This window comes from Cololabis saira, chromosome 6, assembly GCF_033807715.1.
Source record: "Cololabis saira isolate AMF1-May2022 chromosome 6, fColSai1.1, whole genome shotgun sequence".
Classification (NCBI taxonomy): domain Eukaryota; kingdom Metazoa; phylum Chordata; class Actinopteri; order Beloniformes; family Belonidae; genus Cololabis; species Cololabis saira.
This window is the reverse complement of record NC_084592.1, coordinates 40,081,897-40,150,195: the sequence shown is the minus strand read 5'-3', so window position 1 is coordinate 40,150,195 and position 68,299 is coordinate 40,081,897. Positions and strand designations below refer to the sequence as shown.

General features: G+C 43.8%; 5 protein-coding genes across 5 annotated transcripts; all 5 read left to right on the top strand.

The window, feature by feature from the left end:
* Positions 1–1,307: 1,307 nt before the first annotated feature.
* On the top strand, positions 1,308–2,436 carry LOC133445632 (trace amine-associated receptor 13c-like). Its single transcript, XM_061722955.1, has 2 exons — positions 1,308–1,474; positions 1,626–2,436. The coding sequence occupies exons 1-2, from the start codon at positions 1,308–1,310 to the stop codon at positions 2,434–2,436; spliced, it is 978 nt and encodes a 325-aa protein (XP_061578939.1).
* Positions 2,437–9,969: 7,533 nt separating this feature from the next.
* LOC133445630 (trace amine-associated receptor 13c-like) lies at positions 9,970–11,051 on the top strand. Its single transcript, XM_061722954.1, has 2 exons — positions 9,970–10,142; positions 10,241–11,051. Exons 1-2 carry the CDS (start codon positions 9,970–9,972, stop codon positions 11,049–11,051), a joined length of 984 nt encoding a protein of 327 aa, XP_061578938.1.
* A 19,995-nt stretch (positions 11,052–31,046) lies between these two features.
* On the top strand, positions 31,047–32,219 carry LOC133446536 (trace amine-associated receptor 13c-like). Its single transcript, XM_061724579.1, has 2 exons — positions 31,047–31,219; positions 31,400–32,219. The coding sequence occupies exons 1-2, from the start codon at positions 31,047–31,049 to the stop codon at positions 32,217–32,219; spliced, it is 993 nt and encodes a 330-aa protein (XP_061580563.1).
* Positions 32,220–42,559: 10,340 nt separating this feature from the next.
* LOC133446535 (zinc finger protein 664-like) lies at positions 42,560–60,745 on the top strand. Its single transcript, XM_061724577.1, has 3 exons — positions 42,560–42,603; positions 42,730–42,772; positions 57,022–60,745. Exons 1-3 carry the CDS (start codon positions 42,575–42,577, stop codon positions 58,282–58,284), a joined length of 1,335 nt encoding a protein of 444 aa, XP_061580561.1. The 5' UTR covers positions 42,560–42,574; the 3' UTR covers positions 58,285–60,745.
* Positions 60,746–65,673: 4,928 nt separating this feature from the next.
* LOC133446534 (trace amine-associated receptor 13c-like) lies at positions 65,674–66,832 on the top strand. The gene is made up of 2 exons (XM_061724576.1): positions 65,674–65,870; positions 66,022–66,832. The coding sequence occupies exons 1-2, from the start codon at positions 65,704–65,706 to the stop codon at positions 66,830–66,832; spliced, it is 978 nt and encodes a 325-aa protein (XP_061580560.1). The 5' UTR covers positions 65,674–65,703.
* The last annotated feature ends 1,467 nt before the right edge of the window (positions 66,833–68,299 follow it).

The window sequence follows — 68,299 nt, the reverse complement described above, 5'->3', positions numbered from 1 at the left end:
GACCACCTCAGGAACAGGGACGGGCTGTGGCTGTCGCCACCGCCGTTGAAAACACCTGGGATCGCCTCGAGCCAGGTGTGTTCCCCAGAAGGGGGGAATAGGCTGGGGTGCATCCGGGACCACCTCGGCAACAGGAGGAAGTCCATCCAGGAGCACAACTGGAACAGGCTGGGGCTGCTGACAGGTCCCTGTCCTCTTCACCATCTGGTGGAAGAACTCCACTCTGTTAGGGTAGAAGAGCTCCCACAGATCAAGAGTCTCTCCTGCTGGGTCCATGATGGCTGGTCCGTTCTGTTAGGAATGAGGTTGGAGTTGGACCCAGATGTAGGAGAGCAGGGGGCAGGATTTTCAAAAAATGTGATATATTTAACTTAAACAAAACCAAAACGCTGCTAAGCAGGATACAAAAACCAGAGCTTAAACAAGAATCAAAAATTACAAAAACCTGACTTGGAAAACACGGAGTGAGGAAACAGTACAGACCAGCAGGGAGCAAGAGAAAGTCAAGACCAGATATACAGAAGGGTTAACGAGACACAGGTGCAGACGATCAGGGCAGATGGGAAACAAGGAAGTCAACCCAGAACTAAAACACAGGATTCAAAATAAAACAGGAACTATCAAACCATAACAGCTGCCACCATGCCCCAAAACCTGATAAGCATAAGTTAAAGGAGTATGAGGCTCCTTTTAAGAAATGAGACTCTATAGCGCCACCTTCACCATGATGGCCGTCGGGGGTACTGCAGCCAACAGCGAAGCCGGCACGGGAGAACGGGGAGAACGTGCATGCAGCGTCATGTGACGTCACATCCGCCGCCCAGCGTGGGAAATTCGGGCCCGGAATTGCAGCACATTTTGCAGCACACAGCCTGTTCAAGGCAACAGAGAGATACACTAGAGGGCTTATTCTTTTTGGTTTGGAACGCTTCATCTGACATTATTACTAGAAAACTTAAAACATTTACGAATTTTTTTCATAAATCCTGCCTCAATGCTGCCTCAAGCTCCTTTAATGGATGGACGGATATGGATGCCTTGTAGCATGATCAAACTCAGAGAAGCTTACAAAGTGTGTAATGTGCGTCTGTAATTCATAGAGGAAGGCGATGGCAAAGGAGAGGGAATAAATTATGTTTATAGGAACCACAGTTGGAAGAAATCTAAGTTTAGGGAGAACAAAGAAAGTTAAGGAAACCAAACCCTTTAGAGAAGAAATAATGCACAGGGGGGTGGAGTTGGAGAGGATAGTGGAGATAAAAGGATGGTCTTCACACCCAAAGCTCACTAGTCTATCCTTTCTCCACATGATGGAAGAAGGGGAACTCTGCTTTCCACAATTCTTCAACTCCTCTTGCAGGAGGCTGAACCGTCCTCACTTTGAGGTCATGCTCACCTACATCATGCTTTCCTCCATTGCTGTACTCACTGCAATTCTCAACTTGCTGGTCATCATCTCTATCTCATACTTCAGGTGTTTACTTTTATTGTGCAAAGTCTTCATGGCTCACTATTCTCTGCAACTGCTTTCTCAAGTGTGATAATTTAATTCAGTGTTTGTCTTTCTCCTCTGCAGATATTTGACACTACAAGTAACCATATGTTTTACAATTGTTCCTCTGCAGGCAGCTTCACACCCCCACCAACCTCCTCCTCCTGTCTCTGGCTGTCTCAGACTTCTTCGTAGGCCTTTTCCTGTTTTTTCAAATGATTCTCATAGATGGCTGCTGGTTCCTCGGTGATCTCATGTGTACTTTGTATCAGTATTTTGCATATATCGTCACCTCTGCTTCGATAGGAACAATGGTGATCATATCTATTGACAGATATGTTGCTATTTGTTACCCTCTGCACTACTCGCAAAAAATCACACCGAAAAGAATGAAGATCTGCATCTGTTTATGTTGGATATGCTCAGTCATATTTCAGAGTCTGATTCTGAAGGATAATCTGAAACAACCAGGCAGCTATAACTCCTGCTACGGAGAGTGTGCCTTTGTCATTGACCATATCGCTGGATTTGTTGATCTGACTTTTTCCTTCATTGTTCCCATCGCTGTTATTGTGCTTCTGTATCTCAGAGTGTTTGTGGTGGCTGTGTCTCAGGCCCAGGCCATGCGTTCTCACATTGCAGCTGTCACTCACCAGCGCTCGGGAACGCCTAAGAAATCTGAGCTGAAAGCAGCCAGGACACTCGGGGTTGTTGTTGCGGTGTTTCTGATATGCATGTGTCCATTTTATTGTGTTGCTCTCACAGGCCAGGACAGCTCTCTCAATGCTTCCTCTGCAACTTTTGTAATATGTTTGGTCTACTTTAACTCCAGTCTAAACCCAATCATCTATGTCTTTTTTTATCCATGGTTCAGAAAATCTATCAAACTCATTGTCACACTACGGATACTCCAGCCTGAGTTCCGTGAAGTCAACATGGCATAAAGATACCAAATGACATGGAAACTGTTTTATGAGCAGCTAAATATCAAATGTAAAAGTACGGGTGATGTAAATACAGTATGCAAGTCTTTATAAGGTGCATGTTACTTATGAGACAGTGCATTAAGGGCCATTGCTTATAACTGGCAAAAGCATCATCGATTATGGAACAGGGTTATTTGAAATACAGTATATCATTGCCCTTATGGGGTGAATTTGTTTCCTGAATTTCTTTTACATCTTGAAACATATTCAATTTTTTCTTTGTTATGCAGGATTTTAGGACATTTTTTGTTCGTGGATGAATATGTCAATATTGGGGTATTTTATCAACGAAGTTATGGGGCACAGCAATTCTGAAATCAGGCCCAAAGCTACAGACACACAACAGTAACTGGTGGACACCGGTCTGGATCCAAACAATTGGAGAAGTTTTTGCCTAGGCCAGTTGAAATCTTTTGTGGTATTTCTAATACATAGTAGTTTCACTTAAATGCTGTTGCCAAAATCACACACATTCTCTAAAATGCTGTAACTCTTCAACCATTTACATGTTAGCCGTAATTCCAACGGATTCTGGAAGCTGAGAAGTGCAGCTTTAAGCTGATATGCAGTCAGGTGTGTATATGGGCACCACTGCCAGTACCATAATGTGCTGTATATCCAGAGGCCCTGCTTGCCAACAAGCATACCAGGGAAATGATTGGGGCTCCAAGGCAAAAGGGGGTCCCTAGGGCCAACCGATTTAGAATCACAACAGAGCAGTGAGGATGAAAATTTGCAATGACATAGGTTGCGAACTCCAACCATCTTACTTCCGCATTGAGTCTCTAAGTTTTGTTAAGAACTAAGATTAATTGCAGTTTCTCGACTGGTCACTAGAGGCTGGGTCCAAAAACGAACCAATTTCCCATGTTAAAATGTCCAACTTTAGAGCAGAAATAAAGAAATTTACAGCCTGGTTCAAAAAACGTTTTGGTCTTAATAGTTTGAGTTCACATCCATGACTACTCTGAGGGTGGTGATTTTTATTTGTACCAATCTAGGAGAGTTTATATCAAGCAATACATTCATTTCTAACATGATTGATTGGCAATCGGCTCAGCCAGTTGCAAGCCATTATTATTTCCTCTTCCAAAATTGTCATGCTAAATCTTCGCGAAGCAAATAGTCGTTGGTATTAACTCAGCTAAACATGACAGTCATTTTAATTTCCGCCGTCGAGTCAACATGTTAAATGGTATATCCTGCTGTCAAGTGGTTCAGATAATATATAAGCTAATTTAGCTCGGAGCAGCTCAGTCCATCTATCCACCAATCTTCGTCCGCTTATTCTGGAACCAGGTCGCGGGCGAAGCAGTCTGAGCAGGGATGCTTCTTTCCCTCACCCCCCACACTTCCTCCAGCTATTTCGGGGAGACATAGTATCTCCAGCATGTCCTGGGTCTTCACTGGGGTCTTCTCCTGGTGGGACATGCCTGGAACACCTCTTTGGGGAGGCATCCAGGAGGCATTCAATACAGATGCCCAAGCCACCTGACTTCTCTCGATTTGAAGGAGCAGCTGCTCAACATGAGCTCCTACCGAGTGACCGAACTCCTCATCCTATCTCTAAGGGAGCGTCCAGCCATCCTGCGGAGGAAACTCGTCTCATCCGCGATCTTGTCCTTTTGGTCATTACCCAAAGTTCACGACCATAGGTGAGGGTAGGAGCATAGATTGACCAGTAAATCAAGAGCTTTGCCTTTCGACTCAGCTCCTTCTTCACCAAGACGGTCCGGTACACCGACCACCTAACTGCAGATGCTGCACCAATCCGTTTGTCAATCTCCTGCTCCATCTTTCCCTCACTCGTGAACAAGACCCAGAGATACTTAAACTCCTCCACTTGAGACACGACCTCTACACCCACCTGGAGAAGGCATGACAACCTTTTCCGGTGGAGAACCTTGTCCTCGGATTTGGAGGTGCTGATTGTCATCCCAGCCACTTTGCACTCAACTGCGAACCGTTGAAGTTCCTGAGGCCAACAGGATAACATTGTCTGCAAAAAGCAGAGATGAGATGGTTCCCAAACTGGATCCCCTTTCCGGCCCCTGGCTACACCTAGAAATCCTATCCATTAATATTATTAACTTAACTGGTGACAAAGGGCAGCCCAGCCAAAATCTGGCTCAGTCCATCCTGCTAATTTTGAGTGTCACAGTAAAGACACCTGCAACCAACTTGTTTACTCAGCTAGCAGGCTGAAAATAAAATAGCTATCTTGGACAAAACACGTTCTTCAGCTACAGTATCAAAGCAAAGCTGTGTCCAGGTAAATTTAACTTCATTAATGTTTAATGTGCTTCTAAGGTCCATGGATGGAAATGATTGTGCGTTGTGTGCCAGTGATGTTTATATCTTATTTGAAACAATAAAAATAGACACTATTTAAAATAAAATTATTCTGTCACATTTTTCTTTGGGGTCAGATTATTTATTATATAAAATTGATTAGATTAGATTAGCTTTTATTGTTGCTGATTTTATTGTCAGTTGGAGCGGCCCCCTGTGAAATTTTGCCCCAGACCCCAAGAAACTAGAATTACCTCTGTGTTTATCAGCTGTCAGCTTTCAGAATCTGTTGGAATTACATTGACAGCGTAAATGGTCGAAGAGAACAATGGGACATTCAGTTTATTTTCTGCAGCTCTTTTGGAATCTCTCCCTCCATATAATTGCTGACAGGTGTTTCTTTGTGAAAGTCAGATCACATCTTCAACTGAAAGAAATTCTCTTCTCTTTTTTCAGACATGTGTTTTGCAAGCCACACATTCCAGTAAGAACGTGTATTTTTTGGGGATATCTTCCTGGTGAATTTAAACCTTATGTGCCTCTGTCGTAATGTCAGGGATGTTGATATCAGGTGATGGGCGTTTGATGCGAAGCGCACCTCCCATAAGCATTCAGGGGTCCGTTTCACAAAGCAGGTTTAGTGAAAACTCTGAGTCTGTTAACCCTGAAATGAGGGAAACTCTGAGTTTTCCGTTTCACAAAGGGAGGTAACTCAAACCAGAGAAAGAGAGGTAACTCTAGCCTGTTTCACAAAGAGAGGTAACTTAAGCTCTTGGTCAGTTACCGTAGTAACAGATGCTCTGAACCTAACCTGGTCGGGACCAGGTTTATCTCAATGAACCTGGAGTTTCTCTGCGTCTCCGCCTCTTTCAGAGCCGCACGCACATTTGATTTCCTCATTCATTCAGTCAGCAGGCGAGTTTTGGCGAAGTTCTGCCGTCTGTCATTAAAAACAGAGTCAGTATATATATTAGAAGTCCATTGTCACGAACATGGCATGTCCTTTTGATGAAGACACAATTGATGAAGGTGCAGAATTAATGCGCAGAGAATTAAATATTCGTCGGGAGATGGTTATCAGACCGCATAATACATGTACATTACAGTACATAGTCTCATTACAGGCCAAGCAATATGTGTTAATCATTTATTTGTTATAATTTTGATGATTGAATTGTTTAATGATTTCATAATATATTCTAATTTTTTGAGATTTTTTATTTGGGGTTTTCATAAACTGTGAGCCATAATCATCAAAATTATAACAAATAAAGGAAATTTGCAAGTATAGTTTTGCAATATATTCAAATTTTCCGACCTCCACCTGTATATTATTACATGAATAAATAAGAGCATAATACAGGGGTCTCCAACTCCGGTCCTGGAGAGACCTATCCAGCATGTTTTAGGTGTCTCCCTGCATGATTCTAATCAATGGTCGTCATTAAGTTCAAGGTCCGGACACTTCTGTTGCTGACACAGCTCCTTGTATCATGGTGTGCTGAAGCAGGGAAAGATCTAAAACATGCTGGATAGGTGCTCTCCAGGACAAGGGTTGGAGAACCCTGGCATAATATGTGTCTGTATTGGTTCAATACGGAACGCAACTTTTAATTCCTAATTACGGAACAATTCCGTATTTCAAGGGACGGGTGGAAAGCCTACATAAACCTGTCCAAGCCATCAAGGGGTTCCACAGGATTGCAGGTGAATGATGAAGAGATCTGTTAAATTGATTTTATATTATATTCTGTGCTGCGGTGTTATTCTTTTTTCGAAAAACATGTTCAAATTCGCCGTATGCGCGCATTAAAATCTCTAATTCCATTCGGGTGAAAAAGGACACGGCGTGAATTATGTGGATCTTCAGATGCAAACTAATCTTTCCTCAAAGGGATTTTGTAAATTGAAATGTTAAATAAAGTAAAAAAAAGTATGTGGATCTTTTGTTGTCGCCGGTTGCCATGTTGAATCGTTGTATCAGGGCTCCATTGATGCTGGCTTTTTATAGTTGTGGTGCACGCGCTTAACTCCAGGTGAAACTACTTAGAGTTGAGTAAATTAACTCAAATCCGCTGTTCTGGAATCGAAAACCCAGAGTTTCCGATCTCAGAGTAGATCAACTAAGAGTTCAGGATTAGACTCAGAGTTTGTTGAACAAATTCCGAGTTTAAACCTGAACTCCGAGTTGACTTATCCTGAGATAGGAAAGTCGGAGTTTTCGGTTCCAGAATAGCGGATTTGAGTTAGTTCAATCAACTCTGAGTTTGTTAAGCTCGAGCTAAGCGCGTGCGTGAGGGATATAAAAAGCCATCATCAGTAGAGCCCTGATACAAGGATTCACCATGGCAACCGGCGACAACAAAAGAGCGACATACTTTTTCTTTTTTTTTTTAAACTTTATTTAACATTTCAATTTACAAAATCCCTTTGAAGAAACATTTGTTTGCATCTGAAGATCCACATACTTCACGCCACTGGAGTTAGAAGTGTTAATACGTGCGTATGGCGAGTATGAGAACATATTTCGGAAAAAAAACACGAAACACGAGGAGAGAATTGGTGATGAAACCAGTGGAGGAATGGTATTGAATGAAATTTTATTGTCATTTAGATAAGGGGCAGTCGCACACCTCGGCTTCAGGGGAAAATGTAAATGTTTTTTTAATTTTTTTTATACATTTCATATCTTATCTCATATCTTGAAATGTGATGTCCCAGCGTCCCTGAAGACAGTGGTCGCTATCAATGTCGTTTTTAGTGCGCTCTGCAGTGTTACTAACTTACAAAAATGAAAATGAATCAGACAACCACGCAATAAAAAAAAAAAGAAAGAAGGCAAGTGATGAGTCCAATGTTGCCCCAGCAGCAGAAGATATTAACGAGGCTGTTAGCCACTGATGGATCAATTATGCAAGTTCATTTTAAGGTAAGATATCAAATCACCCTACCCTCTTATGAATCTGTTTAAGCGAAATATTTGACTTTTTTTTTTACTCTCTCCCTCTCTTTCTCTCTTCTGCTCCCTCCCTCTCCTTTTTGCATTTGGACTTTAACTGTTTGAAGTTAAACTCGGATGTCCCTGTGATATTGTTGCACTGACATAGTGAATAAAATACGTTGCGTTTGTCAGATACGCCTTTTCTGCTCTCTCTGCCGCTTACTGTCCGTGGTGCAGAAAACGGATGTGTATTGCGTAATGGCCCATTGGCTGAATTGACGCCACTGAGGGAGGAGACAGAGAGAAACTCAGGCTTTATTGAAGTAAACCTGCTAGCGAGCAGGTTAGGTTCAGAGGCTCAGTTGCCATAGTAACTGACTCAGAGTTTGAGTTAACTCGCTTTCTGGAACTGAAAACTCCGGATTTCTCTCATCTCAGGCTTAACAAACTCAGGATTTTCACTAAACCCGCTTCCTGGAATACCCCTCAGGTCTCTGAGCTTCTCAGTTTCTCGTCATTAGTACTCTCTACACTGAGAGGGTTCCACCAAGTACTTTGGCCTGGGAATGTTGGCATCACCTTTTCTCATCTTCAGAAAGGGATAGAGTTCACAGATAAATGAAACATGTAATTCTAAAGTCTGCAGATGTTTCTTTTTAGCTGCCGAGTCATTCTATAATTAGGGGTACATGTCATGTCCATGGGCTGTATTTATCAGTTTTACTAAATATTCACTTAAATCAATTATCAACTTTATATCAGGGCACATTTCTCTTTCATTTAATACAAAAAAGTCAACAGATTCCATAATTTATTTTTCAAAAAATGCTTATTCTATACTGGATTTTGTTGTTTTTGTGCTGTCCGATTTGCTAAATGCTCTTCAGAGTAACACTAAAATACATTTTTTTGTATTTAACTTCCATAATTATTTGTTCAAAATAATCATTAAAATATGAGAAAGGTGTTTTAAAAACTATTTGGTTCATGCATGTACATTAAATCATCCACTTTGTGTGTGTCCGAGAAATCTCTGTCAACTGTTACCCATTGAAAAAACCCCTATAAATCAGCAATGGTTTGCTCCAAAGTCACATGTCCAAAATTATATGATGTCCCTTCCTTCAGGGAGGGAGATTTGAAGACAGTGTGGTAAATTTCTACTCCTCCTCTTCAATACTTCATCAATATTATTGTGTGCACATAGAGTGGTTTAATTGATCGTCAACTGTGTTATCAACATGTTCTTGTGAACTTGCTTTACATGTTATTTTTACAAAAATACAGAGAAACTGTATAAAAACATAAGTTGATCAAGGCCATGTAGTGACAGGTCCAAGGTCTGCAGTTAGCACAAGGCCCTAAAATGGCCGAAATGTCAACTGTGTTACCCACCAACTGTAACACAGTTGACAGGGATTAACACGGTTGACAATGTTGGCAGTTTATTGTCATAGTTTATGCTTATATTGAGTGTTGTTGATAAAAAACATTCATGAACTATTGTTATAACACAGACATTACATAGTAATTACATAGGAGTACTACTATTTCTCCTGTCAACTGTGTTACTTTGCCTGTCAACTGTGTTATGAATGGTTTTTGGGTCATATACCTTTTAAATATTGACTAAACTGTAACAAAAAAGATGGGGAATATCTGTAGAGAGGGAGGTCTTACATAAGATTGGTGAATAACTCTAAATTCAGTGTAATATACATTTATGTTGAAAAAATTATGAATCCCTCCCGATAACATCTCATAGAATGTCCATTATGAAGCTCAAAATTCATATTTTCAAATCAGTTAGACAGGCAACCCTAAAACCCCTGGTGAATAGACTCAAAACCTTTCAAACAAATGTATGATCAAATGTCAATCAGTGCGTTTACATGGGAAGTTTAATTCCTTGTGTTCGTTTGAAAGGATTCAGTCTTCTTGCTCCTTGGGACCCCCCTCTTCATAATAAGGGCAGGCCATTTCTTGCTCCTTCACTATTCTTTAATTAATTTGATTGTATTGTTTATAAAACTTTAAGACAGTAATTTGGGGGAATGTTCTATATTTCCTTGGAGGAGAATAATTTTTACTTTAACTGTAGGTGTATCTTTGAATACCAGGTTCAGCCTCCACATCCCTCCGTCGAGAGGGAGGAGCAATGTGTAGCAAGCAGAGAGATAAATCAGTTAGAAGAAAAAGCATGTCTGACAGTATGCTTAAAGAGATTGGTAGCTGTTCATCTCCTCCTCTTTCTAATGATGCAAACAATAGAAGAAGAGGAACTTTGCTTTCCACAACTCCTCAACTCCTCCTGCAGGAAAACCAAACAGCTTCCCTCTGTATCAACGCTGGTTTGCATTATACTATCCACCATCTCTGTCCTCACTGTGACTCTTAACCTGATGGTCATCATCTCAATCTCACACTTGAAGTAATCAAACGTGTATCATTGTATAAAACATAAATGGAAGGGATCATATTTGGTGATAATGTTTTGTCTTCTCTGCTGTTGCTCTCTTACCTCCCCAGGCAGCTCCACACTTCCACCAACCTCCTCCTCCTCTCTTTGGCAGTGTCAGATTTCTTTGTTGGCTTCCTTGTTGTCTTCCAGATCCTGCTCATAGACGGCTGCTGGTACCTTGGTGACCTCATGTGTGTTCTGTATAATATTGTTGACTATGTTATTACTTCTGCCTCAGTAGAAACCATGGTGCTCATATCAGTTGACTGTTATGTGGCCATTTGCAACCCTCTCCACTACCTGACGAAAGTCACTCCAAAACGAGTTCGGATCGGTGTTGCACTATGTTGGATGTTTTCTTTCCTCTTTGTCTTTATAGTAATGAAGGAAAACCTTAAACAACCAGGCAGACACAATGCCTGCTCTGGAGAATGTGTGGTTGTTTTTGATGAAGTTGCAGGTTTAGTGGATATTTTGTTCTTCTTTATTAGTCCAGTCAGTGTCATTGTAGTTCTTTATGTGCGAGTGTTTGTGGTCGCCGTGTCTCAGACTCGGGCAATGCGCTCTCATGTTGCAGCCGCCACGCTTCGGGGATTAGTAAGGGTTACTGTGAAGAGATCTGAGCTCAAATCTGCCAGGACCCTTGGAGTTATTATAGTTGCCTTTCTAATCGGCCTATGCCCATATTTATTTCTCACAATAACAGGTCAGGAGACTATTGTGAGTGCCTCATCTGCTGTCTATGTTTTGTTCTATTTTAACTCCTGTTTAAATCCTATGATGTATCTCCTGTTTTACCCCTGGTTCAGGAAATGTGTAAAACTAATCGTCAGCCTTCAAATATTGAAACGTGATTCCTGTGAGGTCAATGTAGCATGAAGAGAGGAACCCTGGTAATGTGTCGGGACGCTGCCCACATCTTTGGTGTCAGCAGGTCAAATTAAACCTGTGATTTAATGGAGCCCAATATATTCAAAAATAATAGTTATTATTACACTATTGTTTTTGCCTCAAAGCTAACTTAGTATGTATTCATATCCCTATAAACATTAGTTGAATTATTTTTATTTTTGTCCCCATATTCTTTCATCTTACAATAGTCCACTCGTTCTCACATTAGAAAAATACTGTTCAAATAAATTCACTCCTAATAGTTGCAATAGTGAAGACAATGAGTGCAACAGACTGATATTAGAGCACAGCTGCAAAAAATAAAACAAATTATTATGTTTTATTGAAATAAACATTTTGAACTACAGCGACATCTGTGGCGTTACAGGTCAAAATTAACCTGTATAGATTTCTGTTAGGAAACAGCAAAAAGTCCTTTTTCATAAAACATAAAAAATATTTTACTCAGAACAGCAATTCCAACTTAAAAATGAAGCCACACATTAAGTATTGAACAACAATATGGCTTGTTACTACTACTACTACTACTACTACTGTCATTTAGCAGACGCTTTTATCCAAAGCGACTTACATCTGATAGAACAACACAAGCAAGAAAACACATAAGAGAGAGAATTTTTTTTTTTTATTATTTTATTTTATATTTTTTTATATGGTTAATATGATGTATTAATAATTTGATATGGTTTGTTAGTGTGCGTTGAGTTTGGTGTGTTGTTTACATGACTGAATCTCAGTATGTTATGGCTTTAGTGTGCTTCTTGTGGGAAACAAAGCTAGTTTTTTTTTCGCTTGCCCCCACCCCACAGTCTGCTTCCTTGTGCAGGATGCTGGTGTGGTTGTAGCCGGAAGTTCTCCCTCCAGCTGTTGGCAAACACCCTTCTCCTTTCCATGGTGGTCATCTCAAGTGGAATCTTTTTATGAGACGGTGGTATTAACAGCTCAGACGTGTTCTTTGTTTGGCATGTGACGCAGCATATTCATTTTAATAATAATAATAACTTGAATTTATATAGCGCCTTTCACGAAACCCAAGGTCGCTTTACAAAGGTGAAGAACAAACAAATGCAAAACAAAACAGGAAGGGACCTAGGCTAATATGGGAAAGCCAAGGAGGAGAAGTACAGTATGTTTTGTGCTTTGAAGCTGTGGAGAGTAGGGGAGTTGCAGATTTCAGGAGGGAGAGAGTTCCAGAGGGTGGGGGCAGCCACGCTGAAGGCCCTGTTTCCTAGTGTTTTTAGACGGTACGAGGGATGGAGAAGAGCCCAGCATCTGAAGACTGCAGGTTTCTGGATGGATTGTGTTGGTGGAGGAGGTCAGACAGGTATTCGGGGGCGAGAGAATGGAGCTCGGTATTGTTCAATGTTAAAAAGTCCTGCTGATTTTGCCATGTCTCGGTTAAACAAAGAAAATCAGGTTTCCTGTCAGTAATAATGTCATGGATAAGTAGTGCTTTATATCTAGAGAACAGGTTTAGGCAGCATGAAAGAGGCAGCAGAAGGGGGAGACCGGATGAGAGGACTGATGCTGTCAACACAGACCAGGAGCTAGACACAGCTAGTGTGCAGCCGCATGTGAGGTTTGTTGTGTTGATCTCGCACCGTAACATGAAAGTTCGTCGATGTCAACACAGGGATAGCACCGGCAACAGTGGGAATAAACTGATGTTGGGATGCTCTGTGTAGCATGGGCGTTGCAGGAGACCAAAAGATCTGATGACGTCAAGGCTAGGGTTGCCACCCGTCCCGTAAAATACGGAATTGTCCTTTATTTGAGAAAAAAATGTTGCGTCCCTTATTGAACTAATACGGGACGCGATTTGTCCCGTATTTTCATTAACACTCCATACACACGTCTATCACACACACATCAACACTAAATTTAACAATAATTAACAAAATAAAACACAGATTAGAGAATATTTTATGAAATCAATAAACATTTCCATCATCAAAATTATAACAAATAAAGGTTTAACATATCTTGCTTTGCATGTAATAAGACTAGGTAATATATTAGTTTCACCTTTTAAGTTGAATTATTGAAATAAATTAACTTTTACACCATATTCTAGTTGAATTATTGAAATAAATTAACTTTTACACCATATTCTAGTTGAATTATTGAAATAAATTAACTTTTACACCATATTCTAGTTGAATTATTGAAATAAATTAACTTTTACACCATATTCTAGTTGAATTATTGAAATAAATTAACTTTTAAACCATATTCTACTTGAATTATTGAAATACATTAACTTTTACATCATATTCTACTTGAATTATTGAAATAAATTAACTTTTACACCATATTCTTCACCTGTAGGCTATATTATACATCTGGGCTGATGTGGACATACTAGCATAGGAGGCTATTTCCGTTGCTAGTATGGTTGGCTGTCTCTACAGTCATGATGAAAGTTCAATGCTATTAAAGCACTTTAAACTTTAAATCAAAGCATTTTGTTTTTTCATGTAAAATAAACAAATTTTTATTCAGTTTAGAAGTTTTGGGGCTTTTTTTTTGGCTCCTGCGCTGCTGAAATCAGGGTGTCCCTTATTTCTATTTCTGAAAGGTGGCAACCCTAGTCAAGGCAGATAGACGTCGCTGCATGAGAGCACATGAAAAGAGTATTTAAGCACCATATCGATGGAGAGATAGCCAGCAAGTTAACAGCAGAGGACGGGAAACCTGGATAGCGCCAGCCAGTGGTGCGGCGACAAGAATAACAGCAGAGGCAGAGATGGTCCATGGCCCCCCTGGACGTAATCCAAGTGGTGGATAAGGAGGTAATCCGAGTTGAGACCCAAAGAGATTGGACAGTCCTGCAGATTATCTTGACATCCGGGCTGCGGATGCTAGCCCGCCGACAGGCAGCTGATGCTAGCGCCTGATAGCTGATCTCCAGCAGAGAGGAATCCTCAATCTTCAGAAATTAGCGTGAGTAGCATAATAAGAAAACTTGTTATAGCGGGATTGCGGATAAAGGTAAAGCAAAATAAAATGAAAAGTTAACCGCCGACATGCGCCAGCGTCCTCTCACATGATCACAATAAGGCCTCTCAAATTGTGACATGTTCACGTTTTTTCCCCGTTTCTATTTTCTATTGGACTGCCGAAAAGTCATGTGACTGCCCGCAGCTGCCTTGTGAAAATAAAAACATGGCGGCCATCCTTGTCTTTCTCAGTGGAAAATGCATTATTTTAAGGTAGTTTTGACATATAAAAGCATTTTGATCGTATTTCTAGCGAGAAATATACATTGAAATTTCATAATATTCGTTCAGTTGCTGTATATGATCTTTGGTTTGTTAGTTATTACGATGAATCTTTCAGGTCTCACTAAGTGCGCCACTATAGACAAAACCAAGTGGCTTGTATGCTATTTGAATTATTCTTTACATTACGTTTATATTTGTGTTATTTTGTGTAATTGTTGATGATATTATTACAATATAGAACAAAATAAAACAAATTTTAGTGCCCAGGGGATTACACATTTATTCTTCTTTGAATTTCAGCACCCCCATGTTTTTTGTGAGACAACTTGGAAATTATTGCTCGCTCCAAGATTAATTTTATGGTGCTTGCAGCGTAAATGCAACCTATAAAGTACTATCCATACATATATATTATGTTTGACACTCACATTGTGCAATAAAGTTTTTGAAATAAAAAAAAGATCCAATGACGTAATGAATCTAGCCACTTGTTAGGGACTCTTTATTAAGGAGTGTTTTCTTTTACTGACGTGTCTGTAGTGGAACAAAATTTCTCTACCCTGATGACAACCACCATCCTGGGCCTCATCAAAGGGGGGGCGAGGCAGGGTACAGGACCCTGGTAAATAGCATTCTTGTCTATGGAGAGGAGAATGATCTCGTCCTCAACACAGACAAATAATAATTGACTTCAGGAAGATCCCTCCCCCACTACAGCCTCTCATCTTCAAAGGGGCCGAGGTGGAGAGGGCTGACAGCTACAGATTCCTGAGACTGCAGGTTACATCTGACCTGGGCTGGACTTGCAACAACACAGCTACAGTGAAAAAGCCCAGAAAAGGCTTTATTTCATCAGGCTGCTCAGGAAAGCAGGTCTTAATCAGCCAACAGTGGACTGATAGAGATCACTGTCTGGTATGGTAACACTACACAGGCAGAGAGGAAGGCTCTGCAGAGAGCCAAAAAGCCTGCAGAGAGGATCACAGGGACAAACCTTCCTTCCATGGACACCAAGTATGAGCAACGTTGTCGGAAAAGGGAAGATGGAATAATCAGAGATGCACTCCACTCTCTGCTCAGATACAAACACTGCACATACAACCTGAGACACAGTAGAGCGGACAACCTCATTGCTAAATAAACACGCTTTTTTTAACAGCTTCTTTCCAGCCACAGTCAGATTGATGGCGGAAAAAGAATTACTGATGTGTGTCAATGTGCAATTTTTAAAAATTTCTTAAACTGTGCAATATCCCCTTTGGATATCCGCTAATGTTAAAAGGGGCTAGTGAAAGTTCAAGAGGCGGAAATGTTAGAGTGGAACTGAGGTGCAAGTGCTCACCTGGAAAATGCCAACGTTGGGTTATGGGAGAAAAACTAATCCATTTTAGATTCAAAAGGTTAGTAGAATCAGTCTGTGATATCATGCAAACAGCAGACAGAAAGGGAATGACGCAATATGCCATGCTAACATAGGTAACTTATGGTAGCTGAGTTAAGGTTGGGGTATTACAACCATTTCTTTTGGACATTTGCTCAATTTTGATGAGTAGTTGTTGGCCAGTATCTCCTGTTAACATGGTGGTGTACAGAGAGATAAAAAGAGGCTTCTAGATCTTTCTCTGCCTTTAGCCCAAAGATAGCTTGGATAGGCTCTAGCATACTCCAGTGACCTAGAACAGAAGAGAGCAGGTATTTTTATTATTTTATTTATATATATATCCATCCATCCCTTTTCCACCACTTATCCGGAACCTGGTCGCGGGGGCAGCAGTCTCAGCAGAGATGCCCAGACTTCCTTCACCCCAGACACTTCCTCCAGCTCTTCCTCCAGACACTTGCTCCAGCTCTTCTGAGGGGAGTCCGAGGCGTTCCCAGGCCAGCCGAGAGACATAGTCTCTCCAGTGTGTCCTGGGTCTTCCCCGGGGTCTCCTCCCGGAGGGACATGCCTGGAACACCTCCCTAGGGAGGATCCAGGAGGATCCGGTACAGATGCCCAAGCCACCTCAGCTGGCTCCTCTCAATGTGAAGGAGCAGCGGCTCGACTCCGAGCTCCTCCCGGGTGACCGAACTCCTCACCCTATCTCTAAGGGAGCGTCCAGCCACCCTGCGGAGGAAACTCATCTCGGCCGCTTTTATCTGTGATCTTGTCCTTTTAGTCATTATCCAAAGTTCATGACCATAGGTGAGGGTAGGTGCGTAGATCGACCGGTAAATCGACTCTCGACTTTTGACTCAGTTCCTTCTTCACCACGACGGTCCGGTACACCGATCGCATAACTGCGGACGCTGCACCGATCCCTCTGTCAATCTCACGCTCCATTGTTCCCTCACTCGTGAACAAGACCCCGAGATACTTGAATTCCCCAAGGGGGGCCTGACTCAATGGGAGACCCTACCAGGGGTGTAATGCCCCCGACAACATAGCTCCTAGGATCACTCGGGCAACACAAACCCCTCCATATATATATATATATATAGCTTAGCTTGAAAATAGATGGGTATTATAACAATTGTTCAATATAAATGAAAAATGTGTGGGTCAAATATATATATATATATATATATATATATATATATATATATATATATATATATATATATATATATATAGTATATATAGTTTTATGTTCAGACCATGTGGTTAATTGTGAGATTGTTACAGTTCCGCTCCTGTGCAACTTATCTGGTGATGTGGGGATTTTGGACTTCACTGCATCACCAGTGAGTATCACCAATGGAGAAAACCTCAGAAATGTGCATACGCCAGAGTTGATGTGTGCGTGAAGGACCGCAACTTTTCGCGTTCAAGTCACTTTATGAACATCCGACCGTTAGCGTAGAAAGTGGCGCACCTTGAAGTCACTGAGTTGACAATGAAATCCCTTTTATCACAGACATAGGGTAGTCAAAAGTGAGCTCACTCACCCAACAGCTAAAGGTTGGCTGAAACTGCATTATGCAACACGATGATGATCCTGCATTATGATCATTTTAAAGAATGAACTAAAAGTCCTCACAGATATGTGAGAGACTAATAAAAACCTAGTAGAAACTACTTAATCTGATTGCTCCTAAATGCAGCTCTATGAGCTATTGGGTTTTTGTTCATTAAATAGACACAGGTATGTGGGCTCGGTGTGTTTTGAACAAGGATAATGAAGGAGAATAATGTTTCTTACCGCAAGTTAAACCGCAAGTTAAACCGCACTTTTAATTAAATGGGAAAACATGGGAAAACAACATCCCACAACAAGCAACAATAAAGAGAGAGAAAGAACACCAGCGAAGCAGACAACAAAACAAACCTAAGGTGCGTCTAAAGAAAGTTCAATCGGTTCATTCACCATCGTGGCTAATTAGTCACAACACCACATCATATTAAAGTTTGTTTTTAATTTGTTCTCTTTGCATTGCTTGTTTGCTTGGCAACAGTTGTATTATGTTTTAAAGTTGTGGCTTGTTTTGTCTTACAGTTAACACCTCAGATGACATTGTTGTTATCTGACACTAATGATCACAGGTGTGAAAATCTCCTTCCACAATCATTAGGAGCAACTAATGACGTTCACACTTGAAATTGCTAAGAGCCTTATGAAGATCTTCTGTATATGGTGTGTGTGTGTGTGTGTGTGTGTGTGTGTGTGTGTGTGTGTGTTATACAACACTGAAGTTATTTACGGTCAATGATTTCCAAGACTAGACTAACGCTGACATTTGCAGGAGACTTGATTTTAACAATTTATTCACACAGTGTCAAATTTGTAAATTTGGAGCTATGCCTATGCTGAATCATGTTTAGCTATTTTCCAGGATTGTCCGAAAATGTTGCAGGGTACAGTGAATAGAACATATCAGCCTGGTGGATTACCCAGTGGGTCTGCTATGGCTTCATGGACCGTGCTCATTCTGCGAAACATGAAAGACAAATGGGTCCTGAGGAAAGGGAAAGTGGAGGACAAGTTCCAGTTTAACATCTCAGGCACAGCCATCCCAACCATCACAGAGAAGCCAGTCAAGAGTTTGGGGAAGGTTTTTGACTGCTCACTGAGAGATACAAAATCTATCCAGGCAGCCTGTTCTGAGTTGGATGGTTAGCTGAAAGCTGCGGACAAGTCCGGCCTACCTGGGAAGTTTAAGGCCTGGGTGTACCATCATTGCATTCTTCCAGGATCCTTTGGCCCCTCCACGTCTATGCGGTCCCTATCTCTACAGTGGATACCTAATGGTGGATTCACACTGGAAGCGTCAAACATTGCCTGTGGAGGCTCGGGACGCCTGCATCGCGCTGCTTACCAAAGTCTGCTGCGGATTTGGTCACATTGTTTAAACTGTGTTTTGTGATTAATAAGCACGGTTTTTAATTATTTTGCGTTGGATCGATGTAGCAAATAAAATCGTTCGGACCATACAGCCCCTCAACCATCAGTTACGTGTTTCACATGAGCAGAGTTCAAGTAAAAATGGCAGTCAAATAAGCAAAAATGTCAGTTTGCTGGATGAAATATATTAATTCCTGATAAAATAAGTTTGTTGGTCCACAGCTATGCTCATGTATGCATGTGAGTGAGTGTACGTTTGTGTGTACTACATGAAAGTACAATCTGCATTGAGGCTTCTTGCTTCGGGAATCCCAGTCTGTGATTGGACGCTGCCTCGGCATCGCCACTGCTCATTTGCATAAACTTGAGATTTTTCAACTTCAAATTGACGCTCTGGATGCCTCCAATGCGCTGCTCCCGACGCCTCAAATGCCTCCGTGGCCTTGGACGCCTCTCGCAGCGCGCTTTCATAGCAAATGAATGGCAACCGGACACCTATGGCGCTTTCAGTGTGAATCCAGGATTAGAGAGGAGGGTCAGCAACCACCTCCGGAGATGGCTTGGGTTACCCAGGAGCATGAGCAGCATTGCACTCTACGGGAACACCAACAAACTGCAATTGCCTTTCAAATCCTTGGAAGAAGAATTCAAGGTGACTAGAGCCAGAGAAGTGATTCAGTACAGGGACTCAAGTGATCCGAAGGTGGCTAACGCAGGGATCCAAGTGAGGACTGGCAGGAAATGGAGGGCAGAGGAAGGAGTTCAAGAGGCAGATGCAAGGCTGCGTCACAGGAGCCTGGTGGGAGTGGTCACACGAGGTCGAGCTGGGTTAGGATCCTTTCAAACTGCCCAGATGAATATCAAGGGGAAGGAGGGGCAACGTCTTGTTCAGGTGGAGGTGAGAGCGGCAGTGGAGGAAACAAGAACCTGCAAGGCAGTGGGAATGAAGCAACAGGGAGCTTGGACGAGATGGGAGAATGCGGTTGAGAGGAGAGTGACCTGGGCTGAGCTCTGGAAAGCCGAGCCTCACCGCATCAAATTCCTCATCCAGGCAGTGTATGATGTGCTACCAAGCCCGTCAAACCTGCACATTTGGGGCATAGCAGAGACACCAGCATGCCTACCATGTTCCAAGCGAGGAACCCTGGAACACATCCTCAGTTGCTGCACAAGGGCACTTGGAGATGGACGGTGTGGCAGGGTGCAGGATTGGGGCGTGGTCTGCAGGGGAGAGAGGGAGTGCGGGGGAGTGGCGCACAGGTGACGCGGCTGGAACAGCTGACGGTACACAGGTGAATCTAATCATTCTCTGTGTATTTCAGTAGGGTGTGGGCTCTGGAGAAGGGAAGGACGGAAGCAGACCAGAGGCGAGCAGCTCGGCTGACGAGGCCTCTGAACAGTTTGTGCCCGAAAGTATAAATAAAAGTCATTACAAAGATCCCGGTGTCCGCTGTCTCTGTGACCCCCGTAGCATCCAACCTGCTACAGTGGCACCCAACGTGAGGCACATACAGAATGACAGCGGAACGCGGAGGGGAGATGGAGCGGGCAGTGGCGTCTCTCGCCCAGGCGATGGCGGAGATGTCGGTCAGGCTCCAGGACCAGGCCGAGCGGCAGACGGCCACCCTGGAGGAGCTGGCGGCTCAGCAGGCAGGCAGGGCGGGTCGGGGTGGTCGCCCGGCCGCTCCCTTTGCGGGGGTCGTCCTGCAGAAGATGACGGAGGCGGACGACCCCCTCGCATTTTTTGATACCTTTGAGGCGGTGGCGGAGGCCTGTGATTGGCCGGCGGCGGAGTGGGCGGTGCGCCTCCTGCCGCTCCTGTCAGGAGAGGCGCAGATGGCGGCTCTCGCCCTCCCAGCGGCAGCACGCGCCACCTACGGCCCGGTGCGGCGGGCGGTGATGGACCGGCTGGGGCGATCCCCGGAGGACTACCGCCGCCGGTTCAGGGGGCTCCAGCTGGGGCCGACGGACCGCCCCTTCACCTTCGCCCACCAGCTCCACGACGCGGCGGTGAGGTGGCTGCAGCCCGGCGAGGCGGAGGGGGAGAAGCGGGTGGTGCAGCAGATCGTCCTGGAACAGTTTGTCCAGGGGCTCCCCACCCGGACGGCGGCGTGGGTCCGCTGCCATCGCCCGGGGACCCTGCAGGAGGCCATCACCCTGGCAGAGGACCACCTGGCAGTCCATCCGGCGGCTGCAGCCGCGGCGGGACCCGCAGCGCGTCCCATCCCTGCGCCGCGTCGGAGGTTCGCCGCGGCAGGGGGTCCCGCGACAACCACAAATAATGCTTCTCCTTTTTCTCCTCCCCAGAGCTCGCACCCGGTTCCACCCGCGCCAGCTGACTCGGCGGGGGCCCCTCAAACGCCTGGGCAGGGCTGCTGGCGGTGCGGCCAGCCCGGACACATCAGGCGGGAGTGCCCGCTGATGGAGGTGGGCCAGGTGATCCGGGTGGCCGGTCCGCCAGCATCCTCCCCAGACTCGGGAGGGACATACCGGGTTCCGGTAAGGATCCGTGGGGGTATACACTCGGCCTTGGTGGATTCTGGCTGCATGCAGTCGGTAATTCACCAAAGCCTGGTGCGACCCGAGGCTTTGATGAATGTGTCGTCCTGGGTTGAGGTGGTGTGTGTTCACGGTGATGTGCATAAGTACCCCGTGGTACCAGTGGAAATTAGACACAAGGGGAAAAAGCATAGAATAAAGGCCGCGGTTAGCTCCCGCCTTTTGCATCCTCTGATTCTAGGACTCGATTGGCCGGGGTTTGGAAATTTGGTGAGTCAGTGTGTGGGGATGCAATCACGGCAGACAGGGACATGCGGTATGTGCGCTGTGCTCAGTGGTGACGCGAGGTTGTCCGACGCTGCAGACGGAGAGGGAGAGGGACCCGCGGAGGCTCCGGCGGAGGCTCCGGTGGAGGCTCGGCGGGACCCGCTGCACTCTATGGAAGATTTTCCACTCGAGCAGTCTCGTGATGATACTCTACGCTCAGCCTTCGACCAAGTGATACAAATTGATGGTCACAAGGTGCGCCCTGATGCAGCGCTCACGTATCCGCACTTTGCATTGAATAGGGACAGGTTATATCGAGTGAGCCGTGACACTAAATCTGGCCGGATTATTACCCAGTTGTTGGTACCAAAGAACCGCCGGGAAATGGTTTTCCAGGCGGCTCATTATAACCCGATGGCTGGTCACATGGGGTGCGACAAAACACTGGCACGCATAATGGACCGATTTTATTGGCCGGGCATTTGGGGGGAGGTGCGCCGCTGGTGCGCCTCCTGTCCCGAATGCCAGCTAGTTAACTCCCCGGCTGTGCCAAAAGCACCTTTGCAGCCGTTGCCATTAATGGAGGTTCCATTTGAGCGGGTCGCCATGGACCTCATCGGTCCATTTCAGCGGAGCGCACGGGGATATCGTTTTGTACTAGTCCTGACGGATTATGCAACACGTTATCCAGAGGCAGTGCCGCTGCGCACCATCTCGGCAACGAGTGTGGCGCGGGCGCTGCTTCAGGTCATCTCCCGCGTCGGGATCCCGAAAGAGATTCTGACGGACCAGGGCACGCAGTTCATGTCACGAACACTGAGGGAACTTTACGGATTACTGGGCATTACGTCGGTTAGGACCTCCGTTTATCATCCCCAGACGGATGGTTTATGTGAGCGTTTTAACCGGACGCTTAAGTCCATGATCCGTAAGTTCATTCACGAGGACGCTCGGAATTGGGATAGGTGGCTTGATCCTCTGCTGTTTGCAGTGCGTGAGGTTCCCCAGGCCTCGACAGGGTTTTCCCCCTTTGAGCTGCTGTTTGGCAGAACACCGCGTGGGGTTTTGGACCTGGTTAAAGAAAACTGGGAGGATGGTCCAAGCCCCAGTAAAAATGAGGTTCAGCACGTCTTGGAGCTGAGAGCAAAACTCCATACACTGGGGAGGCTATCACGGGAGAATTTGCTCTCAGCCCAGGAGCGGCAACAACGGCTGTACAACAGAGGAGCCAGGCTGAGAAATTTCACTCCGGGAGACAAAGTACTTGTATTGCTGCCCACTTCTAGCTCCAAATTACTCGCCAAGTGGCAAGGGCCCTTCGTGGTCACACGGCGAGTGGGGGACGTGGACTATGAGGTGGTGCGTCCTGACAGGGGTGGAGCGACACAGATGTATCACGTCAACCTCCTTAAAGCCTGGAGGGAGGCGGTGCCGGTCGCTCTGGTGACGCAGGTAAGAGAGAGAGATGAGTTGGGGCCTGAGGTGCCAAACTCGGCGAATCCAGCCTCGCTCGCTTGTGGGGACCAGCTCTCCGTGTCCCAGAGGGCCGACCTGGCCTCGTTGCAACAGCGGTTTGCTGATGTGTTCTCTCCCTTACCAGGACGCACAAACCTCATAGAGCACCAGATTGTGACACGCCCGGGGGTGACGGTGCGCTCACGTCCCTACCGGCTGCCGGAACACAAACGCAAAGTGGTGAAGGCCGAATTGGACGCCATGCTGGCAATGGGGGTAATAGAAGAGTCCCACAGTGGCTGGTCTAGTCCCATCGTTCTGGTGCGGAAGAAAGATGGGTCTATACGCTTCTGTGTGGACTATCGCAAGGTGAATGAGGTGTCACGTTTTGACGCGTACCCGATGCCTCGGGTCGACGAGCTCCTGGATCGGCTGGGCACAGCTCGCTTTTTCACGACACTGGATTTGACCAAGGGCTACTGGCAGATTCCCATGTCTCCAGAGTCTAAGGAGATCACGGCTTTCTCCACTCCGTACGGTTTGTACCAATTTCGCACACTTCCGTTCGGCTTGTTCGGAGCCCCTGCCACGTTTCAGCGTCTCATGGACAGAGTACTGCGCCCGCATGCTGCGTATGCTGCCGCCTATCTAGATGACGTCATCATCTATAGTGACAGCTGGGCGGAGCATGTGCGGCAGGTGGGTGCGGTGCTCGGTTCACTGAGACAGGCGGGGCTCACGGCCAACCCGAAGAAGTGTGTGGTTGGACGGAGGGAGGTACGGTATCTGGGGTACCACTTGGGAGGCGGGCAGGTGCGTCCCCAGGTAGACAAGACAGCTGCGATTGCGGCCTGCCCAAGACCCAAGACCAAAAAGGAGGTTAGGCAGTTCTTGGGGCTGGCGGGGTATTACCGGCGGTTCATTCCGGACTTTGCCGATCTGTCCAGCCCCCTGACTGACCTGACCCGAAAGGGTGCCTCAGATCCGGTCCAGTGGACGGAGCAGTGCCAGCAGGTGTTTGAGAGGGTGAAACAGGCCCTCTGCGGGGAGCCGCTCCTTTATACTCCTGACTTTTCTCTCCCTTTTGTTCTGCAGACTGACGCCTCGAACAGAGGGCTGGGGGCCGTTTTGTCCCAGCAGGTGGAGGGGACGGACCGCCCCGTGCTATACATCAGCCGCAAGCTGTCGGAGAGGGAGGGGCGGTATAGCACGGTGGAGAAGGAGTGCCTCGCCATTCGGTGGGCGGTCGGGTCCCTGCGCTACTACCTCCTGGGGCGCCCATTCACCCTCTGGTCGGATCATGCTCCCCTCCAGTGGCTCCATCGCATGAAAGATACCAATGGGCGGATCACACGTTGGTATTTGGCTTTACAGCCCTTTAATTTCAGAGTGGTTCACAGGCCGGGGGCTCAGATGGCGGTCCCTGACTTCCTCTCCCGCTCCGGGGGGGGGGGAGTTGGCTAGGCCGGACGGTCCCCGGCCTGAGTCGGGCGATGGGGGTATGTGGCAGGGTGCAGGATTGGGGCGTGGTCTGCAGGGGAGAGAGGGAGTGCGGGGGAGTGGCGCACAGGTGACGCGGCTGGAACAGCTGACGGTACACAGGTGAATCTAATCATTCTCTGTGTATTTCAGTAGGGTGTGGGCTCTGGAGAAGGGAAGGACGGAAGCAGACCAGAGGCGAGCAGCTCGGCTGACGAGGCCTCTGAACAGTTTGTGCCCGAAAGTATAAATAAAAGTCATTACAAAGATCCCGGTGTCCGCTGTCTCTGTGACCCCCGTAGCATCCAACCTGCTACAGACGGTACAGGTAGAGACATGACCAGGTCCTTAAGACCATTGCTGAAGCCATCAGCACAGGACTGATGTGGTCAAAACAGTTCCGACCAAGAAGACCATTGCCTGCCAGAAGAACATCATCTGCAGGCATTCTGATGTCTGCAAGGGACTGGCAGGTGCTGGTGGACCTTGAACATCAGCTGAAGTTCCCCAGCCATATTGCAGTCACCACTTTTCGACCAGACCACCAAGCAAGGAGCTGATGAGCTAATGGAGCTAATGGAGCTGACAGCCCCGTGGGAAGATAACCTGGAAGAGGCCTTTAAGAGGAAGTTCTCCAAGTACGCAGGACTGGTTAGTGACTGTCAGCAGGCTGATTGGAGAGCAAAGTGTTTCCTTGTAGAAGTTGGATGCAGAGGATTTGTTGCCCGGTCCTTGGTCAGAGCCTTCAGTAGTTTAGGCATCGAGGGAGAAAGAAAGAGGAGAGCCACCCGCAATACCGCCGATGTGGCAGAGAGAGCCTCAAGATGGCTGTGGCTTAAGAGAGGGGAACCATGGAGTCATGGTAGCTAGTTAGCCATCTGGACGCCCATGAATTTAGCAGGGTACAGTGAATAGAAGCATTTTCAACATATCAGCCTGGTGGATTACCCAGTGGGTCTGCTATGGCTTCATGGACCGTGCTCATTCTGCGAAACAAGAAAGAAAAATGGGAAGTCACAAAAATGTCAGGCTCCTGCTCTTTTCCAGAAATACAATTTTCTATATTGTAATTCAGGTCCCTGCAGTTCGACTTAATAGTCGCTTCATTTTAAATTACATCCAATCTAGACTAAGTGCTAACAGGCCAATTAAAGACCCATTGATAAACTCAGTTTGAAACAGATATGTGGACGGATGGAGCATTCCTTATCCAGCGTTGATTTCTTAGTACTTGGTACTTAGCTTTGATGCTTAATATTACTGATAAACTAGAGCAATACCATCAGAGGTCGTGGGGGCAGTTTTGAGCATAATGAGTCATTTGATCATCAAATATGAAAAAAATTCAACCGCTTAGGATTAACTCGCAGAAGCAGACTATCAAACCTTTTCGCGGACATCTCAAAGTAGTGAAAAATACACTTTAGTTCAATACTCTCACACACTGCATGCTTCTTTATAGTTGAAGCAATGCAAACGTCATACCACACAAAGATATTATTTTCATAAAAAACACAAGGTAAGTGTGTTTTGGTATTTAGTTCCTGTTTTTTTTTTTTTAAACCCTGTGTTCTTGTGTTTAAGTTATGTCTTGACTTCCCTTGTTCCCATCAGCCCTGATTGTTTGCAACCTGTGTCTTGAGGTAGGGCCAGTGACACATCATTCATTTTCATTTAAAAACAACAGTTTCTCCAAACTATATTTACCTCCCACCAAACTGTCTCAAAACTCTCACTGACCACAACTCTCTATCATACACACACATTTTGAATGGAGCCTGAGGGGTTTATATCGCTATCAGAACATGCAGCAAAATCCAAACCACTTTCTGAATCAGTCACGTGGTACAGCCTGGCAGCGAGTCTTGGGACATCATCATTTTCAGTTCTGCCCTCCTCTACTCCACACTCTTCGAAGTCTCGAAACATCACATCACTATCTACGTCTGTCCTGCATTTGAGCCCTAATCTACCATTCCGTGACATTACGGACCATCCCGCATGGACCCAGCATTACTCTTTGGGAGTACTTATGCCTGGAGGCAGAGAAAACTAGGCGGCGTATGGAGGAAGAGGAATCCCCCTTCTGGGGGCCGGCTGGCTCTAGGCGGGCCCAAGAGCATTCAGGTTCAATACCGGAAAAGAGGTGAGGCGTCAACCCCCTCCTGTCCCCATTCCAGGGGTGTTCCCGGACGCACACCACCATGTCCCCTTTCCCGAGGAGGTCCCAGATGTGCCCCTGACCATATCTGTTCCTCTGCCTGCTACCAGGCCCCTGCCCAGGACTTCATCTGCTACCAAGCCGGCGCCCCGGCACCTGCCCAGGACCCTGCCCACGCCGCAGGCCTGGACTTTGCCGAGAGCTCTGCCCACGCCGCAGGCCTGGACTTTGCCGAGAGCTCTGCCCAGACCCGAGGGCGGCCCCCTGAACTCACTACAAAATTAGGTCATCGTTGCATCAATTCCAGTATTTAGGACATTCCCTTTCCGTTATGAGTTGTCTTTTGTTCATTTGTTTCAGGATTTGTATTTGTCCATCCATCCATCCATCGTCCGCCGCTTATCCGTTCCCGGGTCGCGGGGGCAGCAGCCTCAGCAGAGATGCCCAGACTTCCTTCACCCCAGACACTTCCTCCAGCTCTTCCGGGGGGAGTCCGAGGCATTCCCAGGCCAGCCAAGAGACATAGTCTCTCCAGCGTGTCCTGGGTCTTCCCCGGGGTTTCCTCCCGGTGGGACATGCCTGGAACACCTCCCTAGGGAGGTGTCCAGGAGACATCCGGTACAGATGCCCAAGCCACCTCAGCTGACTCCTCTCAATGTGAAGGAGCAGCAGCTCGACTCCGAGCTCCTCCCAGGTGACCGAACTCCTCGCCCTATCTCTAAGGGAGTGTCCAGCCACCCTGCAGAGGAAACTCATCTCGGCCGCTTGTATCCGCGATGTCGTCCTTTCAGTCACTACCCAAAGTTCATGACCATAGGTGAGGGTATGTGTGTAGATTGACCGGTAAATCGAGAGCTTTGCCTTTCGACTCAGCTCCTTCTTCACCACGACGGTCCGGTACATCGACCGCATAACTGCGAACGCTGCACCGATCCGTCTGTCAATCTCCCGCTTCATCTTTCCCTCACTCGTGAACAAGACCCCGAGATACTTGAACTCCTCCACCTGAGGCAGGACTTCTCCACCCACCCGGAGAAGGCACGCCACCCTTTCCCGGTGGAGAACCATGGCCTCGGTTTTGGAGGTGCTGATTCTCATCCCTGCTGCGTCGCACTCGGCCTCAAACCTCCCCAGCACATGCTGAAGGTCCCAGTCCGATAAAGCCAACAGGACAACGTCATCTGCCAAAGGCAGAGACGAAATCCTGTGGTTCCCAAACCGGATCCCCTTCGGCCCCTGGCTGCGCCTAGAAATCCTGTCTATAAAAATTATGAACAGGACCGGTGACAAAGGGCAGCCCTGCCGGAGTCCAACATGCACCGGGAGAAAGTCTGACCTACTGCCAGCAAGGCAAACCAGACTCCTGCTCCGATCATATAGAGACCGGACAGCCCTTAATATAGGGCCCCGGACTCCATACTCACTGAGAACCCCCCACAGAATGGCACGAGAGACACGGTCAAATGCCTTCTCCAGATCCACAAAACACATGTAGACTGGTTGGGCAAATTCCCATGAACCCTCGAGCACCCTGCGGAGGGTATAGAGCTGGTCCAGTGTTCCGCGACCGGGACGAAAACCGCATTGTTCCTCCTGAATCCGAGGTTCAACTATCGGCCATAATCTCCTCTCCAGTACCCTGGCGTAGACCTTCCCGGGGAGGCTGAGAAGTGTGATCCCCCTATAGTTGGAACACACTCTCCGGTCCCCCTTTTTAAAGAGAGGGACCACCATCCCGGTTTGCCACTCCAGCGGCACTGTCCCCTTCCTCCATGCAATGTCGCAGAGGCGTGTCAACCAAGACAGCCCTACGACATCCAGAGACTTGAGGTACTCAGGGCGAATCTCATCCACCCCCGGTGCCCTGCCACTGAGGAGCTTATTAACCACCTCAGTGACCTTGGCTTGGGTGATGGATGAGCACGCCCCAGAGTCCCCACTCTCTGCTTCCTCAGTGGAAGGCATGTCAGTCGGGTTGAGGAGATCCTCGAAGTATTCCTTCCACCATCCGACGATGTCCCCAGTCGAGGTCAACAGCTCCCCACCCACACTGTAAACGGTGCCGGCAGAGTACTGCTTCCCCCTTCTGAGGCGCCGAACGGTCCGCCAGAATTTCCTCGAGACCGACCGAAAGTCTTCCTCCATGGCCTCACCGAACACCTCCCAGACCCAGGTTTTTGCCTCCAGGCCTGCCGGTACGCATCTACTGTGTCAGGAGTCCCACAGGCTAACATAGCCCGATAGGACTCCTTCTTCAGTCTGACGGCATCCTGTACTTCCGGTGTCCACCACCGGGTTCTAGGATTGCCGCCACGACAGGCACCGGAGATCCTGCGACCACAACTCCAAGCCGCTGTGTCGACAATGGAGGCAGAGAACATGGTCCACTCGGACTCGATGTCTTCCGCCTCCCCCGGGATCTGAGAGAAGTTCTCTCGGAGGTGGGAGTTGAAGATGTCCCTGACAGAGGGCTCAGCCAGACGTTCCCAGCAGACCCTCCGTTTGGGTCTGCCCGGTCTGTCCAGCCTCCTCCCCTGCCAGCGCATCCAACTCACCACCAGGTGGTGATCAGTTGACAGCTCAGCCCCTCTCTTCACCCGAGTGTCCAAGACATACGGCCGGAGGTCAGATGAAACGACAACAAAGTCGATCATTGACCTCCGGCCTAGGGTGTCCTGGTGCCACGTGCACTGATGGACACCCTTATGTTTGAACATGGTGTTCGTTATGGACAAACCGTGACTAGCACAGAAGTCCAACAACAAAACACTGCTCGGGTTCAGATCGGGGAGGCCGTTCCTCCCAATCACGCCTCTCCAGGTGTCACTGTCATCGCCCACGTGAGCGTTGAAGTCCCCCAGTAGAACAATGGAGTCCCCAGTTGGAGCACTATCCAGTACTCCTCGCAGGGACCCCAAGAAGGCCGGGTACTCTGCACTGCTGTTCAGCCCGTAGGCACAAACAACAGTGAGACACCTCTTCCCGACCCGGAGGCGCAGGGAAGCGTCCCTCTCGTTCACCGGGGTGAACTCCAACACATGGCGACTGAGCTGGGGGGCTATAAATAAGCCCACACCAGCCCGCCGCCTCTCACCCTGGGTAACTCCAGAGTAGTGGAGGGTCCAGCCCCTTTCAAGGAGCTGGGTTCCAGAGCCCAAGCTATGTGTGGAGGTGAGCCCGACTATCTCTAGCCGGTACCTCTCAACCTCACGCACAAGCTCTGGCTCCTTCCCCCCCAGCGAGGTGACAATCCATGTCCCCACAGTGAGGGTTTTGGTCCAGGGATTGGGTCGTCGAGGCACCCCACCACGACTGGTACCCAGTCCACATGGCACCGGCCTCTCATGGTCCTTCCTGCGAGTGGTGGGCCTACGGGAAGGCGGGCCCACGTCGCCGTTTCGGGCTAAGCCCGGCCGGGTCCCAGGGGCAAAGACCCGGCCACCAGGCGCTCACCAGCGAGCCCCAACCCCAGGCCTGGCTCCAGGGAGGGGCCCCGGTGACGCCGATCCGGGCGACGTTACGGTCCTTGATTTCATTCTTCTCATGATAGGCTTTGTGAACCGCTCTTAGTCTGGCCTGTCACCTAGGACCTGTTTGCCATGGGAGACCCTACCAGGGGCGTATTGCCCCCGACAACATAGCTCCTAGGATCACTCGGGCACACAAACCCCTCCACCACAGTAAGGTGGCGGTTCAAGGAGGGGGATTTGTATTTGTGTTTCTTAAAATGTACGTTTTTTATTTCTTAAAATGTAAATTTGATCCTAAAATATACATTTGTTTTCAAATTTGAAAATGTGTTTAATCAAGTATAAAATCTGTTTACAAAATGTAAATGGGTTTTCTAAATGTAACTTCATTTTTGAATTAGTTAATGTGTATTTTGAAATGTAAATGTGTTTTGCACTTCTTAGCTACCATATGGAAGTGCCAAGCAATTACTACACCAGTCACTGTGAAATGTGGGAATCTCTAGTAGGAGAGGGGTCCTTGTGGTGCTGTTTAGTAACCTCTATGAAGCAACCATCTCCTTTACTCTAAAATGCGTATCAAGTTTATTTTTCTAACTTGGCTGCTAACAACCTTCCTCAATCCAAAGGAAGCATTTATTGTGGTACTTTTATTTTTTTTGACTCGCTGCATCTTAATTTTTAGTTAGAGATTGTTTTTTTTTAACTAAATGATGATACTTTTACAAGATCAGGTGCTGAAGTTAGAGATTCCATTAATGCTGGCCTCCCCTCAGGAAAACCTAACATCAGAGCAGTAACTTTCAGATTTATTTTTGTTTTGTCTTTATTCCCTAAAATATTTGTTTTTATTCTGCTAGTCAATTAAATCTGTGCAAAGTGTACCTTGATTGGCACTGCAAAAGGTTTACTGATTTTTACCAGCATTGCTTTGAGGGGAAAAAAATCTGCTGTAACTCACACAGCACAGGGGGAAAAAAAAACCATGACGTACAGATGATTCTGAGAGAGGAGGGATGCCAAGAGTTGGGGATAAAAGAGCTGCACGATAGAAGCTGCCAGAAGTCGGCAGTCTTTCCTTTCTGATGATGGAGACGTTGGAAGATGCGGAACTCTGCATTCCACAACTGAACTCCTCCTGCAGGAAGCCAACACATCCTCCCAATACAGTTCTGCTGATTTATGTCCTGCTTTCCTGCGTTTCTTTCATCACGGTGGCTCTTAACCTCCTGGTTATCATCTCTATCTCCCATTTCAGGCACATATATTGATTTCAGAACTATAGTTGTGCTATTTTGATTTGAAGTCATATTGTGTGTTTAAAAAAAATAATTCTTTTAGCCTTTAGTGTTTAGGTTTTTACTGCATTGGTGAGTGTTAAAAGGCGAGTGTGTTATCAATGTATGGATGTTGATTACCGTACTTTTTTTTTCTGCAGGCAACTCCACACCCCCACCAACCTCCTTCTCCTCTCTCTGGCCGTCTCAGACCTCCTCGTGGGCTTCGTGTTGATGCCAGTTGAAATCATTTACATCGAGTTGTGCTGGTTTCTTGGTGACGTTCTGTGCACGCTGTATTACATTTTTGACTACATCATCACCTCTGCCTCTGTTGCAAACATGGTTCTCATTTCTCTTGACCGCTACATAGCCATCTGTGACCCCCTGCGTTACCATGGCAAAGTCACAGGGAGCACAGCACAGATCTGTGTATGCTTGTGTTGGATTTGTTCTGTTTTTTACAGACTTCTTCTTTTATATGACCACTTGGAGAAACCAGGTATGTCTAACTCCTGCTTTGGAGAGTGTGTGGTTGTAATCAATCATATTGCTGGAGTTATTGACATGGTTTTCACCTTCATTATACCCATCACCATAATTATAGTTCTGTACTTTAGAATATTCGTGGTGGCTGTGTCTCAGGCTCAAATCATGCGTTCTCAAGTGGGTGCTGCAATTGGCCAACGTTCAGGGCCCGTAACGGCAAGAAAAAGTGAACTGAAAGCAGCCAGGACTCTTGGAATTGTTATAGTTGTGTTTTTGATTTGTTTCTGTCCGTATTATTTTCCTGCGCTGGAGGGCGAGGACACTTCGATCGATGCTTCGTCTGTGGCCTTTGAGATCTGGTTGGCACATTTCAACTCCTGTTTGAACCCTGTCGTTTATGCCTTTTTCTGCCCCTGGTTCAGAAAATCTATCAAGCTCATCTTGACGCTTCAGATACTGAAGCCCGGCTCCCGTAATGCTAAGGTGCTGTAGTGAAGTAAACAGAGATGAGAAGGGTAAAATGCATTGGTCTGTTTTGTCTTTGAGCTGGACCATCAGAATAAGGATCACTAGTTTAGTGAATATTTGTGTACACCTCTCAAAATAACAGAATATCAATGTCCATACTGCCTTAAATGCTTGAAAGAAAAACAGACTACGGTGGTCTGCATTTCATTTGTTGTACAGTCGACCCCACTCAGTATGTAACTCAAATCTTAAATTATATCAGTTGTAACAAATTACAATTAACTTAAACTGAAAATGTAATCCACATATCATTCATACCAATTAGCTGTTGTATTTTTTTTGTAAACATAACTGAGTTAGTGCCTGGAGGAGCACTGCATAGACCTGAGGAGCCACAGAACAGCCACTGAACTCAATCCCCTATAATTATGTTTGGATTTTCTCGCAGGCGCAAGCCGACACGCGTTGGTGTTTTTTTAGATGTAACCCATGTAAAATTAAGGTTTTTTAACTTTTTTCAATCCACCAGAGTGCCTGCATTTTTTCTTTTGAGATAACTGAGTTATGTTGGGTTTTGTTTTTTTTTTACCATATGTTATCACATTTTTATTTTTGAATAAATTATACATGAAATTACATGGTTGTGTTTCAACGCAAAAAAAAAAAAACACAAAAAAAAAATGTTGCTTTATCGGAAAAAGGACAGAAACAAAAGGAAACTTTGGGGAAAACAAACTCTTAAATTAAAGGCCACATAAGATGCTTACAGTAATCAGGCCTTAAGGTGATGTGTCATGCATAAATGGACTACTCTCTTGTTAAAAAGTCTTAGATACTGAAGGGTGTTTGTAACAATTTTATGAAATGTTTTGAAGTGTAATTACAAAAAGCACAATTACTGGTATGAAAATAATGATCAGATATTTTATCTTTGCATGGCTTTCATTCCTGATTTACACCACGAGATGTAAAAGCAGAATAAAACTAAGTGTTGCGGGGTCAGAGTATAAGGCAAATGCAACCTTAGATGAACAACAACATATAACTTTATTGCAAACGTTTTATTTGCTTAACAAAGGTCAAGCCAAAAAGAAAAAAAAAGATATTTTGGGCAGTACTAGTACCATGTATTATGATGAGTACCATGATTAGACGGCTCATTCTTCTTTAACAGACATGACATAAATTGTTTTCTGTATGACTTAATTCGTCGCTCAATTTATTGTGTATGAAGTCTGGTGCATTCTTCTTTCCAACATAATTTTTATTTCAGAGAGGTTTTTAGACATTCACTTATGCATACCTCTCATAAGGTCCCACCTCAGCATTTCCATTGGACTGAGGTTTGAACTTAGGGCTGCTCCTGATCCACACTCAGTCATGTGTGCTATATTGAACATGCTTAGTGCATAGTTCAGGTCTTATTTAATAACAGGAAGCTGGGTGTTAAACATAAATTAACCTAAACATAAATTAACATAAATTAACCATTTTTCCACTAGGGGAGTTTTTACCTGCCAGTTTTTAAGTAATAATTGATCAGGGTCATCTTCTTTGTCTCTGCTTGGACACATCTTGTATTGTAATAGATACTATATAAATAAGATTTAATTGAACTGAATTGAACATAAATGACTAAGAGAGTTAGAAAAAAACGAGTAATAGTGGGATCAAACAAGAATAGCAAAAAAAAAAAACACACCATAAACCAACAACTAAATCCTAACTATAAGTTGTACAGTATATACTTATATTGGCTCCTCAAATCAATTTTTTAATGTTATCTATATATGCATATTTGCCACACACATATATATATATATACACACACACACACACACACACACACACACACACACACACACACCATATACTGAAGATCTTCATAAGGCTCTTAGCAATTTCAAGTGTGAACATCATTAGTTGCTCCTAATGACGTTCATGATAAATGAAAGTTTTTATTATTAAGGGGAAAGAAAAATCCAAACCTACATGGCCCTGTGTGAAAAAGTGATTGCCCCCTAAACCTAATAACTGGCTGGGCCACCCTTATCGGCAACAACTGCAATGAAGCGTTTGCGATAACTGGCAATAAGTCTTTTACAGCGCTGTGGAGGAATGGTATGATGTTCCTTTTCTAAAATGTGAAATTCCAAAAATGGGAAATTCCAAAAATGTGATAAACCACAGTTAATTTATGTTTTAACGGGGGGGGGGGGGGGGTCACTTAATAAATAAATAAATAAAAACCTTCATTTAAAAACTGCATTTTGTGTTTACTTGTGTTATCTTTGTATAATATTTAAATTTGGTTGATGATTTTAAGTGCGACAAACATGCAAAAAAAGAAGAAATCAGGAAGGGGGCAAACACTTTCGCACAACTGTATATGTGTGTGTATATGTGTGTATATATATATATATATATATATATATATATATATATATATATATATAAATATGTATGTGTGTGTGTATGTATGAATGTATGTGTATATATATATGTGTGTGTGTGTGTGTGTGTGTGTGTGTGTGGATGGGTGGGCAGCACGGTGGCTTACTGGTTAGCACTGTTGCCTCACACACACAGAAGGTTCCTGCTTGCGTGGGTTCTCTTCAGGTACTCCGGCTTCCTCCCACAGTCCACAAACATGCATCTTAGGTTAATTGATGCTTTGAAATTACCCGTAGGTGTGAGTGTGAGTGTGCCTGGTTGTCTGTGTGTCTATGTGGCCCTGCGATAGACTGGCGATCAGTCCAGGGTGTAACCCCTGCCTCTCACCTGTGATGAGCTGGGAGAGGCTCCAGCAGACCCCCGTGACCCTGCAAAGGATAAAGCAGGTATAGAAAATGAATGGATGGATGGATGTGTGTGTGCAGTTTCAAACATGTCTTCAGGGCAGATGTCCACAAGCCTGTTTCTTTTAAACTCTGATTAAAAAAAAGAGGTAGACTTCCGGTGACGTCATGGTAGGAGAAGCTGCCTGATTCTCACGCTGCGGGGGAAAAACCCTTAAAAGCTAGCCAAATCAATATTTAAAACTTGCATCTCCGACCAAAAATAGTCCAAGATGTCCACCTCAAGAAAGAATGTCGAAAAGAAGAATAACTTGTCCCAAAAAGACGGGAAACGAGATAAGACGGACGCCGAAACGTGTACGGAGGAGAACATGGCGGCGGTGCTTGCAGAACTACGGGACCTGCGAAGAGAGCATGCGGAGGCCTCCCAAGACACGAAAGTAAGCTTATCCAGGGTGGAATCCACCCTGGGGGATGTTCTGGAGCGCACGACTATGTTGGAGCAGCGGGTCACCGACGTGGAGCAGAGGGTGAGCGATGTGGATGATAAAACGCTGCGTCATGAGAGGGCCATCCACCATTTACTTCAGAGAGAGGCTAAACTGTCCGCCAAATGCGATGATCTTGAGTCAAGAGCACGAAGGAACAACCTGCGCATATACGGTGTGAAAGAGGGCGAGGAAAAGAATGATATGGCCAAGTTCGTTACGGACTTTTTGCGCACCTCATTTGAAATACCGGAGGAGACGGACCTGTGTGTGGAGAGAGCGCACCGCGCACTAACCATGAAACCAAAGGACCCCGCTCCTCCGAGATCTATCATTGTCAGATTCTCTGACTACAGGATTAAGGACAAGATACTTCAATTTGCCTGGAAAAAACGTGGGGTGACTCATCAGGGACAGAAGATTTTCTTTGATCAGGACTACACATCAGACGTGCAGAAGAAGCGCAAGCAGGTGCGAGAGGTGATCAAACAACTGAAGGAGAGAAACGTCAGAGCGCAATCCCCGTTCCCTGCCCAGCTGAGAATACATCTGGACTCCGGCGTCAGGACCTTCTCCACCCTCGCAGACGCGGCCCCCGTTCTCAAGGAGATGGGAATACATGTTAAGGTGGATGAATGGGAGCTTCTTCAGGAGAAGCTGCTGCAGCGCGGCTCTTCATCTAAGGCGCCGGCATCATCAAAGGAGCCGCAAAGGATGACAAACGCGGACCTGCGGACTTTTGTTCAGGGTGAAAAATAAAAGACTCTGAGATGTAAGTTAACTGTTTCAGAAAAAAATAAGACTGCGCTGGCTATGGACCAGGCATCTAAGAGATACATTTGGCTAGACTGTTAAATATTTAAAAAAAAAAAAAATAAATAAAAAAAAATGAAAAAAAAAAATTAATTAAGAAACATTTTTAAGAAGTAACAGGGTTTGTTTTTTTTTTTCTCCCCCCCTCGGTTGAGAAAGGGCTTTTATTGTTTTGTTTTGTTTTATTTTGCTATAGCAAATATGCAACTCTAATCACCAATTTGGCTGTTAGATAGTTGCAGCAGCACTACGTGCGTTTACCCAGAGAGGTTATAGTCACAACTCTCTGTCCTCAGGGAAACTGGTTAGTAGGCTATGTGTTTTCAACCAGTTGGATGTTTGGAAGTCAATTTTTGCCTTTCTATGTGTGTATGTTCATTATTTACATCATGTTCGATGTTTGTTCTTATTACTTTAAGTGTGCAGTCAGATGCCGTATTGCAGACATTCAATAGGTGCATTATGTTGAAGCTGAAGATTTGTGGGGGAACAAAACTGAGAGACAAACTTAACTTTTTCTCATATGTAAATGAATAACTTGATCATTGTCTCCTATAATGTCCGTGGATTGAATCATCCCATCAAAAGAAAAAAGATACATAACCAGCTAAAAAAAATGCATTGCTCAATTGCCTTACTACAGGAAACTCACCTATCAGAAGGAGAACATAGAAAATTAAAGAGGGAGTGGGTAAATCAAGTATATAGTGCTTCATCAGGAAAAAAGAGGGGGGTAGCTATCTTAATTAATAGGACACTGGCCTTTTCTTTAGAAAAAGTTATTGAGGATAAAATGGGGAGGTTTGTCATGATAGTAGGTACAATAGGGGAGATGGAGATATCCATTTTGAACGTGTATGCTCCAAACGAATGCGATCAAAATTTTTTCAGGGAAATAGCAAACGTTATTGCTAGCAACGCAAAGGGCATGCTAATAGTCGGGGGCGATTTTAATTCCATACAAGATGGAAGATTAGATAGAATACCTGCGGAGGGCGGTCCCCAAACTAAAAAAACAAAGATACTTAACAATGTAATTTCAGAATCAGGACTCGTTGACCCTTGGAGATTTAAAAATCCAAAAGGGAGAGATTTCAGTTTTTTTTCAAATGTTCATAACAGCTATTCCAGGATCGATTTCTTTTGTGTATCCCGACAACATTTATATAAAATAACAGATTGCCACATGGAACCAATAACACTGAGCGACCATGCACCTGTTGTTTTAAATGTGGATCTAGGTAGAGAAAACTTTTTTAGGTATTGGAGACTAAATGTTTCGTTACTGACTGATACAGGCGTAGTACAAGAGCTGAAACGTGACCTAGAAGAATATTTTGAGATAAATGATAATGGAGAGGTAACACCATCAATCCTGTGGGGGGGAGCTAAAACAGTAATAAGGGGGAAAATGATTCAAATTGCATCAAGACTAAAGAAAATGCGATTGGAAGAACAACTTAAGTTAGAAAGCAAAATAAAGCGGCTGGAATTGGAACATAAAACCACTGGGGCACATAATATCCTATTAGAACTTAAAGAAACTAGGAAGGCCTTAGATAAACTGCTCACATATAAAGCGGAGGGGGCTTTAAGATTTTCTAAACAACGTTATTATGAAATGGGGAACAGAGCTAGCCGCTTGTTAGCTTTTCAACTCCGGAAATCTCAGGCTAGCCGTGTGGTATCCAAGATTATGCACCCCTCAATGAAAAAAATAGTATCTCATCCAAAAGAAATAACAGATGCTTTTGCATCATTCTATAAAAACCTCTATGCAGAGCCTAAATTACAAACAAAAGATGACAATGCTGAATCTTTTCTGGCCAGTTTACACTTACCCTCACTGTCAGAAGAAGAAGCATCACACATGATATCAGATATAACAGAATTGGAAATTCGGGAAGCCATCAAAAAACTAAAAAACAACAAATCCCCAGGGAGCGACGGACTCCCTGGAGAATTTTATAAATGCTTCATAGATGACTTAGTGCCAGTACTAACAAAAGTTTTTAACCACTCTCTCTCCAAAGGCGATCCACCAAATACATGGTCGGAAGCTATTATTTCAGTGATCCACAAAGATGGTAAGGACCCGACACTTTGTGAAGGATATAGACCCATTAGTTTAATATGTAATGACCAAAAATTATTAACCAGTATTCTGGCAAAGAGGATGCAGAAGATTATAACAAAATTGATTGACGTGGATCAGACAGGCTTCATACCTGAAAGACAGGGAACCAATAATATAAGGAGAACACTGAATATTATAACATGTGCTAAGAAGCACATGCAAACCTCTATGCTAATCAGTTTTGACGCACAGAAAGCGTTTGACACCGTTAATTGGCAATTTCTGTACAAAACATTAGCCGCAATGGGATTCCACCAGAAGTTTGTAGAATGGGTAAGGGTGATATATACAAACCCAAGGTCGCGAGTTAGAGTGAACGGTTGTTGTTCAGACTTTTTTAACCTTGAGAGAGGGGTCCGGCAGGGGGACTGCCTCAGTCCCCTGCTTTTTGCCATAAATATAGAACCCCTAGCGGCATCAATTAGGCAAAATGAAACTATAAAAGGCATAAAAGATGAAGGTCAGACAGAACACAAAATTTCGCTCTACGCGGATGACCTATTAGCATACATCAGTGACCCAATCTCCTCTGTCCCTGCATTGATAAAAAATTTAAAGGAATATGGTGAAGTGTCCGGTTATCAGATTAATCAATCTAAGTCTGAGGCAATGATGTTGGTAGGGGATTGGCCAGCAAGTTTGGCAGGAAGCTTTAAATTTCGATGGTCTAACCAAGGGTTCAGATATCTAGGAATCATTATAACTTCTGATGTATCGCAATTGTTTAAGGCTAATTATGGTAAATTGTTGGGTGAAATTAAAAACGATCTTACACGATGGGAAATCCTCCCTCTGTCCATAATAGGAAGAGTGGAAACTGTACGAATGAATGTGCTACCCAGGCTGCTCTTTATGTTTCAGTCCCTCCCCATAGAGGTCCCCATTTCTACATTTAAAAAAATTAACAGCTGGCTATCTAAATTTATTTGGCAAAATAAAAGACCCAGAATTAAATTTAAAAGACTGTTATGCTCAAAACAAGATGGAGGCCTAAATCTTCCTAACCTGAAAAAATATTACTGGGCAGCCCAGATCAGATCAATGGTCGCATGGATAACTCAGGATAAGGACACCATTTGGGTCGAGATGGAACGGAGTGTGTGCCCAAAACTACCCTTAGATACATTTCCATTCACGAGTTGTGAAATCTGGGGGAAAAACAAAATCCCAAACCAGTGGGTGAAAACTACTTTAAAAGTATGGTCAAGGGTGAGAAAAAAGATGAAACTCCCCACCTCGATATCTAGAGTAATGAGAATTGCACATAATGTGGATTTTCTCCCCTCTACATTAGACATAAGGTTCAAGAAGTGGGAAGAGAATGGTTTATTCTTACTGGATCAACTATTTGAAGGAGAAGTCCTGATGTCTTTTGAACAGCTACAACGCAAACACAATCTTCCAACCCATGACTTTTTTAAGTACCTTCAACTAAGGCACTATTTACAGAAACACAAAGAATGGGATGCAATAACTGCTTTGCCATCCAATATAGAACAGTTTTTTATGCAAACAATTAAGGGGAAAATTAAGAAAAAGATAATATCACACCTATATAGAATACTACAGGAAGAACTAACAGATAACAGCCTGGACATCAAGGAAAAATGGGAATTAGAGATGAACACCATAATTTCAGATGAAAATTGGGAAACATCATGCAGGGAGGGACATAAAACGACAAATAGCCCCATGTGGAGGGAATTTGAGTGGAAAATTAAGATGAGATTCTTTAGGACCCCTCTTATCACGTCGAAATTTGCTCGCACCTCAGATCAGTGTTGGAGGGGCTGTGGGCTAGTAGGAGATCATACCCACATTCTATTTGATTGCCCAAAACTACTAGGATTCTGGCAAAACGTGAAAGATGAAATTAAGGGATGTCTAAATGTTGAACTACCTTTAGAGCCATCTTATTTTATACTAGAAATATTACCAGAAGATCTAGATGATAATCAAAGACTGTTATTGAGAGTCCTTCTTGTTTCTGCTAAGAAGATGATCACGGTCTCATGGCTGAAGCCCCAGCCCCCCACAGTGACCCAATGGAAGGAGAAGGTTAAGGAGATTTTCTACATGGAAAACATAACAGCAAGGCTACATTTAAAAATGGATGTCTTCTCGATTAAATGGTCGCCAATTATTTCATATTTCCTCAACTGATGTGATCTGCTATATGTGAGAAGTGACTTTCTTTTGTTGTGGTATTCTTGATTTTTTTTTTTTTTATTAATTTTTTTTTATTTTGTGATTTTTCTCTCTTAATTGTGCACTGTGGTACATGTGCACTCATACCCCCTCTGCCTATGGACTACTCATCCTCATAGGGATTATGTGACACACGGACAATGAACAGATGCAGAAACCCACGGACTACTTCATGCCGACACCCTTGCTGTATTTTTGGCTGTATGACTGCACTATATGTCTAAACTTGTTAAAAGAAATAAAAAGAAGTTAAAAAAAAAAAAAAAAAAAAGAGGTAATTGTTTTTGGAGAGGTTTCTATGGCTTCAGTTAGACTCACACCTTGGAGTGTTTTAATCCAGTGTGTTCAGATTTGTTCAAATGGCTTAAATGTGTTTTGTGAAGATTCTACATTCAAACTAGTTACCCTTACGGAAGGCCTCTTCCTGTTTTCCATAAGTGCTGGCTGTTTTAGACCTTTTCCAATGAGACCTCTAAGTAAAACAATGAAGGAACAGATAACTCAAAACTGACAGGTTTAGGGGGGTCTTTCATAGCATCTGGCTCCCTCAGATAAGGTGGAGACCCAGACCCATAAAACACTGAACACCCCCCCCCCCCCCCCCCCCTTTTGGGTATAAACTTGTTGACAGGCCTGTGTGTGCATTTTTCTGGATGCCTCTCAGGTGTCAGAAAAATGAACCTGTCAAGGTTTGACATTCCCCCCTGCTTTTAGTTTCTGTTTTGCCCCGCCTGTGTCCCATCTGGCCTGATTGTGTCTGTACCTGTGTCTCGTCATGTCTCGTTATCCCCTGAGTATATCTGGTCTTGTCATTCCCTTGTTCCCTGTCGGACCGTACTGTTCTTCCCTCCATGTGCTCCTGATGTTTGATCCCCGTTCATGTTAAGTTTAGATCCTGCCAAGCAGTGCTTTTTGTTTTTACCTTTGTGGAACTCCTGCCTCCGGCCTCCCTCTCTCTCCAGCGTTTGGGTCCACACCTTACCCCCAGACGTGACAGAACCTTCGGCTGGAAGATATTGTGCATGATATTAATAAAGCTTGAATAGATATATGATTCAGTTCTTTGATTTTTTTTTTTTTTTTGGTGCAGCAAATCAAAAAACCGGAAATTCTTTCAAGTGTTTTACTAATGTTTATCAGGATTAGAAAGAAAACCTAATGAGGCTTCACCTGCCAATCATTATATTTGTCTTTTCCCGCAATGCAAACATGCCCTAAAAATAATCTTTATTCAGTTTAATTATCTATTCTTTTTTTTTTATTGAGCATTTTAGAGATTTAGAACATACAGATATTCGGCTAAACATTTATACATAAAAACTTATGCAATACACAAAAACGTGTACAATAAAGTATACAATATAAAATTATATATAGCCTATGTATACATGAATAAAATAAAAATATCTATAAAATGAATTTAGCTTAAGACAGAAGCAAGACAGAAAAAGGTCTCTATAATATGACAATGTGTGTTCGCTCTTTTGGTTTGACATAAGTTTAAGGGAGTCTATATATAAATTAAAATCTCCAAGGAAAGCATTGGAATTTGGGAGTGATTTTGAGAATTTTGTTTGTAATTTACCAATTGCAATCATAAGATTTACTAGGTAACTTAATGGTTTATTGTCAGATTCAAACTGAGTGATAACATCTTTAGCCATAATTGTTATAGAACAGTAAGTTTTACTTTACAATTCTCAAAATCAGTCCAAAACGCAGATGAGAGTGAGCAGTGATAAAACACATGTATGGGAGATTCATTATTATTATTGGGGTCTCCTTTAGGACCCTGAGGACGTCACATCCTGTCTGTGTGTCGGGTGGAGGTCACGTGATTCCGAGCTGCGGATGTTAGCAGACACACGGGTTTATGGTTTATATTCAGAGATTCTGCAGAATAAAGCGAGAAGAAAGCAGAACCAGGACTCGGAGATGGACCGGGATCAGAACCAGGACTGGGAGGTGGACCAGGATCAGGATCAGAACTGGGAGGTGGACCAGGATCAGGATCAGAACCAGAACCAGGACTGGGAGGTGGACCAGGATCAGGATCAGAACCAGAACCAGGACTGGGAGGTGGATCTAGATCAGAACCAGGACTCGGGGTCCGGCAGCAGGGCGGGTCTGCAGGTCAGTGTTCAGGTCTAGCACATACTCTGCTGCTGCTGATCCAAACGCTGTATTTTCTTGCACGTCAGTAACTTTAAACTAAACGACCGAAAACATCTGCTTGAACCGAGTAGCAACATCTGCAGCAACATCTGCAGAGCAGCAGCCTTTTAGCCTAAATTATGGTTCTTCGTTAAATCGACGCGCTCCCTACGCCGTATGGCTCTGCGTTGGTGTATCACTGTGTGTGTGTGTGTGTGTGTGTGTGTGTGTGTGTGTGTGTGTGTGTGTGTGTGTGTGTGTGTGTGTAAAAGTAAAAGTAATGTAAGGGGGAAAAAAGCCATTAAGGATAAAAGCCATTGAAAATGAATGCATCTTAGTATAATGCAAATATATTAAAGAACCATATATGTGTACTATTGAGCATTAACATGTGCTTCAGAGAGCAGGAGATATGATGACTAGTTGCCTATAAGTATTGTAATGGGGCAAAAAGTAAAACTTCAGAGGCATGTTATCATTTATCCTAACATTTATTGGAATGTACATCCAAGTTTAGTTGCAGGAATCTGAGGGATGTAAGAACAAAACTGGACAAGAACATCTGAAACAACCACAACCAAATTCACTCTATCCGGATGGCGCAATTTAACTGAATATTTTTTTTTTAAAGGCCGAAATGAAATAGTGTAACAAGGCTGTTTTTAAAATGTAAGGAGTAAAAAGTACAGATAATTGCGTGAAAATGTAAGGAGTAAAAGTAAAAAGTCGTCTGAAAAATAATTAATCCAGTGAAGTATAGATAACCAAAATTTCTACTTAAAGGAGCTGTATGTAAGAGCAATAATAAAACGAATCATAAAATGACCCCGATATGTCAACAGACATTTAAAAATCATGTTAATTTCAAATACTTATGTCACTGACAACAGCACTCAAGCCAGGATATTCCAGTTTAAAAAGAGGAGTTGCAGCCCTCAACTGATGTTTATGTTGTCATTTTTTGTTTTGGCCTGAAGCTCCACCCTCCACCTATCTCCCAATCACCAAGTCAGTATTGTTTCTGAAGCTCCACCCTCCACCTATCTCCCAATCACAAAGTCAGTATTGTTTCTGAAGCTCCACCCTCCACCTATCTCCCAATCACCAAGTCAGTATTGTTTCTGAAGCTCCACCCTCCACCTATCTCCCAATCATGAAGTCAGTATTGTTTCTGAAGCTCCACCCTCCACCTATCTCCCAATCACCAAGTCAGTATTGTTTCTGAAGCTCCACCCTCCACCTATCTCCCAATCATGAAGTCAGTATTGTTTCTGAAGCTCCACCCTCCACCTATCTCCCAATCACCAAGTCAGTATTGTTTCGGCATCCGGGTTGCCAGCTTGGCTCTAATTATCGCAGCCATGGCAGCCTACGTTCCTGCTGCATTCTGCAGCCTACCAGGCAACCTCTGGTCGGGGGGAGGAGGGGGAGGGTACACGCCGCTCAACAATATTTTGAAAGTGACTGCAGTACCAGTTTTGGCCATTTCTTACAGACGGCTCCTTTAAGTAAGGTAACAAAGTATTTGTACTTTGTTACTTGACACCTCTGTGAACGTCTCACAAACATGTCGTACTGACCAGCATCACTTTGTGTACAGTGTCCCACTCAAATGTGTCCCCTGTCCACCTTAAACTCGGAACAACAATCCTATTGTTACATCTTTTTTGTTTTGAAGTTAAGTACCTTCTTCTCTTCTTGTTCATATATCACATATAACCATCACACTTGGTCTTAAAAATAATAAAAGTGCATCTCCATCACCAGTAATAATAATTAGGAATATAATTTGGAACAAATAAATAAAAATATCCTTAGTGGATTCCTGTGCAACTTAAATTATCCTTATTGTTTTCCCAAACCAACATTTCACCAATTGAATTATACATAAACACACTTTCTTTTCTCCTTTTTTTTTTTCAATACAACATCAACTTAACACAACATTAACATCATTTGTTACTCATTGCTGTTATCGTTATCACTGACAAAAGTCTTTCAGGTAGTGGGGCTAGACAATCTGCCGTCCCGCCCTTGTAGTGACAGCTTGCTGGACCCCTGCTTGACCCTGTTCCACCACCACCTCTCGTGGCGTATGTAACACAGTCCCTGTTGTTGTATGTGTGTCAGGTGTGCCGTAGTTGCAGAGGTGTATAATCCAGGTGCCATAAAGTAAAAATCCAGTCCAGCAGTTGTTCCAACTAATCACTAAACCACCTCCTCTGCAGGTAGATGGTAGGTCGTTAGTGAAGACCCCTGTTCTAAATGTACAGGCTGATCCAGAAACATGGCAGGGTTTTTACTTTATGGCACCTGGATTATACACCTCTGCGTAGTTGTGTCTGAGGTGACAACGATTTCTTCTTAAAACACCTCCAGACTCCAGTTTGACCTCATAAGATCTATGACTCACAGGTTTAATCACTTTTGCTGGTTTCCAGACATTATGTGGCTCAAATGGCTGCACTCTCACATAGGGCTGAACGATTTTTGAAAATAATCTAAATTGAATTTCGATTTTTTTCCTCAATATTGTGGTTGCAATTTAAGATGCGATTATTTTTTCAAGGTTCTGTTCTCATGTATTTTTCAACTACACAAGCAATAAATCAATCTCCATCCATTATCTATACCCGCTTTATCCTTTGCAGGGTCACGGGGGTCTGCTAGAGCATATCCCAGCTATTTTCAGGCGAGAGGCAGGGGTTACACCCTGGACAGGTCGCCAGTCCATCGCAGGGCCACATATACAGACAAACAACCAGACATACTCACACTCACACCCACGGGCAATTTAAAATAATCAATCAACCTACTATGCATGTTTTTGGACTGTGGGAGGAAACCGGAGTACCCGGAGGAAACCCACGCAAGCACGGGGAGCACGGGGAGAACATGCAAACTCCACACAGAAAGAACCCTGCCGGGCCTGGGAGTCGAACCTTCTTGCTGTGAGGCAACAGTGCTAACCACCAAGCCACCGTGCAGCCCTAATAAATCAATCTGTTTTATAATAAACAATGTCAGATTTATTTAAAGCTACTGATCTCCAGTCAGTATCATCACACACACTTCCAATGAACACAAAACAAACTAGTGTATGTTCTTATTAAATTTTAAGGAGGAAAAAAAACCTTCCTGAACATTCAATGGAAATATAATATTCCCTCAGTAACAGCAGCACACAGCATACTTAAGTGCAAAATGAGTATGGCACTGTCAGCCAGAAGGATTCTCCTATATAGCTCTCAGGAGCTCAAAGATTTTTTGCTAGGAAAACCAGCATTTCAACTATTGCTGTTTTAAAGACGAGCGAGTGCAATTAACTATATTCCCTCCAGCACTGAAAAGATGCTCTGACGGAGCACTTGTGGCAGGGACACAGAGGTACATGCGGGCCATATTGCACAGTCGTGGAAAGTTGATCTTGTGCACCTTCCACCAGGCCAAGGGGTCATCTTCTCCATCAATGGCAGGGTTCATGAGGTAACTTTTTAACTCTGCCTCAGCGACATCTTCAAGTTGCATGGGAGAAGCAGAAGAGGCGACGGCAGTCTTGAAGAAGCTGCCAAGAGACTTCTTCACCTTCTCACCAGAGGGCTGTGCACTTTGAGGCCTTGGAGTGCTTTCAGTTCGAGACCTCTTCTCCTTCCAGATGAAAAAAAAAAAGCAATTAGTATTAAAGTTAGATTACAAATCAATAAATATAAAATCTGTTTGTGATATCATAGATACATAATTATTACTAACCTGGTTATATGCACGCCTTGCTGATTCCAACATTTCAGTCTTGAGTCGGGTCTTAACGGTGGGAATGTTGTCTGCAGTGATGTACCGGGTTTTAAACCTGGGATCCAGGAAGGATGCAACATCCAAAAGCTCCTGGATGCTGGGGTCGTTATACTTGTCATTGAGGTATGCCAGGACCTTAGTTTTGATTTACCTAGTCAGGTCAGTGTCCTCTTGATCTTCAGCCAGGACTGATGTGGCCAGAAAGTGAAGAACTGGTTTGAGGTAGGAGATGCTCACATACTCCTCTCCTGAGAGAGCATCTGTAAAGTCCAGGAGAGGATGCAGTAACTTGTGGACAGACTCCAACACGTCAATATCCTGCCAGGTTGGGATGAGGGAGGGTGCGTATCGGTCACCTGACAACACCTGAGAAATGGCTTTGAGTTGCTCTAGCACCCTGACAATCATAATTTCTTTGGATCCCCATCTTTTTGGGCATTCAGTGATAAGGCTGTCCTAAGGAAGTTTGAGCTTCCTCTGTGCTTCAGTCATTGCTGACTTCTTCTTCCGCCTGTGGGAGAAGTGCCCCACCACCTTCTTGCACAGACACTACTGCTCTTGACACTCTGTCATATTTGAGTGCATGTCCTGTAATACAAAATAGAACAGTGTAATTTATACAATTTGTCTTGTGTGACACAAGGTTATCAACTTTGAAATAAATACACAAATTCTCTCCCTCTACGTCTCACATTCACCATTCACACACACATACAGAGACACACACATACAGAGACACACAGTCACAGACACATACAGAGACACACGCGCCGACATATATGTCATGATACTAATTTACGTACCGATGGAAAGATGTAATCGGTGCCCAAAACACTGCAGTCTGGTCCAATCGTTAAGCTGTGCTGCCATCACCATATTAGATGCGTTGTCCGTCGTTATGCAGACGTGGTTTTCTTTCTGTAAATCCCAGCCGGCGAGCCCCTCTCTCAGGCTGGCTGCAATGTTTTCCCCCGTGTGGTCGTCCGGGAAGTAGGACGCTTGAAGACAGCGAACCTTGAGATTTAAGTCTTGGTCAATGTAATGCACCGTTAGACTCTGGTATGGCACTGTTGTGTGGCTTGACCACAGATCAGTTGTCGTTGCAAAAAACTGTTTTCAGCTCCACTGCAACTCTCTGTCTGCATTTTTTGTATAGCTCAGGTATGGCTACCTGGCTAAAATGTCTGCGTGAGGGCATTCGGTACCGCTTATCCATTGTGCGTACCAAAGCCGTAAACCCAGGCTTGGTCACTACACAAATGGGCATCATGTCTTTGGCTATGAACTCCGTTATTGCCAGAGTTATTTCTCCGTGCCGTTTCGAGTTATGCTCGTAAGGAGAAATAATTTCAAACAAGTCGGTCAGTGATCCCTGTCGGCTGGTACTTTGCTTAGTTGAAGCACTTGTAGTTGGCATTCTAGCCATGCTATCATACATGGTTTTGTGGTATTTTTTTAAGTGCTGAAACAGGTTCGTGGTGTTACCTCGCGAGGTAGCAACCGTAGCAAGGCTCGTTTTGCACAATACCTGACGTTGCGCAACATCTTCTCTTTTAAATCCAAAATAATTCCACACAGCTGATGTGCTGCTTTTCTTTGGTACCAAGCTTTCTGCTGTGCTTCTGTAGAGCCTGAGGCCATTGTAGATTGGTTACGCGGCACCGTTGACTTTTTTTCTCTGCCGGCTCTGCTCTTCCCGCTCTACTCACTCGCGAGTTACGTGATCAGATCACGTGACTGGTCAAATCGCAGCCTTTGCGGTTACAAAAATCTAATTTTATCACATCGCGATATTATTGCAAATGCAATTATTCGTTCAGACCTAGTTCCACCACCACATCTCTTGGTGTATGTAACACAGTCCCTGTTGTTGTATGTGTGTCAGGTGTGCCATAGTTGTGTCTGAGGTGACGACGATTTCTTCTTAAAACACCTCCAGACTCCAGTTTGACCTCATAAGATCTATGACTCACAGGTGTAATCCCTTTTGCTGGTTTCCAGACCTTATGTGGCTCAAATGGGTGCACTCTCACACTGTCCCCTTCTTTCACAGTGTTCATGTCCTTTGCTTTGCGGTTGTAATATTTCTGTCTTTGTCTGTTTTTCATCAGTCCTTGTGTGTTGTCCATTATTGCTGGCTCCAACAGTGTCTTTGACAGGAAGCAGTGTCCTGGTCCTCCTGCTCAAAGGTCTCTGTGCTGGGCTTGTGTTAAGACCTTGGCTCGGTGTGTTCCGATGGTCTAATATAGCTAGGTATGGATCCTTTCGAGCAGCTGCAGCTTTCTGCATAAGACGTTTGGCTGTTTCTACTGCAGACTCAGCTTTCCTATTGCTCTGAGCGTATCCCGGTGAAGATGTTCTGTGTTCAAATTCCCACATTTGACTGAATCTTCGAGATTCTTGTGAGGCATACTGTGGCCCATTTTCAGAAATTACTATGTCAGATATTCCCTGTTATGCAAAGTGTGCTTTCAGCTTTTTGATAACTGTACTGCTCTTGGTATCTGGTTGGTAATCTACTTCCCAAAAGTTGGAAAAATAGTCCACTGTCACCAAGTAGTCCTTGTTATGGAATGAAAACAAGTCAGTGCCAACATTGGCCCAGGGCCTCCAGGGCTCCAGACTAACTTTTTTCTTCCCAAAAGTTGGAAAAATAGTCCACTGTCACCAAGTAGTCCTTGTTATGGAATGAAAACAAGTCAGTGCCAACATTGGCCCAGGGCCTCCAGGGCTCCAAACTTTTTTCACTAGGAGCACAGTAGCCCCTAACTGAAAATTTTTAGGGGCACAATCAGAAATTTTAGGAGCGCACATCGTTTATCGACACGCTAACCAAATTTTTACATTTCTACTACATTTCAGTGTATTAGTAATACGTATTTCATAATAGATTAATGAATTACCACAATGTGCTGTTTCAAATGCAGTGTTACATTTTATTGTGCACTTTTAAAGATGTCGCAACATAAAGTAAACTGACAGCACCATTGCTGTCATTATATATAAAAAAACATACATTCACATGATAAAAAAGTGCTTGGTAACAAAGTGCTTAGTAACCTTTCAGCCATGGATTTAACTGTTAAACACAGTACTTAACAAATGTACAAATATTGTGGGTACTGGCCAATAACATTTCCCTACTTGTGTCTTTACTAAAACCCTGAAGTTACACCAGTTGACCAAATTCACTGCCTTCACTCAAATAACTAAGGATCTTACCAAGAAATATTCTTATTTCTAACCTAAAAATGCCATTACACCTGATAACACACATCACTTAAAAGGTTAGGTGTTTTTCCCATGTGTTAAAATTTAACTTTCATTTGTGTCAAGCTAATTTTAAGTTCTAGTTACGTTTTAAGTTAGAGTTTTGGCAGTGTTCAAGATAAAATTATGGGACCTGCTGTATTGGAGCACATTTTCTTTTAGTTAAAACTGTAGCGGGGACAGATGTTTAGAGAAACCTATGTATGTACCGGGTGAAGGCTGATTTATGGTTCCGCGTTACAACAACGCAGAGCCTAGGCCATAGGCTCTGCGTCGATTTAAGGCGGAACCTTCAGGCTTTAGGGGAACATATCGGAGAACAACCTGAAGAATATAGAGTGGATTAAAAATAAAAGTTAAGCACTGAGCTACATGTGTCTCCCGTCTGGGCCATTGCAGACTCATTGCCTGAGCATGATGTTACTAAAACTAAACATATCCGCCGTCTCTTTCTAACTTTCTAACTTTATGTGCGCGGCGCAGAGCGTTGTGTTGCATTAAATGTAGTCCGGGCGTAATACCTGCTTTGAGCTGGTGAAATTAAACGAAAAAAATAAATAAATAAATAGATCCCCCGACTCATTCCCTTTCACACTCATTGGCCTGCAAATAGGCGGGTTCATTGACGCACCCCTTCCACGTTTAACGTGTAAAAAAAAAAAAAAAAAAACTGGCAAATTTACTGGTCGCACGTGTGCGAGTGGACATGAAATTCAGCCGCACATACTCAAATTTTGGTCGCAAAATGCGAGCATTTGGTCGCAGGCTGGGGCCCTGGCCTGTGTCATGAGGATGTAGTGTCTCCTTCTTTTGCTTTGAATCAACTGACCTGCAGTCAACTGACCTTCACATTTGGAGATGGAAGTCTTTATGTACTCATTCATTCCTTGCCAATATACAGATTCCCTCGCCCGTCTAAGACATCCTTCAACTCCTAGATGAGAGGAGTGGATACGCTGCGCGATGTCAGACCTGAGTTTGTCTGGTATTACTGCTCTCTCACCCCTCAACACTATGCCATCTTGACAACTCAGCTCATCTTGGAATGAGTAGTAATGGTGTATGTCTTTTGCAATGTCTTTCTTGTGTTGCGGCCACCCTGTCTGAATTAACTTTGTTAGCCTCTGTAACTGTGTGTCCTCCCGTGTAGCGGCTCGGGTGCAGTTCAGTCTTTCAGCCGAAATGGGTAAGTAGTCAACCATGTTTATAGTCTCTACATCTGTCTTGGTGCTCTCAGGTAAGTATGCCCTACTCAAAGTGTCTGCTAATAGCATGTCTCGGCCTGGCACATAGGTCACGGCGATGTCATACTTTTGCAGTCTGAGTAGTATACGCTGCAGTCTCTTTGGTGCACTAGGTAGTGGTTTTCTATGAATATTTTCTAGTGGCTTATGGTCGCTCTGCAACGTCACCTGCCTCCCGTATGTGTATTGATGAATTTTTTCCATCCCAAACACTATTGCTAAGCACTCTTTTTCTATTTGTGCGTACTTTTTTTCAGGAGGGGTATGAGCTTTGCTCCCAAATGCAACCGGTTTACCTCCCTGAGTCAGTGCTGCCCCTAACCCTGTGTCTGATGCATCACACTGCAGTGTTAACTCTTCTTCCTGTTCATCATATTTCAAGACAGGTGCAGCAGTCTTTTAGTCTCTGAAATGCAGCGTCATGGACATCACTTCTCTCCCACATGTTGTTTCTGTATGTCAATTGTCTCAAAATCTCAGTCGTCTGACAAGTGGTCATAAAACTTTGATAGGTAGTTTACCATTCCTACCAGTCTCAGCACTCCTTTAACATCAGTCGGCTGCGGCATCTCCCTGATTGCCCTAATTTTTTCTGGATCTATCTGTAGCCCATCTGCTGTCGGCAGATGTCCGATGTAGGGTACTGCCTGTTGTCGCAGTTTGAGCATTTCAAAGTTCAGTTTGATGTTTCTCTCCCTACACCTGGTTAGAAAGAGTCTCAGTTTTATGTCATGTTCCTTGTTCGCCTCCTCTTGTTTTGCTCCTTCCCCGGTGACCAGCACATCATCTGCATTGGCGTAGATTCCAGGAAAGCCCTCATGTGCCTGCATGAGCATCCTTTGGAAGACCTCTGGTGCTGGGCTAATTCCCATCGGCATCCTTAGCCAATGGAACCGGCCAAATGGGGTGGCAGACGTGCTGAGGTAACTTGACTTCTCCTCTAAGTTTACATGCCAGAACCCATGTTTTACATCACACACCGTGAATACCTTTGCCTTTGACATCTCTGGGAGGATGTCATCAATTGTAGGCATTATTACTAGAAAACTTAAAACGTATACGAATTTTTTTCATAAATCCTGCCTCAAGCTCCTTTAAGGGCCCGATTCAGCGGCTTTGGATCAATGCAGATCCATGGTTTCCCGTTTGGTTTTGTCACAGAAACCATAATGCTTATCCAGTCGGTGCTTTTTCCACTGGAGTGATGATCCCTCTTCTCTCCAGGTTCTCATCCAGAGGTTTCATCATGGCAACTGGTACTCTGCGTTTTGGCAGTTTAAATGGTGGTACCTTATTGTGTATTTCAATGCGATATTCACCCTCCATGCAGCCGTCACCAGTGACTATGTCTACAAACTCTGCCTGGATGTTCTCGCTCGTCATGTTCATGACCTTTTCATCTCTGTTATCTACAGCAGTGTTTCTCAACCTTTTTTCAGGCGAGGCACCCTTTAAATTCATGGAAAATCTGGGATCAACAAATACAATGCACATGTAACAAACCACACACACACACCATGAGTTGCATCCCTCAAAAATAAGGACTTAAACGTAGGCCTATTATTATTATTATTACACACACACACACACACACACACACACGCGCACACACACGTGTGACTTACAGTTGGTGAGAGACTTGGGCCTGCGTGGACGAACGAAACTCTATTCTTGCTGGGATGGATGACAGTGTATGCAGCTCTGCGTATGCAGAATTCTCTTCTGATAGGAACACTCTGAGCTCCTCTCTTAACTCGTACAGTCTGTCCAAAACCTTTCCACGTGAGAGCCATCGGACAGCAGTATGCAACAACAAACCTTGATGCTCGGCTCCCATTTCCTCGCATAGAATGGGAAAAAAGGCGAGACTTTAACGGCCGTGCCTTTATGAAATTAACAATGTCCACTGCCCCATCCAGCACATCCGAAAGTTCTTTTGGCAACGTCTTCGCAACTAATGCCTCTCTGTGAAGGAAACAATGCGTTGTGCGAACATTTTTGTTTTGCTCTCTGACCCTGCTGATGAACCCTTTCACATTGCCCGTCATTGCAGCAGCCCCATCTGTGCAAATACTGAAACAGTTACTCCAATTTAGACCTCCCTTTTCAAGGTATTCTGTTGTTACGCGGTATATTTCCTCTCCCGTTGTTTTGTGAGGCAAACACTTGCAAAATAAAAAAATTGTCCCGGATTTCTTCTCCATCGACAAATCTCACAAATGCCAAAAGCTGTGCGTGGCCACTCACGTCAGTTGATTCATCAACTTGCAAAGCGAATTTCCCACATCGTTTGAGTTTCTCAAAGACCATCTCTTTATGACATCCACACCCATTTGCACAAAGTCAAAGAACAACGGATCATCTCCTTCAGAAACATCAAACACATCAACCCCACAGATCTCTCTACCCTTATCAGCTCCTTCCCCAATCCCCCCTCATCCTCCTCCCCTGCCGATCTGGTACAACACTACAATAACTGTCTCTCCTCCTCTCTCACTGCCCTGGCTCCACTTAAAACCCGCTCAGTTTCATTTACCCACTCTGCCCCCTGGTTCACCCCTGACCTCCACCAGCTCAAATCCACAGGCCGTCAACTGGAGCGACTCTGCAAAAGGACCGGACTCACTGTGCACATCCAAATGTACTCCGATCACCTTCAGCTCTACAAAAATGCACTTAATACCGCCAAATCATCATATTACTCCAACCTCATTAATTCTGCCACAGGAAACAATAGAGTCCTTTTTTCAACCGTCAACCGCTTACTTCAGCCTCCAAAAACCCTCCCTCCAGACATCTCCACTGACCAGTGCACCGCCTTCCTGGACTTCTTCAGCTCCAAAATCAACATAATTCACCATCAACTGGCCTCAACACGCTCTTCCACAAATGACCCACCATGGATAACCACCACCAACCAACCCCTCTCCAGTCCTCTCACCAATTTCACTCCGGTATCAGAACACACCATCTCAGAACTAATTCGTAAAGCCAAAACCACCACCTGTCAGCTCGATCCCCTCCCCACCCTGCTTGTCAAAGCATGTCTGCCATCCATTTCCCCCATGATTACCAAAATAATTAATTCTTCCCTCACCACTGGAACCGTTCCCCCAATCCTCAAACTAGCTGCCATCACACCCACCCTAAAAAAACCAGGTGCAGACCCATCTGACCTCAATCACTACAGGCCCATCTCCAACCTTCCCTTCATCTCCAAAACTCTGGAAAAGGTGGTAGCAGCACAATTACAGTCCCACCTAAATTCAAATAAACTCCACGAACCCTTCCAATCCGGTTTCCGCCCCAATCATAGCACTGAAACAGCCCTGGTTAAAATCACTAACGACCTCCTCCGTGCAGCTGACTCCGGCCTACTCACCATCCTCATCCTCCTGGACCTCAGCGCAGCCTTCGACACCATTTCTCACCCAATACTCCTGGACCGCCTGGCTGGCATTGGGATCACTGGTGTTGCACTCTCCTGGCTTTCATCTTACCTCACTGACCGTCAACAGTTTGTCCAACTACAGAACCATAAATCCGGATGCACGGGTGTCACAATGGGTGTCCCCCAGGGGTCAGTACTGGGTCCACTTCTCTTCACCATCTACCTCCTACCCCTAGGTTCAATTCTCCGTCACCATGGGGTCCATTTTCACACTTACGCCGATGACACTCAGATATATATCTCCTCCAACCCCACCGCTGCCATTCCTCCCGCTTCCCTCACCACCTGCCTACACGACATTAATACCTGGATGAGCAATAACTTCCTAAAACTCAACGGCAATAAAACTGAGGCTCTTCTCATCGGCTCCAAATCCACCCTCACCAAGTCACAACCCTCTCCCGCCCCTCCCATCATCATCGACGGCTTCCCGGTACCCTTTTCCCCCCACGTCAAGAGCCTCGGCGTCATTCTGGACAATACACTCTCATTTGCACCTCACATCCACAACATCACCCGGACTGCATTCTTCCACCTCCGCAACATCTCCAGACTTCGTCCAGCACTGTCCCAATCCAGCACCGAAATTCTGGTCCACTCATTCGTCACATCCCGTATCGATTACTGTAATGCTCTCCTCACTGGCCTCCCAACCAAACTCACCAACAAACTACAACTCATTCAGAACTCGGCCGCCCGGATCATCACCCGCATCAAGTCATCTGACCACATCACCCCCGTTCTTATCCAACTCCACTGGCTCCCAGTCCAATACCGTATCATTTATAAAAACCTCCTCCTCACCCACAAAGCCCTTCATAACCTAGCCCCCACCTACCTCTGTGACCTACTGAAAGAATACACCCCCTCCCGTACCCTCCGCTCAACCTCTGCTGGACTTCTTTTCACTCCCACCTCACACCTTAGCAGCATGGGTGCCCGAGCTTTCAGTTGTACGGCACCCAGACTCTGGAACTCCCTCCCCCCATACATAAGACAAATAGACTCCATCACCACATTCAAAACACAACTCAAGACTCACCTGTTTAAACTTGCCCATTCACTTTGACCGGTCACCACACACTACCTCCCACCATACTGTTCTGTTATCTGTACTGTTGCTCCTTGATTGTATGTATTGTGTATGTGTGTATGTATTATAATTTCTACTTTATTATTATTGTATTTCCTTTATTGTATTGTTTTGTTTTTATTCTGTAAGGTGACCTTGGGTGACATGAAAGGCGCCGTTAAATAAAATGAATTATTATTATTATTATTATTATGTGCTCGAGTACTCTAGTAACTCGAGTACTGCCTGTGAGGAAGGTTTTTTGTTCCCTGTGGGAGTTTTTCTGTGTTTCTATTAAACTACACCTCGTTTTGGCTAAAGTTTAACCCAGTTTGGTGTTGTGCGATTGGCACAGATTTGTTTTCTTTATTGTTGTAATGTGTGCTTTAAATAAATCTGGCATTGTTTATTATAAAACAGACTGATTTATTGCTTGTGTAGTTGAAAAATATATGAGAACAGGACCTTGAAAAAAAATAATCGCATATTAAATCGCAATATTGAGGAAAAAAATCGCAATTAGATTATTTTCAAAAATCGTTCAGCCCTAGTCTGTAACACAACTCTGAATTTACATTACATATGTACATATTTACAAACAAAGAAAATAAATAATGTAAGTAAACAAGTGACTAAATGATCTTTGGAAACAGCTGGTTATTGTCAAAGCCCTTCATCCTCCCTGTACCCTGTGAAAACCATCTTTTTGTACCGCTGTTTGAACTGGCTCATGCTCGGACATTGCTTGAGCTCCGCACCCAAACTGTTCCACAACTTCACTCCACATACATCGCCAGAGTCCGCCCATTTCTCTCGTATCCCAGCACAGAGGTGTTGATGCATGCTTTCAGTTCTAGTAGTATAGATTATTGCTCTCTGGTATTCCTAAAAAGAGGATTTAAAGTTTACTACTACTACTACAGAATTCAGCCACAAGTGTGCTGACGAGGACCAAAGGGCAGTACCATGCATTGGCTCCCCGTGTGTTTTTCCATGTATATGGGTATACGTGTGTATGTATATACGTGTCTATATCTATATGAATATATGCTTGAATACGTGTATAGTAACATACATGCATGCGTATATGATATTGATGATGTATAATTGCAAGAAGGATGTGTTGTATAAAATCTATAAATAACCTGTGGTATGTATTTTCAATTTTTAATTGTGGATTATTGGATTCATTGTATTTTTACAAACAAATGAATGGTATAACACAGCACTGTGGGACACAGTACATACTAAATATACTGTTCCTGTTTTATATCCAAAAATAATTACTGTTTTATTTTATTTGTTTTCAAATCAACACGTATTTTAAAATATACATGCAAACCCTCCCACCTGCCTTAATGAAGACAGAATTATTAAGTTTTCTTCTCTGTCCTTACAGAAACATGTATGCAAGGAGAGACCCAGAAGTCACCACTGTGATCAGTGTAAAAAAGTCCTCACCACTTCATCAGGTCTGAGTGCGCATAAGAGGATTCATACCGGAGATAAACCGTTCAGCTGTGATCTGTGTGGGGCAGCTTTTTCCCGACAACGCTCTCTCTGGAATCATCAACGTGTTCACACTGGAGAAAAACCATTCAGCTGTGATCAGTGTGGAAAAGCTTTTGCCCAACATGGTGGTTTAAAGTCGCATCAACGTACTCACACCGGAGAAAAAAGGTTCACCTGTGACCAGTGTGGAAAAGCTTTTACCACATTAAGATGTCTAAAGACTCATCAATATATTCACACTGGAGATAAACCATTTAGCTGTGATCAGTGTGAGGCAGCTTTTTACCAACAAAGTGCTCTCAGAATTCATCAACGTATTCATACTGGAGAAAAACCGTTCAGTTGTGATCAGTGTGACACAGCTTTTAACACATCAAGTGGTCTAAGGATTCACCAACGTATTCACACTGGTGAAAAACCATTCAAATGTGATTACTGTGGGGCAGCTTTTACCACCTCAAGTTCTTTAAATATTCACCGACGTACTCACACTGGACATAAACCATATAGATGTGATCAATGTGGAGCAGATTTTACTACATCAGGGAGCTTAACCAAACACCAATATATTCACACTGGAGATAAGCCATTCAGATGTGATGAGTGTGGAAAAGCTTTTACCTCACCAAGCTATCTAAGAGTTCACCAACGTACTCACACTGGAGATAAACCATATAGATGTGATCAGTGTGAAGCAGCTTTTACTGCATCAGGGAGTTTAAAGAAACACCAATATATTCACAATGGAGATAAGCAATTCAGATGTGATGAGTGTGGAAAAGCTTTTACCTCACCAAGCAATCTAAGAGTTCACCAACATACTCACACTGGAGCTAAACCATATAAATGCGATCAGTGTGGAGCAGCTTTTACTGAATCAGGGAATTTAAGGAGACACCAATATATTCACACTGGAGATAAGCCATTCAGATGTGATGAGTGTGGAAAAGCTTTTTCCTCACCAAGCTATCTAAGGGTTCATCAACGTACTCACACTGGAAATAAACTGTATGGATGTGATCAGTGTGGAAAAGCTTTTACCTCATCAGGCTATCTTAGGGTTCACCAACGTATTCACACTGAAGATAAACCAGATCTAAATTCAGATCTGATCAGTGTGGAGCAGCTTTTACCCAACGTGGTATTCTAAGGACTCACCAACGTACTCACACCTGATTAAAACTATATCTGTTATCAGTCTGTTGCAGCTCTTATTATGAGAGCTTAATTATAAATGTGAACTTAACGCAGTGTCTTCTTTTAATTAGCACACTTCACTGCAGAATTACTCTAGAGATATGTTACACTGAGGAAAAAGTCAAATTAACGTTACTTGCTTTCGCCTCACAATTTTAAATGTTTGTATGCTATTTTCATATGCTATGTAAGACAGTTGCCTAAATGTGTAAGCTGGTGGCGGCATTGTGATGTATATGCTCTGGTTTTACCTGAGGTTGTCACTCACTGGATACCATATTTTAAAGAGCATATTGCAGGTTGGAGACCCCTGTGAATCAATGTGTAGGAAAATAATGTAGGAACTGAATTTTCATTGAAATACGCATACATATATACTACAGTGACCTCCAGAGTTGTTTTTGTGAGAGTATATTACTTCCGCATCTGAAAAAGCTGAACCGGAAGTGACGTAGCACCAGGGAGTGCGGTGAATTTCAACAATAGGAAAAATAATGGATCTTAATGTTAGTTGTGACACTGAAGAGGTTGTGAATGTGTATTCACACCAATATGACGGGCCACAGCCTTATAATTACGAAACCCGTTAGGCCCCCCACGTTCTTTTGATTGACAGCTGAAACTCGCTTTTTAAAAGGCTGATTTATGGGTCCGCGTTACACCAACGCAGACCCTACGGCGTAGGTTACGCGGCGACGCACCGAACGCTGCGTGCGCCGCGTAACCTACGCCGTAGGCTACGCCGTCGATTTTACGCGGAACCATAAATCTTCATTCACCGCAGCACCCGCCCGTGCGCTCCTCGAAACTCCGAAAATAACTCCTAAAAGATGGGTGAGTACTTGTAATCTATCTACGTTTGTACTTTCTAAGGAGAAAACAAGCTTATTATCTTCTCTTTTTTCTGATTAAATGCATCCGAAATAGCCGGGTATTTTTAAAACCGAATATTTCGCCCCCTTCGTTTATAAAATAATTTGTATCCACCTTACATCGTTGTTAAAAAAAAAAACCTTCCACACATAACCGAAGATTTGCGTTTTCGACCACATTCATAAGCATTCCAAACCTGTAGATCATGTACTTCCCCCCGTGTCCACGTTCGAAAAAGCAAAACTCCGGTTGTCTCTGTCTACACGCATCTACATAAACAGAGTTTTCAAAAATCTTCACTTTGCCCAGAGTTTTTTTAAACATTCGTTTATTTGCGTTTTCATGTGGATGACAGGTCAAAACGTAGAAAAATATCTTCGGTTTAGCAGATACCCGGCTACGTGTGTACAAGGTCTGCGCAGTCAGATGGGGCAGAGCTGTGGAGACGTCTCCCTGCTGCTACGTCATATGACGCGGTGTTCGAAAAAAAAAGCGTTTGTAGGAGCTTTGCTAAAATCAGCCACTTTTTCCTCTGAATACGTGCCCTTATGTCTTGTAAAACATATTAAATCCTACATTAACTTCTCACATAGTCATTTTCACATAAAGTCAGGTATAATCTTTGAAAAAACCCTAACCTGCAATATGCTCTTTAAGTTTTATTATACCACATGGGGCTCAATTTCAATCAGTGTTTGTTTACTATTTGTATCAGTATTTTTACAATCCCTTTTGTGGTCACTATTATAACAGTAGATTTAGTTACCTGGAAATATTCAAAGGTTTTCATTGTACTTATTTCTTTGTACATTTTTTACTTATATATTTCTCTAGCTACCCACTAATTTTTGGCCTGCTACTAAGAACTTCATGGGTACATTCACAGTAATTGTGGAACTGTTTGAATAGTTTCCTTGTATTTACATTTTTAGATTCCTTGTATTTACCCATTTATGTCTGCTGCAATTACCAGGTAAGTAACTGAAATTCCATAGTACTTACCAGGTTAATACCTGGTTGAGTGTTTTTCTTCATCTTCAGTTAGTCTACCAGTTTCTACAGGTTTGTGTTTCAATGTTTTGCATTTAAAGATTCAGTCAAAATAAAAGATCCTTCCTGATTGTCTATGGGATTTCAGTTTCCTGCTCAGTCAAACCATTGCACAGACACAGCAGGAAGTCTGTGTTAGAACAGTCCCACAGTAGTACTTTGTTCATGTAGTTTTATCTCTGTAGATGAATGATGGTTCCTATTGCAATTTCATTTGACGGATGGAAAAAAAAACGTTGGTAAAACGGGAACAACTTCTGAGTCCTGCTGGACCAGCTGGTCAGCTTTGAAACTAAGTGAAATCTGTCATATATTCACAAAGATCAGGAAAGATAAGCTACAAGAGAGAGGCAAGTCTAACAGGAAGTGATGCCATAGATGGATTAATCCTTAAGGGCAGAGTTAGTTACCCACGTATGTTGACAAACTGCAAAAGCAGCATATAAACAATAGTTAAGTAACACAAATAAATGAAGGGAACCTAAATAAAACAGAAATAAATATTAAACTGGACATTTTGTGATTTTTTTTTTCTATGTATGTATGTATATATGTGTGTGTGTATATCTATATGTGTGTATACATATAATATATATATAGTTTATGCATGTGTGTATATGTTTGTGTGGGTGTGTATGTGTGTGTGTATGTAGGCCTTATATATATGTGTGTGTGTGTATGTATATATATATATATATATAATATATATATATATATATATATGTGTGTGTGTGTGTGTGTATGTAGGTATATTAGGGCTGGGACTCGATTAAAAAAATTAATCTAATTAATTACAGGCTTTGTAATTAATTAATCGCAATTAATTGCTATTTGATCGCATATCAATTTTAGACCTGAGAACAATCGGATTTCCTTTTTTTGTTTGTTTCAAATTGATTTTTGTATACGAGTGAATGATTGACTAGTGAAAACATATGTTCAATTTATGAAACAGTTTATTTTTATCAAGGTGGTGCTTGATAAATAACAAATCAGTGCAATTTGCTATAAAGTGCAGTAAATTAAATATATGCAGTATGCACATTGAATGAGACAGGTAGCCTATAGTCAAGGACCTTCTGTAAACACTGTAATATAACAAAATACTTTCAACTGTTTCAAGTACATTCCAGAACATGGAAACACATTAGAAAACAGAGCACGCTTCCATCCATCTGTTTTTGAAAACACAATTTCCCATCCACGGGACCAACAAGACCCTTTTCGTCTGCGACTTCATTCAACTTTAACGTGTGTGGTAACAACTTAGCTTGTGTTATGATGACGGCCGCACTTCGCTGTAACACTAATGCACGTTGGTTGCAGAACCCTTGAGAGAGAGAGAGTTGTAAAATGCTTTGATCTCGCCGCGGAGCTTACAATGGGAGTCCACGTAAGTGTCATAACTCTCCCGAAATGCCATACTAAAAAGTATATACTAAAAAGTATACTTAAGTTCGACACACTTTTCAGTAAATATCATTAGGGTGGAAGTATGTGATTCCAGACGCAGCCTCTCTCTCAAGGGTCTGGTTGGTTGGTTTCGCCGTCCGTGTGAAAGTCATCCCGTGAGAAACGTTCCGAGGGGAAAAAACTAATGCGATTAAAATGTTCTATTTTTTTCTAGTGCGCTATTTCTTCTGTAATTAATTAATCGAAATTAACGCGCTAAAGTCCCCGGAGACGCGTCGGCTTCCTCTTCGGTTTCGGCCATGGGGCCAAGAGACTTTTCTTTAAAGGAGCATGAGGCTCCTTTTAAGAAATGAGACTCTCTAGCGCCACCCTTCACCACGACGGCCGTCGGGGGTACTGCAGCCAACAGCGAAGCCGGCACGGGAGAACGGGGAGAACGCGCATGCAGCCTCATGTGACGTCACATCCGCAGGACAGCGCGGGAAACTCGGCCCCAGCACTGCAGCACATTTTGCAGCACACAGCCTGTTCAAGGCAACGGAGAGATACACTAGAGGGCTCATTCTTTTTGGTTTGGAACGCTTCATCTGACATTATTACTAGAAAACTTAAAACGTTTACACATTTTTTTCATAAATCCTGCCTCAATCCTGCCTCAAGCTCCTTAAAGTTGCGACATGATACAGGTCTGTACGTCAAACCGTATTGTGAGGCTTGAGCCACAAAGTTTTCTAGGGGGCGCTGTTGAGCTATTTTGCCACGCCCATTAATGCAAACCATTAAATATCAAGTTTTTCGCCAGGCCTGGCTTGCGTGCAAAATTTGGTGACTTTTAGGCCACGTTTAGGGAGGCAAAAGGCCTGCAGGATAAAAAAAATAAATCCTACAGATACAATAGGGCCTTCGCACTGTAAGTGCTCGGGCCCTAATAACCAAGTCTCTATATGATCGGAGCAGCGAGCAGGAGTTTGGTTTGCATTGCTGGCAGTAAATCAGACTTGTTCTTAGTGCATGTTGGACTTCGGCAGGGCTGACCTTTGTCACTGGTTCTGTTCATAATTTTATGGACATACTGCTGCACTTTTCACTTTCTTTAAAATTGTATATTAAATTCAATTCTTCCCTTAGTAATCCCACAATGAGGAAAATTATTTTCTGCATTTAACCCATTTTTAGTTCAACTAAGAGCAGTGGTCTGCCATGCAATGCAGTAAGGGTTAAGGGCCTTTCTCAGGGGCCCAAAGTGGTTGACCTTGGTTGCAATACAGGGGCTTGAACTTCCAGACTCCAGCCCTCCTCTGTATCCACTAGGTTACCACTCCCCCGTATGTATGTTAATAAGATCCATTTGTTTATTTACTGTACAATGAGCGAAATAACCAGAGTCAAATTCCCTGTGTGGCATTTCAAACTTGGCCAATAAACCTGATTCTGATTGTGATTCTAAAATATCTGGATAAAGACTGTTTTTTTGGGTAAAGGTTTAATTACTGCAACTTTAAAAACCGGTGGCACATATCCTAAGTTTTTTTTAAATAATTTTTTTCCCTGATTTTTTCCCATTTCATCACCCAGTGCCCCTACCTAAGTGACAGTCCTGGGCATTGCTCCCTCTACCAACCCCGGGAGGGCCCTGCACTGAGCTCAGGTCTCCTCCTTAACCTGAGGAGTGAGCAGGCCGCATCTTTTCACCAGACAGGATGGGGCTTCTCCGGCCGGACGTAGCGCTTATGTGTTAACTCATATATGTTAACTCCAGTGCTTTTTCCTCCATGGGAATCTTCCACACCGGGGACTTTGGCTACTTGGCCTGTGGGGTCGTTGCTGTGGGGATCGGCCTGTTCAGGGTCACTGGGGGAGACCTGCACTGCAGCCTTGGCTGTGATGTGGACGCTCTTTGCGTTACAATTGTATGAAAAGTGCTATATAAATAAAGTTTGATTTGATATATTACAATGTCACCAGGAGGCCAAGTACACATCCTAAGTTTAGGGATAAGTTGATCTGGTCCAGTATTGTCGCACCAATAAGAGAAAGAACATTTCGAATAGTCGAGTCGGGATGGGGTCTAACATACGTGTGGTTCAGCGGCGTAGCTATAGACAGTGCAGGCAGTGCAGCTGCACTGGGGCCCGGCACGCCAGGGGGCCCGTCACGGGCCCATGATGAGTGCGAGTGGGCCCAGTAAGTAACTTGTGACTAGAGAAGTCCTACACGAGCCCCATTCACACGTAATTAACAGCTTGTCATAACTGCACGCGAGCGTCCGACTGTCGCGCCGCACTGCGTGGCATCGGACGCGCTCTGTCCACACTGAACGCGTTATCGGCCCCACGTTCTACCACGTTCTTTTGATTGACAGCTGAGACTCGCCTTTTAAAAGGCTGATTTATGGTTCCGCGTTACACCAACGCAGACCTTATGGCGTAGGGTACGCGGCGCACTCACCGAACGGTGCGCGTCACCGCGTACCCTACGCCGTAGGCTACGTCGTCGATTTTACGCGGAACCATAAATCTGCCTTTATTCACCCGCCCGAGACTCGCCTTTTATTCGCCCCACCAACCGCCCGTGCGCTCCTGAAAGAAACTCCTAAAAGAACTCCTAGACAAGGTGGCAGGAAGAAAATAAGCAGGTCTAACGTCCGACCAAAGTGGGGAAAAAACGAACAAAATAACGGCGTGTGGTGACGCAATCAAACAGCGAACAGCTGGAGTGAGCGGCGTGTTCGTGGTGTTAAATGCAGCAAACATGTCAGCATGTCAGATCATTACTGGGATGTGGGGAAAAAGCAGGGGACACGAGAAATGATCAAATAGGTACCAGATCTTGTTGGATCCGGCACAAACTAAGCCCTAATAAGATTAAGATAAGATTCTTATTATATCTTATTATTTTATCAGAACCTTCCAGCTCCTTGGCGATCTCCCTCCAGCCAGCTGCCACTTTATTGAGGTTCTTGTATTGAAATGACTGTTTCCTACAGCGCTTTCAACTTTTTTTTTCAACTTTCAACCGGCTTTTCAAAGCGAGCGACAGGAAGAAAATAGAAGCAGGGCGTGCGACAAAAGTCCAACTCAAAATATAATAATAACACTGACACAAACTCAAAACGTGATGAAAAAAGATATATCACGTTATGCAGAGATGAATTATGGGTAATATGTGTATGCTGCATGTCGAGTCGACCAATCAGGATTGATCATGTGACAAGACGAGATTAACCGGCGGGAAATTCAGAAATTTGAAATGTAAACATAGAGTGGAGCGAGAGACGAGAGCGAAACAGACAGAAAGAGTGATAGAGAGAGAGAGAGACAAATATCCATTGGAAAACGAGAACTCAGAACTAATTTAAAGTTAAAAATATATATCTGTAAGAATCACTTCTTACAGCAGCAAAGACGCTGGTCAATACAGCACAGCTGTAGCCTATAATGTATTGAAGGTGGAGAGGCGGAGCTCCCAGCATGCAACGGGTAATTGAATGAGGTTTTATTTTATATTACTTTTTGTTTTCTACTGATTGTAAAGTGAATGTGCAGCGATGTATTAATGTTGATATAAACTTTTACTCAGCAAGGGAAGGTTTCAGTGGATAAGAGTCACCGCACGCTTATGATATTAAAGTCTAGTCTAGCCACCGTGAGTGAGTAGGTCTATTCAGTTAAAGACATTGTCCTGCAGTTTGCGTCTCAATGTACAGTGCGACATACTAAAGGGCCCGTACATCGGTCTTGCACTGGGGCCCGTAGACATAATGTTCCGCCACTGGTGTGGTTGATTTAGCTCTATTGATGAGTGAGTCTTTCCATTCGCGATAGGTATCTACAGACTTACAAGAGAACCACTTCCTTTCCATTTTACGCACGTTTTGTTTCAACATCTGAATTATACCATGGAGTTAAGCGATAGAAAAAAAAAACAGCTGAAAAAACAGCAGAAAGAAAAGCACAGGGGGGTGGAGTTGGAGAGGATAGTGGAGATAAAAGGATGGTCTTCACACCCAAAGCTCAACAGTCTATCCTTTCTCCGCATGATGGAAGAAAGGGAACTCTGCTTTCCACAACTCTTCAACTCCTCTTGCAGGAGGCTGCACCGTCCTCACTTTGAGGTCATGCTCACCTACATCATACTTTCCTCCATTGCTGTACTCACTGCAATTCTCAACTTGCTGGTTATCATCTCTATCTCATACTTCAGGTGTTCACTTTTTTTGTGCAAAATCTTTATGGCTCATTGTTTTCTGCAACTGCTTTCTTAAGTGTGATAATTCAATTCTTTGTTTGTCTTTCTCCTCTGCAGATATTGGACACTAAAAGTAACTAAATATGTTTCTATTGTTCCTCTGCAGGCAACTCCGTACCCCCACCAACCTCCTCCTCCTCTCTCTGGCTGTCTCAGACTTCTTCGTAGGCCTCCTCTTGTTCTTTCAAATGATTCTCATAGATGGCTGTTGGTTCCTCGGTGATCTCATGTGTACTTTGTATCAGTTTTTAGCATATGTCATCACCTCTGCTTCGATAGGAACAATGATGTTCATATCTGTTGACAGATATGTTGCTATTTGTTACCCTCTGCAGTACTCGCAAAAAATCACACAGAAAAGAATGAAGATCTGCATCTGTTTATGTTGGATCGGCTCAGTGATATTTCAGAGTCTGATTCTGAAGGATAATCTGAAACAACCAGGCAGTTATAACTCCTGCTACGGAGAGTGTGCCTTTGTCATTAACCATATCGCTGGATTTGTTGATCTGACTTTTTCCTTCATTGTTCCCATCGCTGTTATTGTGCTTCTGTATCTCAGAGTGTTTGTGGTGGCTGTGTCTCAGGCCCAGGCCATGCGTTCTCACATAACAGCTCTCACTTTCCAGCGCTCAGGAACGCCTAAGAAATCTGAGCTGAAAGCAGCCAGGACCCTCGGGATTGTTGTGTTGGTGTTTCTGATATGCATGTGTCCATATTATTGTGTTGCTCTCACAGGCGAGGACAGCACTCTCAATACTTCCTCTGCAACTGTTGCAATATGTTTGTTCTATTTTAACTCCAGTCTAAACCCAATCATCTATGTCTTTTTTTATCCATGGTTCAGAAAATCTATCAAACTCATACTTACACTACAGATACTCCAACCTGACTCCTGTGAAGTCACCATGATGTAAAAACACTGCATGACATGAAAACTCTGTTTTACGAGCAGCTAAATATGAAATGTAAGGGTCAGGGTGACATAAATACAGGATGAGTCTATGGTGCATTTTACTTATGAGACAGTGAATTAAGGGACCATTTTTTATATTTGGCAAAAGCACCATTGTTTATGAAACATGGTTAATTTGAAATATCATTGCCCTTATGGGGTGAATGTATTTCCCAAATTAGTTTTCTATCTTGACACCTTTTGAAATTTAGCTTAGACTTGCTCATATACCAGTATTGTTATATCAGATCACAGCACCCTCCAATTTGACCTTGACCTCCCAAATCGCCCTCTCCCTAACATAATTTGGAGACTTAACCCCCTCCTACTGTCAAACGAGTAATTTAAACGAGTATCTCATTCCTTTTTCAGTTTCTTTTGCCACACTATGGGAGACTCTTAAAGTTTACATTTGTGGACAAATTATAGTGTACTCCTCTACACTTAAAAGAGAAAAATATTCAAAACTACAGGAAATCTCCCAACGAATACTAGATATCGACTTGAAATATGCTCAAAACCCATCCCCGGTTCTTTACAAAGACCGCTTGAGACTACAAACTGAATTCAACCTTTTAACTACCGATGAGACAACACTTGTTATGAAAGCTACGCATAATGTCTATAATATAATCTATAAATAATTTGGAGACAAAAAAAAAACAGATTAATAGGTCTGCACGCTCGTCAGGCAGCAGCAGCCCGATCAATAACTACCATCCAGTCACATACAGGAGAGATATTGGCAGATCATGATGACATAAATAAAGCTTTTTCTCCATTCTACTCTGACTTTTATACATCGGAATGCAGTGGTGATTCTGACCTCCCACACAATTTTTTCAAAAACCTGACAATTCCTAGTATGTCAGAGGAAGAAAATATTAAATTATGTGCAGACATTTTTGATTCTGAAATTATTACAGCTGTTAAATCTATACAAAATAGCAAGTCGCCTGGCCCTGACGAGTTTACGTGTGAATTCTATAAAAGGTTTGCACATCTACTAGTGCCACTTCTTCAGTCATGTTTAATGAGGCAATCTCTCTAGGTATTCTTCCTATGACCCTGAGGCAGGCCTCAATCTCTCTACTGGCGAAGAAAGATAAAGATCCACTCTTCTGTACATCATATTGTCTCATTTTTTAGCTGAAGGTGGACTTTAAAATATTATCCAAAGTGTTGGCGAAGCGCCTCCCTAGAGAGTGTGATACCCAATATTATCTCACCCTATCAGACAGGATTAATTCAGGGCCGACATATTCTTACTTATCTTACTTACTCATATTCAAGAAAGCTATTCAATGCGATCCACTCGGCCCAGTCAACATGCCCCGAGGTAGTAATTTCGCCTGACGAAAAGGCCTTTGACCGGGTCGAGAGGGAACGATTATATTTCATTCTTCAAAAGTTTGGCTTTAAAGAGAGA

Bases quoted from the DNA above. Each gene is read 5' to 3' on its own strand.
- LOC133446534 (XM_061724576.1), top strand. From the start codon at position 65,704: ATGATGGAAGAAAGGGAACTCTGCTTTCCACAACTCTTCAACTCCTCT. The intron at 65,871-66,021 runs GTGTTCACTTTT...GTTCCTCTGCAG, and splicing joins ATCTCTATCTCATACTTCAG to GCAACTCCGTACCCCCACCA.
- LOC133445630 (XM_061722954.1), top strand. From the start codon at position 9,970: ATGCAAACAATAGAAGAAGAGGAACTTTGCTTTCCACAACTCCTCAAC. The intron at 10,143-10,240 runs GTAATCAAACGT...TTACCTCCCCAG, and splicing joins ATCTCAATCTCACACTTGAA to GCAGCTCCACACTTCCACCA.
- LOC133445632 (XM_061722955.1), top strand. From the start codon at position 1,308: ATGATGGAAGAAGGGGAACTCTGCTTTCCACAATTCTTCAACTCCTCT. The intron at 1,475-1,625 runs GTGTTTACTTTT...GTTCCTCTGCAG, and splicing joins ATCTCTATCTCATACTTCAG to GCAGCTTCACACCCCCACCA.
- LOC133446535 (XM_061724577.1), top strand. From the start codon at position 42,575: ATGGACCGGGATCAGAACCAGGACTGGGA. The intron at 42,604-42,729 runs GGTGGACCAGGA...GGTGGATCTAGA, and splicing joins GATCAGAACCAGGACTGGGA to TCAGAACCAGGACTCGGGGT. The intron at 42,773-57,021 runs GTCAGTGTTCAG...CTGTCCTTACAG, and splicing joins GCAGCAGGGCGGGTCTGCAG to AAACATGTATGCAAGGAGAG.
- LOC133446536 (XM_061724579.1), top strand. From the start codon at position 31,047: ATGATGGAGACGTTGGAAGATGCGGAACTCTGCATTCCACAACTGAAC. The intron at 31,220-31,399 runs GCACATATATTG...TTTTTTCTGCAG, and splicing joins ATCTCTATCTCCCATTTCAG to GCAACTCCACACCCCCACCA.